This window comes from Aegilops tauschii, chromosome 1, assembly GCF_002575655.3.
Source record: "Aegilops tauschii subsp. strangulata cultivar AL8/78 chromosome 1, Aet v6.0, whole genome shotgun sequence".
Lineage (NCBI taxonomy): Eukaryota > Viridiplantae > Streptophyta > Magnoliopsida > Poales > Poaceae > Aegilops > Aegilops tauschii.
In genome coordinates, this window is record NC_053035.3 from 289,871,796 (window position 1) to 289,943,884 (window position 72,089).

The following is a 72,089-nucleotide window of genomic DNA, read 5'->3' on the forward strand; positions in this document are numbered from 1 at the left end:
TATCTTATCTGGAAGATTAACTCCCACTTGATTCAAGCGATGTAGTACCTAGACATTCTGAGCACATGCTCACTGGCTGAGCCATTCTCCTCCATCTTGTAGGCAAAGTACTTGTCAGAGGTCTCATACCTCTCGACACGGGCATGAGTCTGAAATACCAATTTCAGCTCTTAGAACATCTCATATGCTCCGTGGTGTTCAAAAAATTTTGAAGTCCCGATTCTAAGCCGTAAAGCATGGCACACTAAACTATTAAGTAGTCACCATATCGAGCTTGCCAAACGTTCATAACGTCTGCATCTGCCCCTGCAATAGGTCTGTCACCTAGTGGTGCATCAAGGACATAATTCTTCTGTGCAGCAATGAGGATAACCCTCAGATCACGGACCCAGTCCGCATCATTGCTACTATCATCTTTCAACTTATTTTTCTCTAGGAACATATCAAAAATAAGGGAGCTATATCGCGAGCTCTTGATCAACGACATAGATTGCAAAAACTATCAGGACTAAGTTCATGATAACTTAAGCTCAATTAATCAAATTACTTAAGAACTCCCACTTAAATATACATCCCTCAAGTCATCTAAGTGATACGTGATCCAAATCAACTAACCCATGTCCGATCATCATGTGAGATGGGGTAGTCATCAATGGTGAACATCTCTATGTTTATCATATCTACTATATGATTCACGTTCGACCTTTCGGTCTCCAGTGTTCCGAGGCCATGTCTGTACATGCTAGGCTCGTCAAGTTTAACCCAAGTATTCCACATGTGCAAAACTGTCTTGCACCCGTTGTATGTGAACGTAGAGTCTCTCACACCCGATCATCACGTGGTGTCTCAACACGACGAATTGTCGCGACGGTGCATACTCAGGGAGAACACTTATACCTTGAAATTTAGTGAAGGGATCGTCTTATAATGCTACCGCCGTCCTAAGCAAAATAAGATGCATAAAAGATAAACATCACACGCAATCAAAATATGTGACATGATATGGCCATCATCATCTCGTGCTTTTGATCTCCATCTCCAAAGCATCGTCATGATCTCCATCGTCAGCGGCTCGACACCTTGATCTCCATCGTAGCGTCGTGGTCATCTCGCCAACTATTGCTTCTACAACTATTGCTAACTCATAGCGATAAAGTAAAGAAATACATGGCGTATGCATTTCATACAATAAAGAGACAACCATACGGCTCCTGTTGGTTGCCAGATATCTTACAAAACATGATCATATCATACAATAATGTATATCTCATCATGTCTTGACCATATCACATCACAACATACCCTGCAAAAACAAGTTAGACGTCCTCTACTTTGTTGTTGCAAGTTTTATGTGGCTGCTACGGGCTTCTAGCAAGAACCGTTCTTACCTACGCATAAAACCACAACGGTGTTTTGTCAAGTTTGTTGGTTTTAACCTTCTTCAAGGACCAGCCATAGTCAAATTCGATTCAACTAAAGTAGGAGAAATAGACACCCGCCAGCCACCTTTATGCAAAACTAGTTGCATGTCAGTCGGTGGAACCGGTCTCATGTGCGTGGACATGTAAGGTTGGTCCGAGCCACTTCATCCCACAATACCGCCGAATCAAAATAAGACGTTGGTGGTAAGCAGTATGACTATCACCGCCCACAACTCTTTGTGTTCTACTCGTGCATATCATCTACGCATAGACCTGGCCTATGATGCCACTGTTGGGAATCGTTGCATGGAAAATAAAAAAAATTCTACGCACACGCAATGATCTATTCATGGAGATGCATAGCAACGAGGGGGAGAGTGTGTATACATACCCTCGTAGACCATAAGCGGAAGCGTTTCACAACGCGATTGATGTAGTCAAACTTCTTCGTGCTTCAACCGATCAAGTACCGAACGCACGACACCTCCGCGTCCTAAACACGTTCAGCTCGGTGACGTCCCTCGCCTTCTTGATCCAGCAAGACGTCGAGGTAGTAGATGAGTTCCATCAGCACGACGGTGTGGTGACGGTGACGGTGAAGTGATCTCCGCAGGGCTTCGCCTAAGCACTACGAAAATATGATCGGGGGTGTAAACGATGGAGGGGGGCGCCGCACACGGCTAACAATTGATATGTTGTGTGCTAGGCGCCCCCCCCTCCTCATATATATAGGTGGGAGGGAGGGGGAGAAGCCATAAGATGCTCCCAAGTAGGAGGAATCCTACTTGGAGTCCCTCCCAAGCCGCGCGCCCCCTGCCATATATAACCGCGGGGGGAGGAGAGAGGGGGGGAGGGAAGGAAGTAGGAATCCTGATCCACACTTTCCTTGCCCTCCCCTCTTTCCTTCTCCTCCTCATAGGGCTGGCCTCTATAGGGGCGCACTAGCCCCTTGTGGGCTGGCGTGTTCCCTCACTTGGCCCATAAGGCCATCTTTGCCGGGGGTGCCCAAAACTCCTTTCCAGAGACCCGATAAGTACTTGGTACCCTCCGAAACACTTCCGGTGTCCAAATACCATCGTCCTATATATCAATATTTACCTATCAACCATTTAGAGACACCTCGTCATGTCCATGATCTCATCCGGGACTCCGAACAACATTCGGTCACCAAATCATATAACTCATATAACACTATATCGTCAACGAACGTTAAGCGTGCAGACCCTACGGGTTTGAGAACTATGTAGACATGACCAAGACACCTCTCCGGTCAGTAACCACTAGCGGAACCTGGATGCCCATATTGGCTCCTACATATTCTACGAAGATCTTTATCGGTCGAACCGTTATGACAACATACGTAATTCCCTTTGTCCATCGGTATGTTACTTGCCCGAGATTCGATCGTCGGTATCTCTATACCTAGTTCAATCTCGTTACCGGCAAGTCTCTTTACTCATTCCGTAATACATCACCTCGTGACTAACTCCTTAGTCGTTTGCTTGCAAGCTTATGATGTGTATTGCCGAGAGGGTCCAAAGATACCTCTCCGATACTCGGAGTGACAAATCCTAATCTCGATTTATGCCAACACAACAAACACCTTCGGAGATACCTATAGAGCATCTTTATAATCACCCCGTTATGTTGTGACGTTTGATAGCACACAAGGCATTCCTCCGGTATCCGGGAGTTGCATAATCTCATAGTCGAGGGAATAAGTATTTGACATGAAGAAAGCAATAGCAATAAAACTGAACGATCATTATGCTAAGCTAAAGGATGTGTCTTGTCCATCACATCATTCTCCTAATGATGCGATCCTGTTATCCAATGACAACTCATGTCCATGGTTAGGAAACCTTAACCATCTTTGATCAGCGAGCTAGTCTAGTAGAGGCTCACTAAGGACACGGTGTTTGTTTATGTATTCACACATGTATTTAAGTTTTCGATCAATACAATTCTAGCATGAATAATAAGCCTTTATCATGGATAAGGAAATATAAAATAAAAACTTTATTATTGCCTCTAGGGCATATTTCCTTCAGACTTGTCTTCTTTCGCTACAACTCGGAGTTGGTAATGATATGATCTAAACCGTTATTGTATCTTCATAGTGTTCCGCGTTCATTGTAGGGCAATTTTTTTGTTTTCTACTATGTTCCCCAATATTCTTGGCCTTGACCAGGGTCCCGTATGGGTCCGCGGTCAGTAGGTGATGCACCACATCACTCACAGCCCCACCCCCCCCCCCCCCCCCGCCCCATGCTGAGGGTCGGTGAACTAACCAACTCAGTGAAGGTGCGCCTGTCCAGGAAAATAACACCTCATCTTTGAATTATTTGACCGAGGATGGCAAGATGAAACTTGAGCCAGAAAAGCAAAAGGGACTTACCTCTGGAGCTCGGTGCACCTCACAGTAGCCAACATTGTTGCCTTCAAGCCGGAAGGACTGGCCCTTGGCCTTGAAAAGGAGGGTCTGCATCCCTCTAATGTCCTTTCCTCGGAAGAAACTTCGGATGACCAAGGTCTGGTCACCAGGAGCAAACTTCCATAGAGAAGAAGCTCTGGCTTGGAGTGGTTGAACTTAGCGGTGGAGCATGACGTGTACGACATCAATCAGGTTAACGCCTCCTTGATGTAGAACTCCACCCGAATTTGGAGCATTTTGACCTCTTCTTTGTTCCCTCATTCGAGGTTCTTGGTCGTCCATGAGTGGAGCCAATCCAATGGCACTGCTGAGAAAGCAGGGACTCCTTCCCTGTCCTAGGATGCACGTCGGCCATATAAAACCGTTCCTCATGCCAGTGCTTCACCGTTTCGACGAATTTGCCCTCCGGCCATTTGACGCATGGATCTTGCTGGCCCTGGCACCTCAACACTCCATGCTATGGCCGGCGTTTGTCTGCGGCTTGACACAGAAAAGCTTGAGCCAAAGCCCGAAGTGGGGCTCTATGCAGAGGAAAGCCTGGCAGAAGACGATGTAGGAGGAGATATGGAGGATGGAATTTGGGGCAAGGTGGTGGAATTGCATGCCGTAGAAGTAGAGGAGGCCCTGGAGGAAGGGGTGGATCGGAAACCCGAGACCTTGTACGAGGTGGGCGATGAACACGACGCGCTCACCTTCCCAAGGTTCTAGAACCCTGGTGGCAGAGCAAATGACCTTCCCGACAAGAGGGGAACGACACTTCACCTCACCCCGTGGGGGGAGGTAGCCGAGCGCCTGGAGCTCGGTGATGTCAGCGGCGGCGACAGTCGAGTGGAGCCATATCCCCCTCTTGCTCGCCACCTTTTCCTCCTCCGCCGCCGCCACCCAGGTATGCTTTCCCTTCCCAGTCATCGATGGAGATGAGGAGGGAAGGAAGGGGGGATTGGTAGGCTCTGTTTGAAGTTTTGGTATTTGGGCACCGGAGCTTGGGAATTGCAAGAGCTGGGAGCAAGGACGAAGGTGTGAAAATGGAGTAAATCCGTTGTTTGGATTTTAAAAGCCGGTAAAAATACTCAACGGACGGATTGCGCGGCAATAATCTCGCAAGTTCCCAATGCGACGTGCGTTCGCGTGGATTGAGGCGTTTTACTGATAATGCCATCGAAAATCCAGGGCACTATCTCTTTACTGATGAGACGTGCCAATAGCAACGATCGCCGAGTTACGCCACCCATGACATAATGAATACTAATAAGACCTTTCGGTTCTACAATATATGGTGGTGTTTCGAGTTCGGTCAAAAGTTGTCAGAACCTGACCAAACCAGGCGCACCCACTCTTCCTCGGGAAAGATTTCGTTGTTAAGCTAACTAGTCGGGGTAAGGGTCCTCGGGTACGACAATAAAAATACTCTTCGGGAAGAGCTCGTTTGGGGCTCCTCGGGTGTCCGAGGTATATAATTCCTCATACACAGGCTACGGTTATGTCAAAGGAGGAAGCACAAAGGTAAATGTTGAACCGGTTTGCAAGATCGAAGACTAACATAGAAGAGCAAGTCTTCCAAGGATTATCCTCGGCTTGGAAGACCGGTTCAGGGGCTACTGATGGTGTCCTACATAGGGGGGTGCTAACCACGTCGGACCCCGAGCATGGGTTGGGCCAAGGACCCCCAAACTATCAACCAGTGGGCCGCGCCTGTCAGGCCCTCGGCGTACTCAAGATGAAATCTTTCGAAGACTTGGCACCTGCTCCAAGAAAAAATGCGATCCTCGGCATGTTTATATCCTGATGTAACCGACCTACGTGCAACCCTAGGTACCCCTGGTGTCTATATGAGCCAAGGGGTTTAGGACCGTAGACCCAGATTCATTCACATAAGATCTCGAGGTAGATCAACCTGTACTTTATATCTCATCCACAATTAATACAATACAAACATAATGTGGCTTACTTCTTTGGGAGGGCCCGAACCGTGGTAAATATTGTGTCCCTTTTTCATCCTATTACCATCTAGCCAAGACCACCCCCTTCTCGAGATCTGCCAAATTTAGCTCCATCCCCTGCCTACAGCGTCCTCCTACAGTGTCCGTCCGTCGCCTATAGCAACCATCGTCTACAACATCGACGCCCAACCTTGCAACAATTGGTGGCGGGGATCATTTGGTCGCCATTGCACGACCTCTCAGCAAACGCCAACGTGTCACATCACTTTGTGCGGCCACGCAACAAACGCCCATGCCGCTCCAAATTTGCATCTGTAACATCCCAAATTTTCAATTTGGAATGTTATATGTAGGTCATTCATGCATATCATATTTTATTGCATTTTTTTTTGCGATCCTCGAAATTCTAAGCAACTCAAGGACCCTCGGAGAGAGTTGGTGATTTCACGATTTTTATATTTGAATTTTATCAAATACTGAAACAAGGATCACTTTGGTTTTAATTTATTTTCTCTCTGAAAATATTTCATATTAAAAATATCGGAGAGGAGATAATATGACTTCTCCCAAAATAGATGAATATTGGAGGAAATATATTAAAATCAAATATTTTATTTTATTCGGATTTTATTGCAATTTTATTTGAATTAGGAAAACTGCGCGTTTTTCAAAATTGCATTTTAGGCCCAAATAAATGTTAACCTTGTCCGGCGTAATTTTGGAGGACGGGAAAATTTTATTTCGGGATTTTTGGAGTCCGTTTAGTATTCTTTTTCTTTCTTTTTCTGCGCATCGGAATTATTTAAAAATAATAACCGACCTACGGGCCCTAACCGGCCCGGACTCCCCAGGCCAGGCCACCTTTATAAGCCGCCCGAGCCGCCCCCGCAGCCCACCCCGCCGCCAGCCCGCCCGCGCCTCCCAAACCCTAGCCGCCGCCTCGAGCCGCGCGCCGCAGCCTCCGTTTGTTTTTCGTCGGTTTATTTTGGTAAACCCTAGATCTAGATCCGGTTTTTTAAATTTCCGGTTTATTTCATTAGATCGGTCTTTCTGTCGGTTTATTTATTTTGCGGACGTTCGTCGTTCATTCATTTAAACGAACGCCATTCACCCGTTAGTCACAGACAGCGAACGTTCGTTCGTTAGCCTGTTCGTCAGTTTTCCTTTTTCCAGAGTTTTTCGCGATTATTTCCGATCGCGATTTCTGACTCGATTTTTGTTTTAGTTTATCTTTTCGCTCGTTTATCGGAATCAGGCGATTCAAGCGCCTAGATCTTCGTCTCGAAGCCCTCTTTCTGTTTAACCAACTTGAATAATATTTTGGTATTGTAAAATTTGACTTTAGTCCATATTAGTAATCGGATCTTGTTTCTTTCGCAGTTTCAGTTTCGTTGCTCCGTTTGATTTGATTCTTTTTGCAAACCGGAGTTCTTAAGTTGAACTTTCTGGTTAGATCTTCTTATTTGAGTTTTACCCATGTATCTTTGCTTGATTGCTTATGTGTGTTATTGTTTGTTTGCGATAGAATTCCCGGAGTGCGAAGCGTGCTACTACGAGTCCCTAGGTTTTGCGGATCATCAACAAGGCAAGTAACACATTGATCATACTCTTTTCATACCCGGTTTTTTATGCATTAGTTAAAATCCTCAAACATTGCATGATTAGGATGTGTTAACTTGTGGGTTTGGGAAGTAGTTGATGAGGTAGAACCTATTGCCCTGTTTATTATCAAACCCTGGGAGTTACTTCTACGTTATGCCTATATTGCTATGCTATGCTCGTAGACGTGGATTGGGTTTGAGTGAATTCATGACAGATGTGAGATTGTTAATTAATGGTTCAACTTAAGGTGGCAACTTTAATACACATCTGGGTGGATTGCTTGTTTGGGCACCTGGAGAATCCAGTGTTGCCCTAGGATATCCCGGAGTACCCGTGTGATTATCCTACGGTCCGCCACCCAGGCTCAAAGGGATCATAAGATTATTCATGCTAGAAACTTCCGTGTGCAGCCACAAGCTATTATGGGCTCTAGCATAGTTGAGTATGTTGCATGACCTCTTTCAGTGGTGGGCTAGCAGATGTAGAGGGAAAGTAGGTGTAACTGTCCATCCAGAGTAAAGAGTTAATGTTTCTGAAAGACTGTGTCTCGGTCATCCGTTTCTCAAACACCATCTAGTGCGAGAAATCCAACGGAGGAGATCGAGTCTTGTGGGAAAAAGTGTGCAAACCTCTGCAGAGTGTACAAACTAATCATGGTTAGCCGTGTCCCCGGTTATGGACATCTTGAGTATCTAGTACTTGGATTATCCTATTGTATCTCAACACTCTAATTTAATTTGTTGGGTTGATAATTACCTTTAATTGGGATTGAGTTGGCGGAACCTTCTCAATGATGTTTCAACTACCATGATAGTTAAATAAAATTTATTCCTTTGTTGTAGGGAAAAATTGGCTTTTCGCAAAATCATATAACCATAGAGCCTGCACCAGCCATATATGCATATAGTGATAGTATTTATCCATTCATTGCTCTATTGTGTTATATTGCCAGCATATTCCATGTGCTGACCCGTTTTCGGGCTGCAACGTATTATGTTGCAGACTTTTCAGACGAAGAGTAAGGTTCGCTAGGCCGTTGTCATGCACTCAGCTATGCCGTTGGAGTTGATGGACTCACTTTATCTTCCAAGCCTTCCGCTGTTAACGTGTTAGATGGTCTTAAGCCATATTTATTGTAATAAGTTCTCTTTGGAGACATTCGATGTAATAAGTGTGTGATTTCTACTTTGTTATAAATCCTTCGAGTATTGTGTGTGTCAGCATTACCGATTCAGGGATGACACTGAAGCACAGAGGCTTGACCGTTTGAGGTCGGGTCGCTACAAGATGGTATCAGAGCACATGCTGAATGTAGGACACGACCACTAAGAAAGCCATAGGTCACTCTTCTCTACTCATTTCTGACTCCTCTCCATTTTCTACTCTTTAGGATGGCGGACTCGAGGAACAAGTTTGCACAACCGGAAGAAGATACACCTTTTGGACGACACTTGAAGGAAGTCACTAGATACCTGAACATTGGAATACCAAGCTTCACCGGGACCTACAACGCCACTTTACCAAAAGAGGAGCGCTGGATGATTCGAGTTCAAGTTCCAGGAAGGACATTCACGCCAGTCACGGAGCCCATAGAGTTTTCCTTTGATGCCCCAACCTGGAGTCTGGGAAAGAGCATGGCAGCCCACATCGCCATGGGACGCATTGGCGAAGTTTACCACAAGGATCTCAAGGATACTATCTACCAGATATGCGGACGCTGAGATGAGCAATGGGAGATAGTCAGCACCAGGAAGGACAGGTCCATTGCAGCATTCATCCAGGAGTTAAACCAACACATTCGACGCCAGGAGAACCAGATGTGCGCAAGCATGATAGATTTAAATAAGGCGATGACAAGGATCACCGAGTTAGAAGAGGAACTCAAGTCTACACGTGATGGATATGAGGAGGAAATCGCGACACTATTGGAGAAGAACGACGAACTGATAAAGAAGATCGGAGTATTCATGGGAGACCCCGCGCCAGGAGGAGAAGACGACGATTCCACTTGTCCGGAGAACTACATCATCATCGACGACACCGACTCCGACCCCGATGATAGTGATGATGATTATGAAGACGAAGCTGGAGCGGATATCATGGAGTCTTCCACCGATCAAAATTTCTAGTAGACCACCATATGATCAGTAGTATTTCCCCCATGAAAATAGTATAGTCCGAGCACTGTAACGATAGTTAGATCGATTGTATGCCCTTGCTTGATTGATTGAGTGATATGATTGTGTTTGTCTCATGTGCATATGGGTAGTGTTTTCTCACTAGACCTAATTTCTATTCTACTCTCTTCCCTCTAAACCCATCAGATGCCTCCGCGACGTGACACCGGATTTGTCTTCCCGTCGGAGATCACCGAGTTGATCCAGCAGCAGAATGCCTTGATGCAGATATTAGTCCAGAACCAAGGCAACAACAACAACAACAACAACCCTCCTCCAATTGACAACTTAGCCCGTTTTCTGAGGTTACAGCCGCCGGTGTTTTCCAGTAGCACCGAGCCGATAGTTGCGGATGACTGGCTACGTAGGATTGGAAGGGAGTTGATCACCGCAGGTTGCACAGATGCAGAGAAAGTGCGTTTTGCCGCACACCAATTGGATGGACCAGCAGCGTCATGGTGGGAGAATTACACAGCCACTTTTCCCATAGCCAATGTCACTTGGGATCAGTTTCAGCAAGCATTCCGCACAGCCCATGTCTCAACTAGAGCTATGAGCATGAAGAAGCGTGAGTTTCGCAACTTACGCCAGGGAAATCATACTGTGGCTCAGTACGTATATGAGTTTAGTAAGCTATCTCGTTATGTCCCTGATGATGTGGCCACAGATGTCGCGAAGCAGGAGAAGTTTATGGAAGGGCTAAATGATGAGATGAGCATGCAGTTGATGGTGGCAACATTCAACAACTACCAGGAGTTGGTAGACAAGGCTCTTATGATTGAAGGGAGCTCAGCAGAAGCCTCGTTTCACCCCGAACTCGGGAGGACTTGTCCATAACCATGGAGGCCACACCCACAACGGAGGGAGTTCTCACAACCACAATGGCTCCAAGAATGGAAACGGGAACGGAGCAGGCAGCAATCAGAACCGCTCTAACCCAGCCACACCCGCCAAGAAGGACCTAAGTCACATTACTTGTTTCAAGTGCGGGAAGACTGGACACTATGCCACTGAGTGCCCTGAAGCAAAGAATGGTAATGGCAATGGAAGCGCTGGGAAGAAGCCCAACCCTTTCAATAGGGGAAAAGTGAACCACATGAACGTGGAGGAAGTTGAGGAGCAGCCTGATGCAGTTATCGGTAAGTTTTTGGTTAAGTCTTTCACTGCAATTGTTCTTTTCGATACTGGTGCATCGCATTCATATATATCAAGGGGATTCATGGATAAGTATAGGTTGCCCACTAAGGTACTTAGGACACCTATGTTAGTAAGTTCGCCAGGAGCAGAATATATGGCAAGTCAAGGATGTTTTCAGATGCCATTGACCATTGGAAGCCATGTTTTCCCCTCAGATCTGATAATTTTGGAATCACAAGGTTTGGATGTGATACTAGGAATGGATTGGCTATCGATGTATGGAGAAAACATCGATTGCGCGAGTAAGTCAATTTTACTCACCACCCCGGAGGGAAAAAGGATCAAGTATGTTTCCAGGCATGCGCCAAGGAGGACCCAAGTAAATTCTCTCACGGGAGTTGTTCAGGAGGAAGTGCCGGTAGTGAAGGATTACCCAGATGTATTTCCGGAGGAGTTACCAGGCATGCCACCAGATCGAGATATCGAGTTTTTGATAGAGTTGTTGCCAGGCACCGGGCCCATATCAAAGAGACCATACCGGATGCCCGCAAACGATCTGGAGGAGATTAAGAAGCAGATTAAGGAGTTATTGGAGAAAGGTTACATTCGAAGAAGTTCATCACCATGGGGAGCCCCAGTGCTCTTGGTTGAGAAGAAGGATGGATCGTTAAGGATGGTTGTTGATTATCGTTCGTTGAATGAAGTAACAATCAAGAATAAGTATCCACTACCGATGATCAACGATTTGTTTTACCAGCTGCAAGGAGCAAAGGTGTTTTCGAAGTTTGTTGTGGTTTTCATTGATGATATCTTGGTATACTCGAAGAATGAAGAGGAACACAAGGAGCATTTGTGTTTAGTTCTCGAGAAGCTCAGGGAACATCAGTTATATGCCAAGTTCAGCAAATGTGAGTTTTGGTTGAAGGAAGTTGGATTTCTTGGACATGTTATATCAGGAGAAGGTATAGCAGTGGATCCTACCAAGGTTCAGTCAGTCTCTGAGTGGTTGGCACCCACCTCAGTTGGAGAGATCCGCAGTTTTCTTGGACTCGCTGGATACTATCGGAGATTCATTGAGAATTTTTCTAAGATTGCGAAGCCTATGACGACATTATTGAAGAACACTAAGTTCCATTGGACTGATGAATGTGAAGCAAGTTTCCAGGAGTTGAAGAAGTGTTTGACTACAGCCCCAGTGTTGATTCTGCCAGATATACGCAAGGATTTCCAAGTGTATTGCGACGCCTCTCGCTTAGGACTTGGAGGAGTACTTATGCAAGACGGGAGAGTTGTTTCGTATGCCTCACGACAACTGAAACCGCACGAGTTGAATTATGCCACGCATGATTTGGAGTTAGTCGCTGTGGTGCATGCGCTCAAGACCTGGAGACATTTTCTCATTGGAAACCGTTGCGATGTGTACACGGATCACAAGAGCTTGAAGTATATTTTTACTCAGAAGGAGCTGAACCTCAGGCAGAGGAGATGGTTAGAACTCATAAAGGATTATGACATGAAGCTGCATTATCATCCAGGAAAGGCCAATGTCATAGCAGACGCTTTGAGCCGTAAGAGTTATGTTAACACCCTCGTAAGCGGAGGGATGCCAAAAGAGTTAGCCAAGGATCTCAGGGAGCTACGTTTGGAGATAGTCCCTAGAGGATTTGTTGTAGCAATGGAAGTTCAGTCTACATTGTTGGGAAGGATTCGAGAAGCTCAGATGGATGACAAGGAGATTGCCGAGATAAAGGAGAAGATGAGTGAAGGGAAAGCCAAAGGTTTTCTTGAGGATGAGCACGACACCTTATGGTTTGAGGACCGTATTTATGTGCCCAATAATGCAGAGATCAGGAAGTTGATACTTCAGGAAGCTCATGACTCACCATACTCGATACACCCCGGAAACACCAAGATGTATTTGGATTTGAAGGAGTGTTTCTGGTGGACTGGTATGAAGAAGGATATTGCCGAGTATGTAGCCGTATGTGATGTATGTCAGAGAATGAAGGCAGAACATCAGAAGCCAGCAGGATTACTGCAGCCTATGCCGATACCCGAATGGAAGTGGGATAAGCTTGGCATGGATTTTATCACCGGATTGCCCAGGACCCGATCAGGATATGACTCTATCTGGGTAGTAGTGGATCGCTTGACCAAAGTAGCCCACTTTATCCCCGTGAAAACCACTTCTACAAGTGCGAAGTTGGCCAAGATATACATGACCAGGATCGTATGTCTGCACGGAGTTCCGAGGACCATCGTATCAGATAGAGGAACACAGTTTACTTCAAAGTTTTGGCACCAGCTGCACCAGACTTTGGGGACCAGGCTAGAGTTTAGTACAGCTTTTCACCCGCAGACAGATGGACAGAGTGAGAGAGTCAATCAGATTCTGGAGGACATGTTGAGAGCTTGTGTGCTAGATTACGGATCTAGTTGGGATGACAACTTTCCCTATGCGGAGTTCTCTTACAATAACAGCTACCAGGCCAGTTTGAAGATGGCACCGTTTGAAGCCTTGTATGGAAGAAGATGCCGGACACCGTTGATGTGGGATGAAGTTGGAGACCGCCAGTTGTTTGGACCGGATTTGATTAAGGAATCTGAAGAGAAGGTTAAGCTGATTCGGGATAGACTGAAGGTAGCTCAGTCCCGACAGAAGAGTTATGCGGATTCAAAACGCAAGGAGGTAGTCTATGAAATCGGAGACCGAGCATATCTGCGAGTGTCACCTCTTCGAGGAGTTAAGCGTTTTGGAGTTAAGGGAAAGTTAGCCCCGAGATTTGTAGGACCGTACCGTGTTTTGGAACGTATGGGAGAGGTTGCCTAGAAGTTGGAGTTACCCGAAGGACTGTCAGGAGTACATGATGTGTTTCACGTTTCCCAGTTGAAGAAGTGCCATGCAGAGATGGCCGATATTCCTTTGAGAGATACAGTGCCCCTGAAAGCAATTCAGTTGGACAGTGATTTGACATATGAGGAGAAACCTGTCAAGGTTCTAGAGTTTGCCAGCCAGGTTACTCGCAGCAAGGTTATCAAGTTTTGCAAAGTTCAGTGGATCCACCATACGGAGGACGAAGCCACCTGGGAACGAGAGGATGATCTACGCAAAGACCACCCGCACCTATTTTCTAGCCAACCCGAATCTCGATGACGAGATTCATTTTCAGGGGGGTAGGTTTGTAACATTCCAAATTTTCAATTTGGAATGTTATACATAGGTCATTCATGCATATCATATTTTATTGCATATTTGTTTTGCGATCCTCGAAATTCTAAGCAACTCAAGGACTCTCGGAGAGAGTTGGGGATTTCACGATTTTCATATTTGAATTTTATCAAATATTGAAACAAGGATCACTTTGGTTTTAATTTATTTTCTCTCTGAAAATATTTCATATTAAAAATATCTGAGAGGAGATAATATGACTTCTCCCAAAATAAATGAAATATTGGAGGAAATATATTAAAATCAAATATTTTATTTTATTCGGGTTTTATTTCAATTTTATTTGAAATAGGAAAATACGCGTTTTTCAAAATTGCATTTTAGGCCCAAGTAAATGTTCACCTTGTCCGCCGTATTTTTAGAGGACGGGGAAAATTTATTTCGGGATTTTTGGAGTCCGTTTAGTATTCTTTTTCTTTTTTTTCTGTGCGTCGGAATTATTTAAAAAATAACCGACCTACGGGCCGTAACCGGCCCGGACTCCCCAGGCCAGGCCGCCTTTATAAGCCGCCCGAGCCACCCCCGCCGCCAGCCCGCCCGCGCCTCCCAAACCCTAGCCGCCGCTGCCGCCTTGAGCCGCGCGCCGCGCCGCGCAAGCCGCCGCCGCCGACAACGACTTCGCCGGAGTTAGCCGCCGCCGCCGTTTTTTTCGTCGGTTTATTTCGGTAAACCCTAGATCTAGATCTGGGTTTTTAAATTTTCGGTTTATTTCATTAGATCGGTCTTTCTGTTGGTTTATTTATTTTGCGGACGTTCGTCCGTTCGTTCGTTTAAACGAACGTCGTTCACCCGTTAGTCACAGACATCGAACGTTCATTCGTTAGCCTGTTTGTCAGTTTTCCTTTTTCCAGAGTTTTTCGCGATTATTTCCAATCGCGATTTCTGACTCGATTTTCGTTTTAGTTTATCTTTTCGCTCGTTTATCGATATCAGGCGATTCAAGCGCCTAGATCTTCGTCTCGAAGCCCTCTTTCTGTTTAACCAACTTGAACAACATTTTGGTACTGTAAAATTTGACTTTAGTCCAGATTAGTAATCGGATCTTATTTCTTTCGCAGTTTGAGTTTCGTTGCTCCGTTTGATTTGATTCTTTTTGCAAACCGGAGTTCTTAAGTTGAACTTTCTGGTAGATCTTCTTATTTGAGTTTTACCCATGCATGTTTGCTTGATTGCTTATGTGTGTTATTGTTTGTTTGCGATAGAATTCCCGGAGTGCGAAGCGTGCTACTACGAGTCCCTAGGTTTTGCGGATCGTCAGCAAGGCAAGTAACACATTGATCATACTCTTTTCATACCCAACTTTTTATGCATTAGTTACAATCCTCAAACAATGCGTGATTAGGATGTGTTAACTTCTGGGTTTGGGAAGTAGTTGATGAGGTAGAACCTATTGCCCTGTTTATTATCAAACCCTGGGAGTTACTTCTACGTTATGCCTATATTGCTATGCTATGCTCGTAGACGTGGATTGGGTTTGAGTGAATTCATGACAGATGTGAGATTGTTAATTAATGGTTCAACTTAAGGTGGCAACTTTAATACACATCTGGGTGGATTGCTTGTTTGGGCACCTGGAGAATCCAGTGTTGCCCTAGGATATCCCGGAGTACCAGTGTGATTATCCTACCGTCCGCCACCCAGGCTCAAAGGGATCATAAGATTATTCATGCTAGAAACTTCCGTGTGCAGCCACAAGCTATTATGGGCTCTAGCATAGTTGAGTATGTTGCATGACCTCTTTCAGTGGTGGGCTAGCAGATGTAGAGGAAAAGTAGGTGTAACTGTCCATCCAGAGTAAAGAGTTAATGTTTCTGAAAGACTTTGTCTCGGTCATCCGTTTCTCAAACACCATCTAGTGCGGGAAATCCAACGGAGGAGATCGAGTCTTGTGGGGAAAAGTGCGCAAACCTCTGCAGAGTATACAAACTAATTATGGCTAGCCGTGTCCCGGTTATGGACATCTTGAGTATCTAGTACTTGGATTATCCTATTGTATCTCAACACTCTAATTTAATTTGTTGGGTTGATAATTACCTTTAATTGGGATTGAGTTGGAGGAACCTTCTCAATGATGTTTCAACTACCATAATAGTTAAATAAAATTTATTCATTTGTTGTAGAAATTGGCTTTTCGCAAAATCATATAACCATAGAGCCTCCACCAGCCATATATGCATATAGTGATAGTATTTATCCGTTCATCGCTCTACTGTGTTATATTGCCAGCATATTCCATGTGCTGACCCGTTTTTGGGCTGCAACGTATTATGTTGCAGACTTTTCAGACGAAGGGTAAGGTTCGCTAGGCCGTTGTCATGCACTCAGTTATGCCGTTGGAGTTGATGGACTCACTTTATCTTTCAAGCTTTCTGCTATTATCGTGTTAGATGGTCTTAAGCCATATTTATTGTAATAAGTTCTCTTTGAAGACATTCGATGTAATAAGTGTGTGATTGTTACTCTGTTATAAATCCTTCGAGTATTGTATGTGTCAGCATTACCGATCCAGGGATGACACTGAACCGTTTGAGATCGGATCGCTACACCATCACGCCGATCGCAATAAAGACACGCGTCGCAGCAGTGGACATCCATGCCATCCGGAGGCAAAGCTATGAGGAAGCGACAAAGTGCTTGTGCGCTGCGACGGTGTAGGTGGAGCGGGGGGAGGGGAATGGGGCAAGACACATGAAGAAGAGACGAGGTAGAGAAAGATAGAGAGAGGCGACTCGCACGGGGCCACATAGCCACGCAGCGAGAGAGTGAGGAGGCCGACGAAACAGTCGATCAGTCGGGCGATTGAAAAAACGAAATGAAAGGTAGATCCTTCTATCTTATATATTCAAAACAGGCAAAGACTGAAGACCAGTGGTCAATTACATGAGGCTTGTGATGTGCACCGTGGTGCAAAAGGGCCACAAGAGAAAGAAAGGAAGGCAGGGGCAAGAGGAACAACTTATGCACTAAAACACGTAACGAAACTGCTCCACAGACTGACATCTCCTGGCCGACTTGCGGACGATCAAACAATCCAGCGGCCCTTGCAAAGTCAATCCTGCGCATGTGTGGCTGATTTAACCTGTCGTCTTAGAATCGTCCGGAAAGAATCGTGTGTATAGCAAGACTCAACATGTAAAACAGCGAGCTAATCAACACTCCAACTTATGTGCCCAAGCCAACAGAGTCCCTTATCTTCCACCTTGCGCTATGATCTGTCGCTCCAAAGCCTGAGCATTTCGGGCACATATGTACTGATGTAGGCAGCAGACCAGCGCTTGTTGAAAACTCATTCTGAGCGTGCCAAAGCGTGACAGCGCACGCAGCAACGACAATGTACCATTTGTGTGGAGAGGCTCGGTGGTGCAGCTGTGGGGAGGCTAGGTGGTGAGCCGCACGCCCCATGAAATCCATCTGATCAGTAGATATGCAAGCCACGGATGACAAATTGAGCTTCGCCCAGAGCAAGTGAGCAGGCAAGCATCTGAGAATCAAGTGACAAATAGTTTCGGTGGCTGGGCAAACATCAAAATGTGAGAGGCAAAAGAAATACCATGCAGCTCATTCCTCTTATGTGAAAAGGACAATGTATTGGCATGGCATGAAGCCGAAACGAATCGATGCAATCATTTCCATCCCGGATTTTTTCTATGGACAGGTGAAACTCACAAAAAGGAGTGCTTTTACATGTACAAGAAACGCACACGACACCCGACCTCTGTAACAGAAAAAACTGTACATGCTATGTACTTGCAATCCACCTGCAGTCGCTCTGAAGAGCTAACCAACTCCAAAATGTTCACGCCATCGTCAAGAAGCTGAGATCAGCGTGTTTTTCAACTTGTGCGCTACGAATGCCGCCGCCCGCTGGCAGGATTTACAGGACCAGTCGATGGAGGAGGAGAAGACGATGGTAGACGGACCAGGGCGGGTTGAGACGAGGGCGCCGCCGTGAGGGCATAGGTGAGCCTTGAAGATGAGCTCTCAATAAGCCCTGCAACTCCGGCAGCAGAAGTTTGTGCGTTGGATGGAAGAAACAGGTCATGTTTCTGGTCTTTGTAAGCGCTCCATACCTGCGAAAGACAGAAAAAAGATCTTAATTAACTAACTAGAGTTCTTGTTTACTGCCGAGTGAGTCGCTTCATCAATGATCTACTCCTGCAATTTCATGAGCTAATATGAGCCGTAGAGTTCTATAGACTCACATCAGAAGAATTAAGGATTTCTCGAACTTTAGCACAGTGAGCGCCTTCCGTTGCAAAAGCATGAAGTACCTGTTTAGATAAAACAAAACGAAAAACAAGTACATCAAATATTATCAACAAAACACAAGCCGTAGAGGCTATTCAAGTATGAAGAAATTGAATTTTCAAACGACTCGAACCTAAAATGCATAAATACCACAACGAGGCCTTGACAGGATCCAAGGATTGCACCCTCAATAGTCACGAGACTAATGCTCTAAAGACTTGACGACACGAAATGTAGTTCAGCCAATTCTTTGGGTAAACACTTGATTTATTTTCAGGTCAAATATTTCAGGGCAATCTTAAACTCATACCACCCAGTACCCAAAACAAGCAAAATGGAAGATGCACTTTGGACATCAGCTCCCTAGAGACTGTCTATGATCAAACCAATTCTCTTTTGATTGCATCTAACTGCTCAGTGCAATAGCAAGATTTAGCTAAAATGCTACCCAGAATATGATGCTTACCTCCACTGCTAGTACACGCCCAATTGAAGCCTCTGATTCATTCCACTTCATTTGGTTACAGAGTCCCTGCCTTCCACCAGCTCGCCAGTCAAGAATGCCAAGGAGCACATCAACAAGACCAACCCTATTTTGATTCGTAGTAAATACAGAGCAAAAAATAATTATTATTGAGCTGTTTTCACTGAAAAGCAGTAGCTCTACCACTGCAGTGACTAACAAGATGAAGCAAGTAGACACTGGTAGTGGTAGGTCCTGGTTAGGATTCATTTTCATTCAAAAAAAGTCTCAATATATTGCAAATGATGGTCATTTAGACAAAAGGTGTATTCCAAAGTCTAACCAGAAGAAAAACGATACAAGTTAATATGTTTTAGTTCTGTAAAATGTCAAAAAATAATGGGGTAAAGGCAGATGCTGAGATGCTGCAGAATACCTAGTTTTCCAATCAGAAAAAAATAGCTATATTGAATAAGTTTTGATCAGAAAGGTTTTCAACATAAATGGAACCCACTAAATGCAAATGTTTCATAAATTACCAGGTGCATCCTTTAAAGTTGCATATTCACGCAAGTCTGCCCTCTAACAATATATAGCATCAAAGTATTCAATAGTGATTGTTGAAGGCCACTTCAAATTTGCGAAATTAAATGATACTCCCTCCGTAAAGAAATATAAGAGCGTTTAGATCACTACTTTAGTGATCTAAACGCTCCTCCGTAAAGAAATATAAGAGCGTTTAGATCACTACTCTTACATTTCTTTACGGAGGGAGTATTTGGGAAATGGAATATTCTATTCTATATTTAAAGACCTATAGCTAAACTGGAGCAGCTTACTTTAACCCTTGTGCAACAAGCGCGTCTCTAGCTCGATTACCAGCGCCAACAACACGCTTTAGTGTCTCTAATGCCAGTATACTTCCACCTTGCCATCCAATTGCTTTCATAAGCAGTGCAACAACCTGCAAGGTAGTTCAAGAAATAGATCACGATGGGCCCTTAGATGCCATTTATGAAAAGATGTGCTACGCCAATCATATTGGATTTCCTCTTCTGGCTTCTCCCCCCATAAGTTCTACAGAATATACTTTCAAACTATAAAGGCAAACATCTTGTAAATTTAAGAGATAAATAGTTATTATTGAAGTGACGCCAGAAAAGGAATTTTCAGTCATAATTTCTTTAAACACCAAGGTTCACACTGAACTTAGTATTATCAAGCTTTGTCACCAAACGTTTTCAGATGAAGTCAAATTACATTAGTGGCCATGCCGCTGTATCAGCAAAAAAGATGCTACAAAAAAGTTCAATATGCAATGTTCCCCTCAAGAGTCATAACAAACACAAATAAGTTAATTATAATTTAATACCTGAGGAGTTCCTGCACTTGTTGCCGCCATAGCTTCAGCACAAGTGGTGCTAGACGCCAGCTGATGTAGTACTCGCAAACAACTAAGGCGAACCCTCTCTTGTGGAGTCTGCACAGTGGTCTCAGGGACACCATCAGAGTTATCGTGCTCAATAGGTTCTGCTTGCGCTCTACTTGTGTCCTGTCCAGATGCCATAGTCTCCCTTCTTCCCTCATAAGCCATAGCTGCAACTAGCTTTGGAACATAACCTAGGTAACCAACATGGTCTGCAAGTGCTGGATGAACACGCAACAAAGAAACAAGTGCGGCAGAAAGCAGCAAAGGAAGTTCTGGATCAACTGCATTTGCTTCATAGTGGGTAGCAGCAACTGAAGAAACATACTGATCTAGGAGCCCTTCAAGGAATCTTTTAGGGTTTCTCAGTGGAAACTTGGGATCCTTTAGGAAAAGTCTCACATATATTCCACCAACCTGAAATTTGCACAGCATGATAATACCTAAGCCAATGTTATGAAATGCAGATACCAGAATGATTCTAGAACAAGCACTATACCTGTGGTTCATCCTTCATTACATGTTGGCCAGATGGTTGTTCCGGCACATCCCAATCAACAAGACGTCCTTTCATCTGCTCTTGGTAAAGGTCTGCCGCCATGGTAGACAGCTGCGCAGAAAGAGAAGCTGCCATTGCAGGTGTCCATACAAGTTCAGGAGTTTCTGTTGTCTGTTCAAGAGATGAAACAACAGCTTCACCAGGTCCATCTCTAATTGCAGAAACCAAACCATCGGGCAAGAATCTAGCAAGTGTGATGGCCACCCTGGGACCATGCATCGGCTGCCCAGCGAGTTTGCCCAATAAGGATGCAGCTGCAGCTCTTTGCTGCATAGGGATTTCCTCTACATGATATAAACTAAGTGAGTAATATGTTGTGCATAATTAGATCTCTAAACTAGTGGTAGTTAAACATGAAAAAACCAATGTGAACGGTAATAAGTTAAAAATAGAACAAAGTTTGATAAACACATAGGAAACTTAAAGGTGGTGGATCAGTGCAAGATACTGGTGAGAAGTTCACACTACATTTTAAAAAATCGATTAATTAAACATACTATTGCTCATCAAATAACAGCTGGTGCCAACAAAACAGCAAGAGCATGAAGAATGTGAAACGTGTAAAATACACATTAGTTTCTGAAATAGCAACAACACCATAGCCTCATATAAATATCTAAATGTAGCAAAAAAATGCCAACATAGAGATTGTCACCTTGAAGGGGTAACATAAGTTCGAGAATGTACACTACACCACCATGCTTGGCAGCAGCCCAGGCCAACTCTGGCGTGCTGGCCAAAGAATAGAGGACAGCAAGCGCCCCATCCCTACAAGAAGGATTGCAGTGTAGTATCTGAAATAGCAAAATGAGACTCGTCCTTTCTGCGACCATGGCCTCCAAACAAGGAGCATGCTTTGTCAAGAGAGAAAGAACACTTAAACAAATTTGTGGAATATTGCTTTCAGGAGGAACAGGCAGCGCAAGGCATTCAAATAGAGGTGTCAATCGTTCCTTGGAAGCAAAAACAGCAGCCAAGCCTGGATTACTTGTCAGAAGATTCTGTAGCAAAAAAGAATGAAAAAAAGAGTCAGAAAATGAGCAGCATACACAGAAAACTTGAGAAACCTGTTCTAAAAGAGTACCTGAAGCGATGTTAACCCACTTCTGAGGTTTGTAATAACTTCACAATCTCCGCCAGTTTCATATTTACCGCCTTTTTCAAATGAATTATCCTCTTTTCCTTCATTAGTTGAATCACTGGCTCCACCATTTTCAGTAGATGTATCAATAACCGAATCATGTTCATGCATCATATTTTCCTCCGAATTTATGGAATTCCACTTTTGCACTAGACCTGCTATAAACTTAAGAAGAGCAATGCAAAATCCTTCCTGATCACTTATTTCATAATCTGGTTGATTGTTGTAAACTCTCAAGTAGACATCACCAACATTCAATTCTTTTGACAAAGCTTCATAGTTGAAAGACTGTGATTCTGTCAAATCGTACGAACCATCGGGACCTTGGCTAGTTCGCTGCTGATCTACAAATTTGAGGAGCTCTCCTCTGGTTGAAGAATTCCATATGATCTACAGCAAGAAAAAGTTCTTAAGCTATAAAAATCAAGTCTACACATACAACTAAACAGTAGTAGATTGTCGTATAATAATCTCTGAAACGTGTTCATGAAAAGCAGCTTGCAATTGCTCACTTAAAGCAACAAAATATGTAAATTAGTGAAGCCATCATCAGATATATATATAGAACCAAACTGTAGTAGATTTTTGGAAAGTTACTCCTTCCATTAGTAATTAGATTACCTTTCATAGTCTCCAAGATGCAATTTTGGCCACTACTTTCCATACGAATATTTTAGTACAAACTATCAAATTGTCATATTATGGAAATAATTTTCATGACATTTATAATATTGTTTTTACTTAACCAATCTAAAAAATATTACAAGTTAAATGTAGAGAAGTTTAACAGCATACACTCAAGGAAGTCGTCCATTTGCGAACTGGCGTAGTACATAAGTAGTGAAATACTCCCTCCGTTCACAAATATTAAATATTCTAACTTTTTTTCTGAATTGGATGTATATATACACGTTTTAGTGGGTTTGGTCACTCATTTCAGTCCGTATGTAGTCCATGTTGAAATATCTAAAACATTTTATATTTTTGAACGGAGTTAGTAGTTTATAATTGCTCCCTATGAAGCAATTGCATGGTTGATTAAATAAACAACAGCATCACTACTCAGAGTGTGCTTCTGTTTATACCCGTAGAGAACATCACTTCCATAGCTAATTAATATCAAGTCGGGACTAGAGACTAAGTAAGACTATGAAACTGCTCTTGCTACATCCTTGAAGCTAGATCCACTGTCATGGAATTCACTAAGTCCAGTGAGGTGTATGCACGTGTGCATGGATTATGTGCCAGTAATAATAATAGTAAAGTAGTAAGCTTAGCAAATTGCCTAATATACAATTGAACAGAGAACCTATTACCTCTGGTGACTCCAAGTTTGAATTCAGATTTGATAATAGATCTTTGGGTGGCCGGTTTCTCAGCATGTCAGCAAGCTTGGGAGTAAGAAGTGCTCTTAATGTATTGAAAGCAGGAAGGTTAGATGGGCTTGATATTCCGTCACCACCAAGACCACAAAGCTTTGACAAAGCCTGAGCTGCATGTACTGCATGAAGATTTTTGGCAATCTGCACCCTTGCCCCAACACCATGTGATTCATTTGTCTCATTCTCTTCTGCTGTTGAATCGTATTGAAGCAGTAAGGGCAAGACAAACCTGCAAAAACATTTGAATTGATATGTCACTGCTATGGCTTCACATTACCTACTTTTTTGCTAATGTATATGTCAATTTGATTCAGTCAAGTATAATATGTACAGAATTCGTTCAGTACTAACTCCATGTTACTATAGCTTCTTTTCTTTTAGAGAGAGGAGGGAATCATCATATTATAATAGCAATAGCAAAAAGATGGCAGGGCAGTACCATAAAAAGCCAGCGGCAAGCAGAGCATTTTGCAGTTCAGATGAAACTGAAACATTAGCAGCTGTCTGCAGAGCAGCATCCACAGCCGATGGAACAAATTCAAGTTCTGTACAGTGCACAATGTCCTCAACAAGGCCAGCAAACGTAAGAATCTCAACTCTTCCTGACTCAAACAGGCTGAGCGCTGAAAATGTGTGCATTATATTGGTGACTATTTTAGCCGCTGGTTCATGTGCCGGAGTTGTGGGCTGAACGATGCACATGCAACGTGAAAGCAGTGTTGCCAACAACGGGATACCGCTGTCTCGTATAAGCTCTTCTCCATTTAGTGAAGATGATGAACATCTGGCAGCAGATGAGAAGAACATGAGAGGCAATGAAAATAAACAGTTTCTGGAAAAATATATAAACATAGCTAAACTAAGTTTTTTTTAGCTTACGTCAGCCAAATCAGCTCTGAAGCGGCTATCAAAAGAGGGGCTCTATCAGATGAAAGGAAATTGCTATCATCCTTGTCTACAGTAACTGCATTTAGCAACATAGGATAGCCAGCATATTTGAATGGTTCCAAGACATGTCCATATCTCTTGTACAAGATACACTGTGCCTTAAGTAAGAGTATCAGCCTCCAGAGCTGTGGTCCCTGCAATCCTTGCATACTTGCCTGCATGCATAGATATTACATTCACAGTAAATATCTTTAAAAGGGCTCGATGTCAATAGTCAAACACTGTGGGAATAATCTTAACAGTACTCAATATTTCCTCACATGTTCCCTTTTGCCTTACTCCAATTTGTAGGGCGAATGTTACAAGGTGAAAAATGATTTGTGAAGTGCACAGAAGAAATCTGCTCATACAGTTACCCCAATAAAAGAAAAGGACGGACCAAATAAGAATAAGAAACAAAAAGAGAAGGCAAAACATGGAGAACAGCTTAATCAAATTCAACAAGCAAATGCTTTTCCATACACAATTATAATTTAGATTTAGAGATCTTCCACAGGAGAAAACTTAAAGCTAAGAAAAAAAGAAACACCTACTTCCTAAGAAAGGATAACCTGAGATTTACTACACTCATTTTATGTTGCTAGCAATCCTCCTCGAAAAATTACTCTATACTAAAAATGATCCAGTTATAACTCCATATAACTAACCCGTCTATCATTTTATTTATGGTGCCTCCAATTTAATTAATTAATTTAACTATAAGAAATCAAGCATACCAAAGGTGGCATGGTGTCAACAGTCATAGAAACAATGGAATACCTGCAATCGCTCGTAAGCCTTTTGCACAGCAACAAACTTTTCTCTTCCCTCAGGGTTCTTGTCTGGGTGGTATTTTATTGCCAGCTTCCGGTATTGGCGCTTAAGCTTCTCTTCGTCGATGTTTTCAATATTTTTTGCCAAACTGGCCAGATTTAACTCGGATGACTTTTTGCTACTACCCTTCTCGCCAATTACAAGATCATCGAGAGTAATCTCCAGTATCTTGCAGGCTTCTTCTTCAGACAAATCCATTGGACGGCGAGTTAACTCTTCACGCCACATTGCCAGTAGTGACTGCAAAAACTCTACGTGTTCAACAATGGGCCAGTTAGGAAACCTGATTTCATCACATAGGTTCCGAAGGTAGTAACGATGGCACCACATCTCATCTTTCAGATTCGGGTAGGTCACAGGTGGCATAGGAGCATAATCATACAATGAATGGCAATGTTGAGCCAATTTCTGAGAAAAATCACCGAGATGCTGCAGAACCTAAGAAAACAAGTAGAACGCAAAAAAGTATTTGAAAGTAAGATTAAAATCCAGAAATTTCAAAGCAAATGTCTTAAAAAATAGCAATGAAGGCTACAGGCAAAATACCTGGCGGATAAGATGTTCTGCCCTCATTTTGTGGGTCCATATAATCTCTGGTGTGTCAGAATCAGACACCATTGCGGCAGCAAAAGCAGAAGGACCACTACGTTCTAAGACATACAGCAGTGATTCTGGGAGCAGTCCACCTAGTACACTGCGCTTTGCCAAAGGCAATGATGAAGATACTGCGGCCTCTTCACCGCCATGAAAGGCTTGATGAGTATGCGTGGCCGAAAAAAGTTGTGCGATTGATAGAAGGTTTGAACCAGGGTATGCCAATGCAAAGTAAAAGGCACCAGTACTATATAATCGAATCATAGCTTTGGGGTTTCTTGTGACAATAGCCTTAAGCAAAGAGGCAGATACTTCAACAATGCTTGGTTCCCCAGTAAGCATGGCCTATATATAATTTCAAAATGTTTTGTTTCATCAGTGTTTGATTGATAAAATGATTCCAGAAGTCATGAAAAATAAGTCAACAGAATAACTGAAGAGTTAAATCAATTTATCACAATATAAGCATGAGGTTTACTGGTACGACAACAGCTTATCATAAAAACAAATGCTAGATCAGTAACGGTGATAACCACGCTAACAGGTTAACTGGGGATTTATAGTCTGCTGGCATGTTCTGGGATTGTTACTTCATCTGCACACTTCGCTGTTTAGATTATGTTTATCAAACATGTTCCTATCTGTATCCTAGTTGCGGATTAAGGGGTATGTTAGTATTTTATGGGAATAAATTCCCCATATCATGCACCTGTATGATCAACAGTATAAACAGGATAGCTACAAAGTAGTATCCACTGATTATAGAAAAACAAAGCAAACTTAAGCTAAAAAACACCTGAGCAACATGAGGAAGGCATCTTGGACTTGACAATATACGTTTCACCCTAGGAGTTGGGGTCACTATCTCTCCCGCATCATCAAGATCAGAATGTGCAGATGCCATACTATGCAATATAGACAAGGCAGCATCCGCAATCTGCGTACAGAAATACATTTTCATGAATCAACGACGGTACAGAAAAATTGCATGTGGGCCGCATGAGTGCACATGATCATAAAGCTGCAGACTGAATACCTGACTAGAAGTCAGAACAGGTGTCCTAACAGAAAGTGCCCAACGCAGCTCTCGAATGTCACGTAATCTTTTCCAGTCAGACATACTGGAGGCCCAACATTTTGTTGTCCAATCAATTGACTTCTTTGACCACAGCCTTCTAATAGCATCCTTTTCAAGTGGACCAACTTTTGTACCATCGTTGTCAATATACATCCACTCTTTTGAAGGCTCCATAAATGCGGTTGATGCAATGAGATTAGACTGTAGAGGAATAGCTGTCCGCTCAGATGCTTCATGAGCAACAGTTAACAAATCAACAGCCAAAACACAGCCTCCAACAAGAACACATGCTTCAACATTTGAAAGGTCATTCATGAAGGCCTACAAAAAGAGGGGAAACCAAAGAAGTGAAATTTATCAGCATGGAAAAGACGCACCACATCAGCAAATAACCTATTGATAATTGATCTTGATAAGATTGTATAAAATTATTGCCCACGTTCACTGTTCTACGGGTATCTAAAGGTATTATGGATGATACTGATGTGGCCAGGAAAACTCCATGTGAATAAAGCTCATTGATGTTTTCATATCTAGTGCATCTTATGTAATCTTACCAGATGATAAGATGGGAAAGAAAAAACAAAACTAAAGGGGAGGTCATGGTGTAGCACAACCAACCTTTAACAGAAGTAGCAATCGGTGTCTTAAAGCCCTATCATCTGTTCTGTCTAAGAGAACTGTAATATGTGCTGTGCCATCAAAAGGCCCAATAACTTTGTAATGTTGCTCATAAACTATAGCCATTGCCCTTGAACAAAGCTCTCTTACTGAGGAACCTCCACCCCCACCAAACCCATCCAACCTTCCCATGTCACACCAATCATCAGACGAACCCAGTTCATCAGGAACTGCACCATCCACAGTTAGACCAACATCCGCATCACACAAGAAACGATGGTACAGAGCTCTAAAAAAAGCAACAGGGTCACGTAGTGGAAAATCCTGTGCTCGGTAATTACTTCCACTTTCAAGCAGCAACCGTAAGTAATATTGCCCAACACAGACTTCTTTAGACAAGCTAGGGTAGCTGACAAAAAATTCAGCATAGTTCCATGAAATTCGCGGTAAGGTGTCACTACCACCATCATCCTCACTTACCGAACTTCCAGGGTCAATATCATCGGTTCTTTCTTTCTCAACATCAAGGTTATGAACTTCAGTTTGCAACGCTTCCCTTAATTCTTGCCTTGTGCGTTCGTTCCATATCAAATCTGCTCTATTGTGATCTAGACCAAATGCTCTCCAAAATCCAAACCAATTACATAGTAGCCTGCCAGATCCCACAGGAGTGTTTTCCACCACAATCTGTGCAGGTACTGAGAAATCTGAATGTGAGGACTCAATAAGGTCACCATTAGCAGTGGGGTCCACTGAATAAGTGTGTGAATCCAGCTGTGGTGTTCCAAGTTGATGATTTTCAGAAACAGACTGAGGTACAGCACCATGTGGAACTGCATGAGAAGGGTCAATACTCATAGCAGGAGAAGGGGTGTGGACGGTTGAGTACTGGCCGGCATGCCTCTGATTGACATCTGCTCCTCCATAAGGACCCACACTGGTGTGCCTGAAGAAATCTGCATCATCAACACTATTGGGGGGCATTCCTTGTTCTGGTGTTTCCATGTTCTTACCACCAAGAGCCCTCCTCTGCTGAAGTATCCGCTTCTGCCTTCTGCTTAGCGGTACTTCGTCATACTGGTTCTGAGAATCTTCATCTGACCTCGTATGAAGATAAGCAACAAGTCCAGGAGGAAGTATTCTGGACAGCAAATCCAGCGCAGGTTGATAAGAATCGGCCCACAGAGCAACAAGCTGCCGACTAACATCACGCCGCTCACCGGCAGGGAAGAAGAAAGCATTTAACAAATGCCTCAGAAGCGCACCATCCTTCAAGGCAGCATCACGCATAGACTCTGCTGCTATTGCATCTTCCTCAGCGATTGTACGCATAATAACTGAAATGGTCTCTCTTACACTTTCAGCAGGGTGCGCAAATAAGGCAAACAACCGACGGCGCAAACCAGCAACTTGACGTAGTAACTCAACAAATGTAGCATGTTGGGTTGTTTCACCATGGGGATCACAAAGCATAGCTTCAAGGATTTCCACAACAGACAGAGAAAGTAATGGTGAAACTGATAATGGCTTCAATCTGCTAACAAGGACTGGAACATAGATCGGTTGTGCAAACAGTACAGACTTTGCATGCATGTAGGTAGCATGGGATTCTCCCCTCGTATCCATCAACATCGATGTATCACCAGGACCACCACCAATTAGCATAGCCACAAGCCCAGCAGCCTCAGCTGCCACTCCCTCTGAGCCATTCCTAAGCAAACCCATTATTCTCCCAACAGCAACAGGAAATGCCATCACATGTGATGACACACTTCTTGATGTAAGTAGCCTCCGTAAGCATGCAACGAACCCCATTATTGTTGCTGCTGCTTTTGGTGATGGAGGCGGAAGAGGTGGAGCATCAGCAGGAAGATTTTGCGGGGTGGCTGGAAGAAGACTAATTAAAGCCATTAGGACCACCTCAGGCACTTCAATATTGATGGGCACTCCGGTATATGGTATACATGCATTAAACTCCCTTATTCTACGCCATAATCTGATTTTTGCTCCCGGAACAGTGTCAGATGAAGCTACAGCCTCTTTCGCGACCACAGCTAAATGTTTTACGTACATGTTAGCAGCTTCCATATCAACAGTAGCATTTTGAGGTATCTGAAGATGGGCAACCCCACAAGGTGGATCTATACGATGACCAGGCATAGTCAACCTTGGCAGCACTGGAATTGCACATTGCCTCTGCAAGCAACAAGGAGATTAAAATAAAGAGAATGCTTGGACGCAGAGATCAAGGTGAGCATAGTAGACAAACACATGCAAGACGAACATCAACTGATAAGAAAGGAAGGCTGAATTGTACTATGCATTCTAAGCATGTGGTAGTGATCTATGCTAGAGGAGTATAACTGTAGAAGAAACTCATGTCATGGGCACGAGAAAAAGATAAATCAATTTAGTACAGAACAGAGCTACATGACAGTTGAATTGCTTTAATGTTGACCAAGTAGTTATGCAGTCCTCGGAGTGATTTCTTTCATGTAACACCACCACATTAGGTGATCAGTAACTATACACGACATGTGAACTTACACTGTGTGTGAACTTACACTGTGCTTGTGAGATTAAGTGTATATGTAATGGGGCCAGGTGTGGTACATATCCATGCGTTTTGTTTCACTGCACTTCTAGTGCCTAGAAAGCACTTTGGTGTTTACACTCAGTGATTGCTAAGCTGTATATTGTGAATATGTAACACGTACACACGAAGAAACTGTACTCTTCATACAGCTAATCAGGCACGACTGGAGATAGTGACTTGGAAAAAAAAGGGCAGCCCAGTGCATGTAGCTCCCGCTTGCGCAGGGTCCGGGGAAGGGTCCGACCACTCTGGGTCTTTTGTACACAGCCTTTCCCTGCATTTCTGCAAGAGGCTGTTCCCAGGACTTGAACCCGTGACCACATGGTCACAAGGGAACAGCTTTAGCACTGCGCCAAGGCTCCCCTTCAGATAGTGACTTGGAACCGCAAACTAAATTCTAACCAGGATGTATGTCTCTATTTTCATTGGAAAGTATTGACTTAGATGAGCAAAAAGTACAAGTCACTTCAAGCTTGCTAAGAAGGACCGTAAATCTGAGTATTGGAATATATCAGGGTAGAACTAGTACCATTTTCCACCTCCACAAAACATTATATCAACTCTGTTAACCTCAAGTGGTGCAAAGTCGAGAAAGATCAAAGAAGTGATACCTGGGTTTGTAAAACATCAACAACTGTTGCAATTAAATTATCACGGGACGTACTTGCATATACCTGAGTGAGAAACAGAAGACAATTAGAAGGCGTTCCTGGCATTGGGCTTAGAGGCTATTATATTATATTGCATACTACTTACATGAATCGGGCAACCATCATTGAATTCGAATGCAAACATCTGCGGCTCTTCTGCAAATCGTACAAGGGCACTTACTGCTGATAGAGGCCGGACAATAGTAGCCTGGAAAGATAAGATACAGGGCAACCAAGTAAGAAGCCTACCACACCAAAGTCATAGCAGAAAGAAAGAACAAGCAATCTAATAGAAACATATCCACAATTGATGTAAGTGCCCTTAGACCTTGTACTCAAGACTACCATTTATTGAAAGCTGATTTGCCAATGGCAGCATACTTGCAGCATGTGCATATGCTATCAAAAGTTTCAGTGTGAATGATTTATACAAAAATAAAAAATAAAAAAATGGCTACCTCATAATTCTCAGGGCGCCTTTCCACAAGTGATGTGTTTGTAAGAACGAGCTGCCGAGAAACAGAATCACCCTGTTCTCCAAGTCCTCCCCGTGGTCCAACACCCAAACTCAAGCTCTCAATACAGGCAGTGCCATGTGCAGCAGGACGTAATCTTATTACCGACCATTCTCCATGCCGAGTTTCAGCAGCTCCAACTGCCTCATTAGCTAAAATGAAAATCAAGTGAGATGATAGCCACAGGGAACACAGAGAACATCAGTTCAAGTTTTACTCCTTTGTTGCATGAGGCAGATGTAGATTTGATGACATTGTAGATAAACTTGAAACTAATACATGAGATAGATGTGAATTTTATGTACCAATCTGAAACTTGGTGCTATTTCGCTGAGTCTGTTTGTTTTATATTGATATTGAAGCTGTATACTGAAAAAATGTATTGAAAACTGTATATAAGCATTAATATGTGCAGCCTCATCATCATAAACAATAAAAGGGCAGCCCGGTGCATGTAGCTCCCGCTTGCGCAGGGTCCGGGGAAGGGTCCGACCACTTTGGGTCTATTGTACACAGCCTTTCCCTACATTTTTGTAAGAGGCTGTTTCCAGGACTTGAACCCGTGACCTCATGGTTGTTACAGTATATGTGGATTGCACTAGCCCTTTCCATCAGTTCGGACTTTTGGTTGCGTTGGCTAGTGCATGAAGCTTAACATGGTATCGGAGCTATGGTCTTGAGTTCAAGTCCTGATTTTCGCAATTTATTAAAAAAAATTGCTTATAGCCCCCCTTTGTGTCCACGCAGAGGCCTCTTGAGTCATACGTGAGTTTCGCGTGCCGTCGCTCTCTTTCAGTTGCACGTGTTGACTTGTCTTCCCCGTCACACGTGAGAGGGGGTGTTACAGTATATGTGGATTGCACTAGCCCTTTACATCAGTTCGGACTTTTGGTTGCGTTGGCTAGTGCATGAAGCTTAACAATGGTCACAAGGCAGCAGCTTTACCACTGCGCCAAAGGCTCCCCTTCCCTCATCATCATAAACAATAGTCACCTAAAAATCTACTCAATATCCCCAACAAAACGGCAGCACAAGTAAAATTCATCATCACCAGATATACAATATTCACCTCTCCTTGCTATGAAGTCAGCAGCTGTCATTGACTGTGAATTGTCAATGGAGAGTGATAATCCAATTGCTGACTTGGCAGTTTTTGTCTGAAAGATAACTGGCATTAGAATGCTACATCAACTTGTAACAGGCAATGAAACAACTAACAAAGAAGAATACAAAAAGGCATACCAAAGATGATATAATCAGAGTGTTTGTACTGCCTGATGCAGCCATAAATGCTTTCGACTTCCTTCCATAAAGGGGGCATAGCACAAACCCTCCGCCTTCAGCGCTCCTCCTCCCATAATTATCCCCCAAGAGCAAGATAGCAGGAGAATCCATATCTCTAAAGTCCAAGCACCAGCGTAGATTACCAGAGTGTACTTCAAGGAGCTCAATTCCCAATGAAGTGACCTTAATTTTCTACATAATGTTTTTCAATGCCAGTAACCAAGATATCATCAGATGTTAAACAGCTGATGATTTAAAACAGTAGATTCATCTGAAACAGCATGGTGTAAGTAAATTACAGTAGAGGTACTCTACAATCAGCTGCCCGTCTAACAATTCATCAACTGAGTGCAGTAATGTTCATTTATTATTAACTACTTAAATGCTTGGTATTAGCATTGCGGTCTTGCGGCATAATTTGAAAACTGAGTGATTTAGTTTTCAGCCATTTATTGTAGCACGGTTTGAAAATTGGTGTTCATTTGTTAATTTTGTCCATAAATAGAGAGATAACCAATTGCGTGAAAAAATACTACTACCTCTGTACCAAAATATAAGACATTTTTGTAGGCTAAACTAGCCTACAAAAATGTCTTATATCTTGATACGGAGAGAGAATTATACAAGTATGCTACACTATTTTTAATGCCCCTTCAATTAGTAGCTTTGTAAACTAAGTTCGGCACCAAAAAGATGGAAGTATGGCACGATCCGAAGACCATTTATTTTTTTACATCCCTTCAATTTGTAGCTTTGTAAACTAAGTAAGCCCCATGCCAAAAAAAATGACCACATGACAATCTGAGAATCAGCAAGGATTTTGCCGCCGGGATTAACAACAACTAGCTAACTATTTGACTTCAGTACAGGCATATAAGATAACCCTCTTCTCAATTCCACCTCATTTGGCTAACTGGACAATTCTTTGGCTAGTTAACTGATGCAGCCCTTTAAATATGAAGTTTCAGTAATGCAGTTATCAGTACCATATACCCCAAAACTAAGTTGGATTGGGCATGAAAGCATCGACTGATGACCGTGTAGGTATTATATTCCAACCTAGTATTATTCAGAATAGTAGCACGGCTGGATAGTGCTCGGGAGAGAAGATAAGAAAGGCGCGATTGGGCAAGGGCGGAGAACTTACGAAGGGTGCCCACTCTTGGGTGCGGCGGCGGAGGTGGAGGACGGGGAACTCGACAACCGGGTGCACGGGGCGCAGGCGGTGGAGCTCGGTGAGGATCCCGGCGCGGAGCGGCGAGGAGAAGCGCATGGCCTTGAACTTGCCCTTGCCGTCAGAGCGGACGCTGAGCGAGAATTCGGCGGCGCCGTTGGGGTCGGGCGCCGCGCGGTCGAAGTCTGCGGCGAAGTCGTAGGAGTTGGTGACGGCGAGCGTGGTCGGGTCGAGCGTGACGACGCCCGAGGCGGCGATGCAGAGGATCCGGCGGTACCTCCCCCGCCACGAGTGCTTGACGACGAAGTACCTGGCGAGGTACTCGGGCTCCTCGGTGACGGCGGAGGAGGAGGCGTCGGCCCCGGCGTTGGCCGGCGGGGCCGCGGCGGTGTGGCGGCTGGCGAAGTCCATGTTCTCTAGGAGGCTGCGGCGGCGGGCATTAGGGTTCCGCCAGGGGAGCGGGAGCTGGAAGAAGGGGGAGCGCGGCGCCGCCGGAGAGTGGCGGGAGTGATTCGCCCCCAGCGCGGCCGATCTGGGCGACGAGATCCCCCCACCCGGCGATCCTGTCCAGGGTGGCCCGCGGGTACGCCGATCGCCGGAGACCGGTAGGGTGGTCGGAGATTGAGAATTTCGCTGTCTTCTCGTCGGCGTCCGATTGATTTCGTTGATTTGATTTTGGCTTTTGTGTATTAGTTTTGTGCTTTTGTTGAGAGAAGCTGTACCACCTTCCGATCTCGGTTTTTCCACGGCTGTGGTGAAATCGTCGTGGTATCGTATCGTGGCAGGGAAGTGGAGCTGGCTCGACTCAGCCCCGCGAAGACAGGTTCACTCCATCATCGTCAACTTGTCATAAAATCAAATCAAATTATTTTTCTTCTCTTCTTAGAAACAATCAATTTCTATGAAATCACTCCCGCCCCTAGTAGTAGATAGAGTAGAAAATAAAAGGAATTCATCAGTTGTGAAAGTTCATCATGACATACAAGTTGATGGTTCCAAATGCATGTTATTATAAGTTTTAATGTAGATGAGTCATCAAAGAAAATCCAGTTGTTCTGTAAATATGCCCTGAAGGCAATAATATTTGTATTATTTATTTTTGAGTTTATAATTAAGTGTTTATATTCTATGTTATGACTGTTATGGTTCTTGAATATGTAATACAGAAGAAAATTGATAAGCACGTGCAGAGTCATATGATTTGAATGGAATTAACCCGGACTGACGTTGTTTTCAGCAGAACTACCGTGGTGTTGTTTTTTATACAGAAATAAAAGTTGTTGGAATGGGCTGGAACTTTTTGACGGTTTTTTTGGAACAAAATAGACCCCCGAAGCTTTGTAGGACGACCAGAAGAGCCACAACGGCCCACTCACCACCTGGGCGCACCCGGGGGTGATGGTGCCCGAGTGCCTCGTGGGCCCACTTAGCCCCTCTTCGCGTGATTCCAACTCTGAAAATTCCTATAAATACCAAAACTCTGGAAAGTTAACCTAGAACTTCGACTCCGCCGCCGCAAGCCTCTGTATCAAAGAGATCCCATCTGGAGCCCTACTCCGGCACCATGCCGGAGGGGAAAATCATCATCGGAGGCCATCTTCATCATCCCGACGGTCTCCATGACGAGGAGGGAGTAGTTCACTCTCGGGGCTTAGGGTATGTACCAGTAGCTATGTGTTTGATCTCTCTCTCGTGTTCTTGATTTGGCACGATCTTGATGTATCGCGAGCTTTGTTAATATAGTTGGATCATATGGTGTTTCTCCCTCTCTATCTTGTTGTGATAAATTGAATTTTTAACTTTGAGGTTTCACTATTATCGGACTGAATACTTTTTTTATTTGAGAACACTTGATGTATGTCTTGCATGTGGATACCCGTGGTGACAATGGGATGTTCTATTGATTCACTTGATATATGTTTTGGCAATCAACTTGCAGATTCCCGCGGTGACATTGGGGTAATCTATGCATACTGGTTGGTGCACGTTTTCGTCCTTCTTTCTCCGGTAGAAACCTTGGGGCACTCTTTGAAGTTCTTTGTGTTGGATTGAATATTATGAATCTGAAGTTGTTTGATGCATATCGTATAATCAACTCACGGATACTTGTGGTGACATTGGAGTATCTAGGTGACATTAGAGTTGGTTGATGTGTATCATATGGTGTTATTTTAGTACGGACTCTAGGGTTGTTTGTGACACTTATAGGGATGGCTCAATAGATTGATCGAAAAAGATAACTTTGAGGTGGTTTCGTACCCTACAACAATTTCATCTTATGTTCTCCGCTAGATAAGAACTATGGAGTGATTGTTTGTCGCACGTTGAGGGATTGTTATAGGATTCAATTATATTAGCACTGTTGAGAGATTGCACTAGTGAAAGTATAAACACTAGGCCTTATTTTCAAGCATTGCAATACCGTTTGTGCTTTGTTTTATCACTTGCTACCTTGCTATTTTATATTTTCAGATTACAAAAACCTATATCTACTATCCATACTACACTTGTGTCACCATCTCTTTGAAGGAAATATGCCCTAGAGGCAATAATAAAGTTGTTATTTATATTTCCTTACATCATGATAAATGTTTATTATTCATGCTAGAATTGTATTAACCGGAAACTTAGTACATGTGTGAATACATAGACAAACAGAGTGTCACTAGTATGCATCTACTTTGACTAGCTCGTTGAATCAAAGATGGTTAAGTTTCCTAGCCATAGACATGTGTTGTCATTTGATGAACGGGATCACATCATTAGTGAATGATGTGATTGACTTGACCCATCCGTTAGCTTAGCACTATGATCGTTTAGTTTATTGCTATTGCTTTCTTCATGACTTATACATGTTCCTATGACTATGAGATTATGCAACTCCCGAATACCGGAGGAACACTTAGTGTGCTATCAAACGTCACAACGTAACTGGGTGATTATAAAGATGCTCTACAGGGTGTCTCCGATGGTGTTTGTTGGGTTGGCATAGATCGAGATTAGGATTTGTCACTCTGTGTTATGGAGAGGTATCTCTGGGCCCTCTCGGTAATGCACATCACTATAAGCCTTGCAAGCAATGTGACTAATGAGTTAGTTGCGGGATGATGCATTACGGAACGAGTAAAGAGGTGATATGTCTCCGTCGTATTTACTTTTCCGAACACTTTTGCCCTTGATTTGGACTCTAACTTGCATGATTTGAATGGAACTAACCCGGACTGACGTTGTTTTCAGCAGAATTGCCATGGTGTTATTTATGTGCAGAAACAAAAGTTCTCGGAATGACCTGAAACTCCACGGAACATATTTTTGGAAAATATTAAAAATACTGGAAGAAGAATCCACGTCAGGGGGCCCACACCCTGTCCACAAGGGCGCGCCCCCTGCCTCGTGGCCCCCCTGACGCTCCACCGACCTCAACTCCAACTCCATATATTCGTGTTCGGGGAGAAAAAAATCAGAGAGAAGGATTCATCGCGTTTTACGATACAGAGCCGCCGCCAAGCCCTAAAACCTCTCGGGAGGGCTGATCTGGAGTCCGTTTGGGGCTTCGGAGAGGGGAATCCGTCGCCGTCATCATCATCAACCATCCTCCATCACCAATTTCATGATGCTCACCGCCGTGCGTGAGTAATTCCATCGTAGGCTTGCTGCACGGTGATGGGTTGGATGAGATTTATCATGTAATCGAGTTAGTTTTGTTAGGGTCTGATCCCTAGTATCCACTATGTTCTGAGATTGATGTTGCTATGACTTTGCTATGCTTAATGCTTGTCACTAGGGCCCGAGTGCCATGATTTCAGATCTGAACCTATTATGTTTTCATGAATATATGTGAGTTCTTGATCCTATCTTGCAAGTCTATAGTCACCTACTATGTGTTATGATCCGGCAACCCCGAAGTGACAATAATCGGGACCACTCCCGGTGATGACCGTAGTTTGAGGAGTTCATGTATTCACCATGTGTTAATGCTTTGGTCCGATACTCTATTAAAAGGAGGCCTTAATATCCCTTAGTTTCCATTAGGACCCCGCTGCCACGGGAGGGTAGGACAAAAGATGTCATGCAAGTTCTTTTCCATAAGCACGTATGACTATATTCGGAATACATGCCTACATTACATTGATGAATTGGAGCTAGTTCTGTGTCACCCTATGTTATGACTGTTACATGATGAACCGCATCCGGCATAATTCTCCATCACTGATCCAATGCCTACGAGCTTTTCACATATTGTTCTTCGCTTATTTACTTTTTCCGTTGCTACTGTTACAATCACTACAAAACCCAAAAATATTACTTTTGCTATTGTTACCGTTACTTCCATATTACTTTGCTACTAAATACTTTGCTGCAGATATTAAGTTATCCAGGTGTGGTTGAATTGACAACTCAACTGCTAATACTTGAGAATATTCTTTGGCTCCCCTTGTGTCGAATCAATAAATTTGGGTTGAATACTCTACCCTCGAAAACTGTTGCGATCCCCTATACTTGTGGGTTATCAAGACTATTTTCTGGCGCCGTTGCCGGGGAGCATAGCTCTATTCTTTGAGTCACTTGGGATTTATATCTGCTGGTCACTATGAAGAACTTGAAAGACGCAAAAACAACAATTTATCCCTCAACTACGAGGGGAGGTAAGGAACTGCCATCTAGCTCTGCACTTGATTCACCTTCTGTTTTGAGTAAGCTTGCGACACCTAAACCTGCTTCTGCTATTCATTCTGATATGTCGCATGTTATTGATGATGCCACTTCTGCTATGCATGATACTACTGTGCCGCTTGGTGAATTTCTTGATGAACAACTTGCTAGGTCTAGAGAGAATGAAATTATTGAAACTGATAATATCGATGATAGTGATGATGAAGGCTCTCCTAATAAATATGAATTGCCTATTGTGCTTGAGGGCTATGTTATGGATGAAGAAACTAAAAGAGACTTTCTTTCTTGCAATGATAGAAGTGATCTTAAGAAATTATTAGCTAAGCTTAAACAAAAAACTCTGAATGCTAGAATGAAATATGATCCTGCTTATGCTACTTCACCTATCCGTGTTACTGATAAGGATTATGAATTCTCTGTTGATCCTGATATAATTACTTTGGTTGAATCTGATCCTTTTTATGACTATGAATCTGAAACTGTTGTGGCACATCTCACTAAATTAAATGATATAGCCACCCTGTTCACTAATGATGAGAAATCTCGCTACCTTTATATCCTTAAAATATTTCCGTTCTCATTAAAGGGTGATGCTAAGATATGGTTTAATTCTCTTCATCCTGGTTGTGTGCGTAGTCCCCAGGATATGATTTATTACTTCTCTGCTAAATATTTCCCTGCTCATAAGAAACAAGCCGCCTTAAGGGAAATATATAACTTTGTGCAAACTAAAGAAGAGAGTCTCCCACAAGCTTGGGGGAGGCTTCTCCAATTACTTAATGCTTTGCCTGATCATCCTCTTAAGAAAAATGAAATACTTGATATCTTTTATAATGGACTAACCGATGCTTCCAGAGATTACCTGGATAGTTGTGCTGGTTCTGTTTTCAGGGAAAGAACACCGGATGAATCTGAAATTCTATTGAATAATATGTTGACAAATGAAAATAATTGGACACTTCCTGAGCCAACTCCTAAGCCTATTCCTAAACCAACTCCGAAGAAAAGAGGTGTTCTATTTCTCAGTCCTGAAGATATGCAAGAGGCAAGAAATCTATGAAAGAAAAAGGTATTAAAGCTGAAGATTTTAAGAATTTACCTCCTATTGAAGAAATACATGGTCTAAATTTACCGCCTGTTGAAGAAATATATGATCTTAATCCCTCACCTATTGAAGAAACACATGGTCTTGATAACCCGACACAGGTAGTAAAGGTAAATTATCTCTATAGATATGATAAAGCTGAAATCCCTCCTACTAAGTTTGCTAGCCAATGTTTGGATGAATTTGATAACTTTATGGTTAAGCAAGAAGATTTTAATGCTTATTTTGGTAGACAATTAAAACAAAATGCTTATATGATTGAACACTTGAGTAATTACATGGCTAATGTTAAGGGTGAACTTAAACTCATTAGCAAACATGCTTCTATGGTCACCACTCAAGTATAACAAGTACTTAAAGCTCAAAATGATTTGCTCAATGAATTAAATAGTAAGAATAATGACTATGCTGTTAGAGTGGCTACTAGAACTGGTAAGATGACTCAGGAACCTTTGTATCCTGAAGGACATCCTAAGAGAATTGAACAAGATTCTCCGAGAAATAATATAGATGCACCTAGTCCTTCTAAAAGGAAGAAAAAGAAAAATGATAAGACTTTGCATGCTTCTAGTGAACCTATTGCTGAACCACCTGAGAATCCAAATGATATTTCGATTTCTGATGCTGAAACACAATCTGGTAATGAACATGAGCCTAGTGATAACATTAATGAAGATGTTCATGATGATGCTCAACCTAGTAATGATAATGATGTAGAAATTGAACCTGCTGTTGATCTTGATAACCCACAGTCAAAGAATCAACGTTATGATAAGAGAGACTTTGTTGCTAGGAAACACGGTAAAGAAAGGGAGCCATGGGTTCAGAGACCCATGCCTTTTCCTCCTAAACCATCCAAGAAAAAGGATGATGAGGATTTTGAGCGCTTTGCTGAAATGATTAGACCTATCTTTTTGCATATGCGATTAACTGATATGCTCAAAATGAATCCTTATGCTAAGTATATGAAAGAAATTGTCACTAATAAAAGAAAGATACCGGAAGCTGAAATTTCCACCATGCTTGCTAATTATACTTTTAAGGGTGGAATACCAAAGAAACTTGGAGATCCAGGAGTACCTACTATACCATGCTCCATTAAAAGAAACTATGTTAAAACTGTTTTATGTGATCTTGGAGCCGGTGTTAGTGTTATGCCTCTCTCTTTATATCGTAGACTTGATTTGAATAAGTTGACACCTACTGAAATATCTTTGCAAATGGCTGATAATTCAACTGCTATACCTGTCGGTATTTGTGAGGATGTGCCTGTTGTGGTTGCAAACGTTACTATTTTAACGGACTTTGTTATTCTTGATATTCCCGAGGACGATAGTATGTCTATTATTCTTGGAAGACCTTTTTTGAATATTGCAGGGGCTGTTATTGATTGCAACAAAGGCAATGTCACATTTCATGTTAATGGTAATGAGCATACGGTACACTTTCCGAGGAAACAACCTCAAGTTCACAGTATCAACTCTATTGGAAAAATTCCATCGATTATTTTTGGAGGTTTTGAATTTCCTCTTCCTACTGTCAAGAAGAAATATGATATTCTTATTATTGGGGATGTGCATATTCCCGTTGAGGTAACATAGTGTTATTCGAAATTTCTCCGGTTCCATGTTATTCAGAATGAGTTTGTTAACAAGACTTGATCAACCTTGTTAGTGGATTCCTTTTGATGAGCATGAGATGGATGAAACTAGAAGGCACAACCTTCTGTACCCTCTCTCTACTTTCTGTTATTTAGTTGAAATAAAGTAAAAATAGCATTTTCCTGTCTTTTTTCTGAATTATCCGTGCAATATAAAAATACCCCGAAAATAAAAGTTCTCCAAATGCCCTGAAAATGGAATATGATTTTTCTGGAATATTGGAGAATATCTGGCACTGAGAACACAGCAGGGGGAGCAAGCACCTGGCCACGAGGGTCCAGGGCGCGCCCCCTGCCTCGTGGGCCCACGGTGGCTCCCCTCCACTTATTCCTGCACCCACACACTTCTTCTTCCTCCCAAAAAAATCACCATCCAGCTCAAGCACGAGTTCTAGCTCATTTTGCTGCGATTTTTGATCTCCTTGCTCAAAGCACCTCTCACAAAACTACTTTGGGAGATTGTTCCTTGGTATGTGACTCCTCCATTGGTCCAATTAGTTTTTGTTCTAGTGCTTTATTCATTGCAAATTTGTGCTGCCTAGGTGACCATGTTCTTGAGCTTGCATGTCAAATTTATATGGTTCCAAGTAGTTCTAATGCATGATATAGTCTCTAGGCACTTGTAGGAGTAGTTGCTATCAATTTTGTTGAGCTTGGTTCACTTTTGTTTGAAGTTACTAAAAATTTCAGAAATTTTTCAGAGGAAGAAATATGCTTAGGAAAATGTACCAAGGTGGTTCTTCAAGGAAGCAAGGACCCAGGCTTGCAATGCGTGATGCTGACGATGAGCCACCAAGGGACGCTCCAGTGCGGCCTTGTGAATGGCCTTCAGAAAACTTTATGGATCGAGCGGGAATCAAGGAAGAATTTAACGCATATTTGTGTAACGCTGATCTTGTGAGCTTCGAGGAAGAAAAGTGCTGCCAGTACTACTATCTCACTAGTTCCTTTGTGAGGAGGTTTGAATTTTCATCTTCACGCAATTCTCCAACTGTCCTGTTCGATCTTTATGAAAAATCTTATACGATGGACTTAGAGGATTTTACCGCTGCTTGCAAACTTCCACAATGGGGTAGTGCTAGTGAACCTCGCAAATCTGAATTTAGAAATTTTCTTGCTAGTATAACTGTGGGGGAATCTAGAGATATAGCACAAGCTACCATAGGGAGCATTCATTTTCCTGCTATACATTATTTTGCTCTCTTCATAGGTAGGTGCATAAATGGTAAAGATGAAGCATGTCATATGTGTGTCCCTGGCCTCAGTATTCTTAGGAGTGCTGTGTTAGGAGACAAATCTTATAATTTGGGAGCCATTGTTGCACGTAGGTTGCATCATAATAGATTTAATGGAGATTTCTTCGGTGGAATTTATGCAACCCGCTTAGCTGATTTTCTTGGTGTAACCATACGTAATGATGATATTGAATTGCCTCCTGCTTATTTAGACTTTAATGCTATGGTTCACACCAGTTTGTCGAGAGGAATGAATCACCTCTCCGCTATCGCTTAATCTTTGACAGACATCGTGTTGTTCGTATTACTCTCCCTGCTCTTGCCTTCTTTGATTATCAGGCAAAAGGAAGACATTTCATTACCAGAGAGGAGGCAGATGAGTACGAGAGGAGGGCGGAGGCAGCTCGCCGCCACGCCGCAGCCCAGGAGGCAATAACTGCCGCATCGCAGTACGACCCCAGCTACAACTATGGATATCCGCCAGGCCATCCGTGGCAATAGACCAACTTAGGCCAAAAGCCTAAGCTTGGGGGAGTACGTATTTCCCACCGACATTACATTTATGTTCACACACTCATTGCTAGATGTCGGTGCTCATACTCTTTCATTGTATTATCCATGCAAGTTTATTTTCTTTTTCTTGCTTTCTTCTTGTGTGTTTGATAAACCTTAAGAAAAACAAAAAAAATAGTTGTAGTTTTTAGCTAGTTTACTTTTCTTGCTATAGTAGTAATAATTAAAAAGAAAACCAAAAAAGATTTCCCGTTCTTCTTTTGCTTGTTGGGAGCTTTCCCGTGTAAATAGTTTTATTTCTTTTCTTTTCTTTGGGGGTCGATAGGAGAAGACCATAATGAAATTGTTGAAGTGGCTCTTATATGCATTATTGTTGATTTAACCAAGAGCCCATATTGCCTTGTCTTCTCTTGTTTATTGAATGCTCGCAGATTCCAGCTTAGTCCAATGCACATGCACTCTTATTATTTTCACATCGTTCGGTCGTGCAAGTGAAAGGCAATTATGACGATATATGATGGACTGACTGAGATGAGAGAAGCTGGTATGAACTCGACCTCTCTTGTTTTTTGTAAATATGATTAGTTCATCGTTCCTGATTCAGCCTATTATGAATAAACATGTTTGCAATGAAAATTAGTGATTATAGTTGCTCGTGCCATGCTTGATTATCTATGAGTTATAATGGTTTACCTTGCGTGCCAACATGCTATTAAAATGGTTGTGATGTGGTATAGCGGGGTGGTATCCTCCTTTGAATGATTTAAGTGACTCGACTTGGCACATGTTCACACATGTAGTTGAAAGAAATCAACATAGCCTTCACGATATTTATGTTCATGGTGGATTATATCCTACTCATGCTTGCACTCAATGTTTATTAATTTCAATGCATGTTCATGACTGTTGTCGCTCTCTAGTTGGTCGCTTCCCAGTCTTTTGCTAGCCTTCACTTGTACTAAGTGGGAATACTGCTTGTGCATCCAATCCCTTAAACCCCAAAGTTATTCCATATGAGTCCACCATACCTTCCTATATGCGGTATCTACCTGCCGTTCCAAGTAAATTTGTATGTGCCAAACTCTAAACCTTCAAATGAAATTCCGTTTTGTATGCTCGAATAGCTCATGTATCAACTAGGGTTGTCCATATCTTCCATGCTAGGTGGGTTATTCTCAAGAGGAGTGGACTCCGCTCCTCACTCACGAGAAAATGGCTGGTCACCAGGATGCCCAGTCCCATGCTTTATGCAAACTAAATCAAAATAATTGCAAACAAAACTCCCCCTGGGACTGTTGCTAGTTGGAGGCACTCGTTGTTTCGAGCAAGCCATGGATTGATACTTGTTGGTGGAGGGGGAGTATAAACTTTACCATTCTGTTTGGGAACCGCCTATAATGTGTGTAGCATGGAAGATATCGCCATCTCTTGGTTGTTATGTTGACAATGAAAGTATGCCGCTCAAAATATTATTTATCTCTGCTTTTAAAATCGAGCTCTGGCACCTCTACAAATCCCTGCTTCCCTCTACGAAGGGCCTATCCATTTACTTTCATGTTGAGTCATCACCCTCTTATTAAAAAGCACTAGCTGGAGAGCGCTGCTGTCATTTGCATCCATTACTATTAATTTATATTGGGTATGACTGGATCTCTTTTACCATGAATTACAATGTTTAGTTAGTCCTTGATCTTTAAAGGTGCTCTGCATTTATGTTTGCGGTCTCAGAAAGGGCTAGCGAGATACCATCTTGTTATATCATATCATGACTGTTTTGAGAAAGTGTTGTCATCCGAGATTTATTATTATTTCTCGCTAGTTGATTATGCCATTGACATGAGTAAACATGAGACCTAAATGTTATTGGGAATATGGTTAGTCATAATCTTTGCTGAAAACTTGAATGCTGGCTTTACATATTTACAACAACAAGAGCAAACAGAGTTTGTAAAAGTTTTTCTTTATCACTTTCAGTTTGTCAACTGAATTGCTTGAGGACAAGCAAAGGTTTAAGCTTGGGGGAGTTGATACGTCTCCGTCGTATCTACTTTTCGAAACACTTTTGCCCTTGTTTTGGACTCTAACTTGCATGATTTGAATGGAACTAACCCGGACTGACGCTGTTTTCAGCAGAATTGCCATGGTGTTATTTATGTGCAGAAACAAAAGTTCTCGGAATGACCTGAAACTCCATGGAACATATTTTTGGAAAATATTAAAAATACTGGAAGAAGAATCCATGTCAGGGGGCCCACACCCTGTCCACGAGGGTGGGGGGCGCGCCTGCCCCCCTGGGCGTGCCCCCTGCCTCGTGGCCCCCCTGACGCTCCACCGACCTCAACTCCAACTCCATATATTCGTGTTCGGGGAGAAAAAATCAGAGAGAAGGATTCATCGCGTTTTACGATACGAGCCGCCGCCAAGCCCTAAAACCTCTCGGGAGGGCTGATCTGGAGTCCGTTCGGGGCTCCGGAGAGGGGAATCCGTCGCCGTCATCATCATCAACCATCCTCCATCACCAATTTCATGATGCTCACCGCCGTGCGTGAGTAATTCCATCGTAGGCTTGCTAGACGGTGATGGGTTGGATGAGATTTATCATGTAATCGAGTTAGTTTTGTTAGGGTTTGATCCCTAGTATCCACTATGTTCTGAGATTGATGTTGCTATGGCTTTGCTATGCTTAATGCTTGTCACTAGGGCCCGAGTGCCATGATTTCAGATCTGAACCTATTATGTTCTCATGAATATATGTGAGTTCTTGATCCTATCTTGCAAGTCTATAGTCACCTACTATGTGTTATGATCCGGCAACCCCGAAGTGACAATAATCGGGACCACTCCCGGCGATGACCGTAGTTTGAGGAGTTCATGTATTCACCATGTGTTAATGCTTTGGTGCGGTACTCTATTAAAAGGAGGCCTTAATATCCCTTAGTTTCCATTAGGACCCCGCTGCCATGGGAGGGTAGGACAAAAGATGTCATGCAAGTTCTTTTCCATAAGCACGTATGGCTATATTCGGAATACATGCCTACATTACATTGATGAATTGGAGCTAGTTCTGTGTCACCCTATGTTATGACTGTTACATGATGAACCGCATCCGGCATAATTCTCCATCACTGATCCAATGCCTACGAGCTTTTCACATATTGTTCTTCGCTTATTTACTTTTCCGTTGCGACTGTTACAATCATTACAAAACCCAAAAATATTACTTTTGCTATCGTTACCGTTACTTCCATATTACTTTGCTACTAAATATTTTGCTGCAGATATTAAGTTATCCAGGTGTGGTTGAATTGACAACTCAACTTCTAATACTTGAGAATATTCTTTGGCTCCCCTTGTGTCGAATCAATAAATTTGGGTTGAATGCTCTACCCTCGAAAACTGTTGCGATCCCCTATACTTGTGGGTTATCAAGAGACTTGCCGGTAACGAGATTGAACTAGGTATTGAGATACCGACGATCGAACCTTGGGCAAGTAACATACCGATGACAAAGGGAACAACGTATGTTGTTATGCGGTTTGACCGATAAAGATCTTCATAGAATATGTAGGAACCAATATGAGCATCCAGGTTCCGCTATTGGTTATTGACCGGAAGTGAGTCTCGGTCATGTCTACATAGTTCTCGAACCCGTAGGGTCCGCACGCTTAACGTTTGGTGACGATTGGTATTATGAGTTTATGTGTTTTGATGTACTGAAGGTAGTTCGGAGTCCCGGATGTGATCACGGACATGACGAGGAGTCTCGAAATGGTCGAGACATAAAGATTGATATATTGGAAGGCTATGTTTGGACACCGGAAAGGTTCCGGGTGGTTCGGGCATTTTTCTGGAGTACCGGGAGGTTATCGGAACCCCCCGGGGAGTTAATGGGCCTTAATGGGCCCAGGTAGAAGAGAGGAGGAGGCGGCCAAGGTGGGGGCGCCCCCCCCAAGCCCAATCCGAATTGGGAGGGGGGGCGACCCCCTTTCCTTCTCTCCCTCTCCCTCTTCCTTCTTCTCCTACTCCAACTAGGGAAGGGGGGAAACCTACTCCTATTGGGAGTAGGACTCCCCCCTTGGGAACGCCATGAGAAGGCCGACCCTCCCCTACTCCACTCTTTTATATACGGGGGAGGGGGCACCCCATAGACACACAAGTTGATTGTTTAGCCGTGTGCGGTGCCCCCCTCCACAGATTTCCACCCCAGTCATATCGTTGTAGTGCTTAGGCGAAGCCCTGCATCGGTAACTTCATCATCACCGTCATCACGAAGTCGTGCTGACGAAACTCTCCCTCGACCTCAGCTAGATCTAGAGTTCGTGGGACGTCACCGAGCTGAACGTGTGCAGATCGCGGAGGTGCCGTACCTTCGGTGCTAGGATCGGTTGGATCCTGAAGACGTACGACTACATCAACCGCGTTGTCATAACGCTTCCGCTTTCGGTCTACGAGGGTACGTAGACAACACTCTCCACTCTCGTTGCTATGCATCACCTAGATAGATCTTGCGTGATCGTAGGAATTTTTTTGAAATTACTGCGTTCCCCAACAGTGGCATCCGAGCTAGGTTTATGCGTAGATGTTATATGCACGAGTAGAACACAAAGAGTTGTGGGCGATAATAGTCATACTACTTACCAGCATGTCATACTTCGATTCCGCGGTATTGTTGGATGAAGCGGCCCAGACCAACATTACGCGTACGCTTACGCGAGACTGGTTACCGACGTGCTTCCCACACAGGTGGCTAGTGGGTGTCTGTTTCTCCAACTTTAGTTGAATTGAGTGTGACTACGCCTGTTCCTCGTTGAAGGTTAAAACAACACACTTGACGAAAAATCATTGTGGTTTTTGATGCATAGGTAAGAACAGTTCTTGCTAAGCCCGTAGCAGCCATGTAAAACTTGCAACAACAAAGTAGAGGACGTCTAGCTTGTTTTTGCAGGGCATGTTGTGATGTGATATGGTCAAGACATGATGCTATATTTTATTGTATGAGATGATCATGTTTTGTAACAGAGTTATCGGCAACTGGTAGGAGCCATATGGTTGTCGCTTTATTGTATGCAATGAATCGCCATGTGATTGTTTTTACTTTATCACTAAGCGGTAGCGATAGTCGTAGAAGCAATAGTTGGCGAGACGACAACGATGCTATGATGGAGATCAAGGTGTCGCGTGATACGTCTCCAATGTATTTATAATTTTTGATTGCTCCATGCTATATTATCTTCTGTTTTGGACATTATTGGGCTTTATTATTCACTTTTATATTATTTTTGGGACTAACCTATTAACCGGAGGCCCATCCCAGAATTGTTGTTTTTTGCCTATTTCAGAGTTTCGCAGAAAAAGAATATCAAACGGAGTCCAAACGGAATGAAACCTTCGGGAACGTGATTTTCGGAACGAACATGATCCAGAGGACTTGGACCCTACGTCAAGAAAGCCACCAGGAAGCCACGAGGTAGGGGGCGCGCCTACCCCCCCAGGCGCACCCTCCACCCTCGTGGGACCCACGTTGCTCCACCGACGTACTCCTTCCTCCTATATATACCTACGTACCCCCAAACGATCAGATACGGAGCCAAAAACCTAATTCCACCACCGTAACCTTCTATACCCATGAGATCCCATCTTGGGGCCTGTTCCGGAGCTCCGCCGGAGGGGGCATCAATCACGGAGGGCTTCTACATCAACACCATAGCCTCTCCGATGAAGTGTGAGTAGTTTACCTCAGACCTTCGGGTACATAGTTATTAGCTAGATGGCTTCCTTTCTCTTTTTGGATCTCAATACATTGTTCTCCCCCTCTCTCGTGGAGATCTATTCGATGTAATCTTCTTTTGCGGTGTGTTTGTTGAGACCGATGAATTGTGGGTTTATGATCAAGTTTATCTATGAACAATATTTGGATCTTCTAAATTCTTTTATGTATGATTGGTTATCTTTGCAAGTCTCTTCGAATTATCAGTTTGGTTTGGCCTACTAGATTGATCTTTCTTGCAATGGGAGAAGTGCTTGGCTTTGGGTTCAATCTTGCGGTGTCCTTTCCCAGTGACAGTAGGGGCAGCAAGGCACGTATTGTATTGTTGCCGTCGAGGATAACAAGATGGAGTTTTTATCATATTGCATGAATTTATCCCTCTACATCATGTCATCTTGCTTAAAGTGTTACTCTGTTCTTATGAACTTAATACTCTAGATGCATGCTGGATAGCGGTCGATGTGTGGAGTAATAGTAGTAGATGCAGGCAGGAGTCGGTCTACTTGTCTCGGACGTGATGCCTATATACATGATCATACCTAGATATTCTCATAACTATGCTCAATTCTGTCAATTGCTCAACAGTAATTTGTTCACCCACCGTAAAATACTTATGCTCTTGAGAGAAGCCACTAGTGAAACCTATGGCCCCCGGGTCTATTTTCCATCATATTAATCTTTCAACACTTAGTTATTTCTGTTGCTTTTACTTTACTTTGCATCTTTATCATAAAAATACCAAAAATATTATCCTATCATATCTATCAGATCTCACTCTCGTAAGTGACCATGTAGGGATTGACAACCCCTTATCGCGTTAGTTGCGAGGATTTATTTGTTTGTGTAGGTGTGAGGGACACGCGCGTAGCCTCCTACTGGATTGATACCTTGGTTCTCAAAAACTGAGGGAAATACTTATGCTACTTTGCTGCATCACTCTTTCCTCTTCAAGGGAAAACCAACGCAGTGCTCAAGAGGTAGCATCGCGCCGGTGACGATGGTGATCATGACGGTGCTTTGGAGATGGAGATGAAAGGCACAAGATGATGATGGCCATATCATATCACTTATATTGATTGCATGTGATGTTTATCCTTTATGCATCTTATTTTGCTTAGTTCGGCGGTAGCATTATAAGATGATCTCTCACTAAATTTCAAGGTATAAGTGTTCTCCCTGAGTATGCACCGTTGCGACAGTTCGTCGTGCCGAGACACCACGTGATGATCGGGTGTGATAAGCTCTACGTTCACATACAACGGGTGCAAGCCAGTTTTGCACACGCAGAATACTCGGGTTAAACTTGACGAGCCTAGCATATGCAGATATGGCCTCGGAACACTGAGACCGAAAGGTCGAGCGTGACTCATATAGTAGATATGATCAACATAGTGATGTTCACCTTGAAAAATACTCCATCTCACGTGATGATTGGACATGGTTTAGTTGATATGGATCACGTGATCACTTAGCTGATTAGAGGGATGTCTATCTAAGTGGGAGTTCCTAAGTAATATGATTAATTGAACTTTAATTTATCATGAACTTAGTACCTGATAGTATTTTGCATGTCATGGCCCGTGCTAATGTTCCATTGAATTTTAATGCGTTCCTAGAGAAAGCTAAGTTGAAAGATGATGGTAGCAACTACACGGACTGGGTCCGTAACTTGAGGATTATCCTCATTGCTGTGCAGAAGAATTATGTCCTGGAAGCACCGCTGGGTGCCAGGCCTGCTACAGATGCTACTGATGACGTTAAGAACGTCTGGCAGAGCAAAGCTGATGACTACTCGATAGTTCAGTATGCCATGCTTTACGGCTTAGAACCGGGACTTCAACGATGTTTTGAACGTCATGGAGCATATGAGATGTTCCAGGAGTTGAAGTTAATATTTCAAGCAAATGCCTGGATTGAGAGATATGAAGTCTCCAATAAGTTCTATAGCTGCAAGATGGAGGAGAATAGTTCTGCCAGTGAACATATAATCAGAATGTCTGGGTACCACAACCACTTGACTCCACTGGGAGTTAACCTTCCTGATGATAGTGTCATTGACAGAGTTCTTCAATCACTGCCACCAAGCTACAAAAGCTTCATGATGAACTATAATATGCAAGGGATGGATAAGACAATTCCCGAGCTCTTCGTGATGCTAAAAGCTGCGGATGTAGAAATCAAGAAGGAGCATCAAGTGTTGATGGTCAACAAGACCACCAGTTTCAAGAAGAAGGGCAAAGGGAAGAAGGGGAACTTCAAGAAGAACGGCAAGCAAGTTGTTGCTCAAGTGAAGAAGCCCAAGTCTGGACCTAAGCCTGAGACTGAGTGCTTCTACTGCAAAGTGTTGGGGAACGTAGTAATTTCAAAAAATATCCTACGCACACGCAAGATAATGGTGATGCATAGCAACGAGAGGGGAGAGTGTTGTCTACGTACCCTCGTAGACCGTAAGCGGAAGCGTTATGACAACACGGTTGATGTAGTCGTACGTCTTCACGATTGACCGATCCTAGTATCGAAAGTACGGCACCTCCGCGATCTGCACACGTTTGGCTCGGTGTCGTCCCACGAACTCACGATCCAGCAGAGTGTCGAGGGAGAGCTTCGTCAACACGACAGCGTGATGACGGTGATGATGAAGGTACCGGCGTAGGGCTTCGCCTAAGCACTGCAACGATATGACCGAGGTGGATTATGGTGGAGGGGGCACCGCACACGACTAATAGATCAATGATCAACTTGTGTGTCTATGGGGTGCCCCCTCCTCCGTATATAAAGGAGTGGAGGAGGGGGAGGGCCGACCCTCCTATGGCACACCCCAAGGGAGTCCTACTCCCATCGGGAGTAGGATTCCCCCCTTCCCTAGTTGGATTAGGAGAGGAAGGAAGGGGGAGAGAGGGGGAAGGAAAGGGGGGGGGCCCTCCACCCAGTTCGGATTGGGCTTGGGGGGGGGGGTGGCGCGCCCCCTCCTAGTCTTCCCTCTTCTCTCTCCCACTATGGCCCAATAAGGCCCATATACTTCCCGGGGGGTCCGGTAACCTCCTGGTACTCCGGTATATGCTCGAACTCACCCGGAACCATTCCGACGTCCAAACATAGTCATCCAATATATCGACCTTTATGTCTCGACCATTTCGAGACTCCTCATCATGTCCGTGATCATATACAGGACTCTGAGCAACCTTCCGTACATAAAAACACATAAACTCATAATACCGATCGTCACCGAACGTTAAGCGTGCGGACCCTACGGGTTCGAGAACTCTGTAGACATGAACGAGACACGTCTCTGGTCAATAACCAATAGCGGAACCTGGATGCTCATATTGGCTCCTACATATTCTGCGAAGATCTTTATCGGTCAAACCGCATAACAACATACGTTGTTCCCTTTGTCATCGGTATGTTACTTGCCCGAGATTCGATCGTCGGTATCTCAATACCTAGTTCAATCTCATTACCGGCAAGTCTCTTTACTCGTTCCGTAATGCATCATCCCGCAACTAACTCATTAGTCACATTGCTTGCAAGGCTTATAGTAATGTGCATTACCAAGAGGGCCCGGAGATACCTCTCCGACAATCGGAGTGACAAATCCTAATCTTGATCTATGCCAACTCAACAAGTACCATCAGAGAGACCTGTAGAGCACCTTTATAATCACCTAGTTACGTTGTGACATTTGCTAGCACACAAAGTGTTCCTCCGGTATTCGGGAGTTGCATAATATCATAGTCATAGGAACATGTATAAGTCATGAAGAAAGCAATAGCAACATACTAAACGATCAAGTGCTAAGCTAACAGAATGGGTCAAGTCAATCACATCATTCTCTAATGATGTGATCCCGTTAATCAAATGACAACTCATGTCTATGGCTAGGAAACTTAACCATCTTTGATTCAACGAGCTAGTCAAGTAGAGGCATACTAGTGACAGTCTGTTTGTCTATGTATTCACACATGTACTAAGTTTCCGGTTAATACAATTCTAGCATGAATAATAAACATTTATCATGATATAAGGAAATATAAATAACAACTTTATTATTGCCTCTAGGGCATATTTCCTTCAGTCTCCCACTTGCACTAGAGTCAATAATCTAGATTACATAGTAATGATTCTAACACCCATGGAGTCTTGGTGCTGATCATGTTTTGCTCGTGAGAGAGGCTTAGTCAACAGGTCTGCAACATTCAGATCCGTATGTATCTTGCAAATCTCTATGTCTCCCTCCTTGACTTGATCGCGGATGGAATTGAAGCATCTCTTGATGTGCTTGGTTCTCTTGTGAAATCTGGATTCCTTTGCCAAGGCAATTGCACCAGTATTGTCACAAAAGATTTTCATTGGACCCGATGCACTAGGTATAACACCTAGATCGGATATGAACTCCTTCATCCAGACTCCTTCATTTGCTGCTTCCGAAGCAGCTATGTACTCCGTTTCACACGTAGATCCCGCCACGACGCTTTGTTTAGAACTGCACCAACTGGCAGCTCCATTGTTCAATATAAATACGTATCCGGTTTGTGACTTAGAGTCATCCGGATTAGTGTCAAAGCTTGCATCGATGTAACCATTTACGACGAGTTCTTTGTCACCTCCATAAACGAGAAACATATCCTTAGTCCTTTTCAGGTATTTCAGGATGTTCTTGACCGCTGTCCAGTGATCCACTCCTGGATTACTTTGGTACCTCCCTGCTAAACTGATAGCAAGGCACACATCAGGTCTGGTACACAACATTGCATACATGATAGAGCCTATGGCTGAAGCATAGGGAACAACTTTCATTTTCTCTCTATCTTCTGCAGTGGTCGGGCATTGAGTCTGACTCCACTTCACACCTTGTAACATAGGCAAGAACCCTTTCTTTGCTTGATCCATTTTGAACTTCTTCAAAACTTTATCAAGGTATGTGTTTTGTGAAAGTCTAATTAAGCGTCTTGATAGATCTTGATGCCTAATATATCAGCAGCTTCACCGAGGTCTTTCATTGAAAAACTCTTGTTCAAGTTCCTTTTATGCTATCCAGAAATTCTATATCATTTCCAATCAACAATATGTCATCCACATATAATATTAGAAATGCTATAGAGCTCCCACTCACTTTCTTGTAAATACAGGCTTCTCAAAAAGTCTGTATAAAACCATATGCTTTGATCACACTATGAAAGCGTTTATTCCAACTCCGAGATGCTTGCACCGGTCCATAATTGGGTCGCTGGAGCTTGCACACTTTGTTAGCATCCTTTGGATCGATAAAACCTTCAGGTTGCATCATATACAACTCTTTTTTCAGAAATCCATTCAGGAACGCAATCTTTACATCCATTTGCCAAATTTCATAATCATAAAATGCAGCAATTGCTAACATGATTCGGACGGACTTAAGCATCGCTACGGGTGAGAAGGTCTCATCGTAGCCAACTCCTTGAACTTGTCGAAAACCTTTCGCAACAAGTCGAGCTTTGTAGACAGTAACATTACCGTCAGTGTCAGTCTTCTTCTTGAAGATTCATTTATTCTCAATGGTTTGCCGATCATTGGGCAACTCAACCAAAGTCCTCACTTTGTTCTCATACATGGATCCCATCTCAGATTTCATGGCCTCAAGCCATTTCACTGAATCTGGGCTCATCATCGCTTCCTCATAGTTTGTAGGTTCGTCAAGGTCAAGTAACATGACCTCCAGAACAGGGTTACCATACCACTCTGGTGCGGATCTTACTCTGGTTGACCTACGAGGTTCAGTAGTAACTTGATCAGAAGTTACCTGATCATCATCATTAGCTTCCTCACTAATTGGTGTAGGAGTCATAGGAACAGATTTCTATGATGAACTACTTTACAATAAGGGAGTAGGTACAGTTACCTCATCAAGTTCTACTTTCCTCCCACTCACTTCTTTCGAGAGAAACTCCTTCTCTAGAAAGGATCCATTCTTAGCAACAAATGTCTTGCCTTCGGATCTGTGTTAGAAGGTGTACCCAACAGTCTCCTTTGGGTATCCTACGAAGATACATTTCTCCGATTTGGGTTCGAGCTTATCAGGTTGAAGCTTTTTCACATAAGCATCGCAGCCCCAAACTTTAAGAAACGACAACTTGGGTTTCTTGCCAAACCACAGTTCATAAGGTCTCATCTCAACGGATTTAGATGGTGTCCTATTTAACGTGAATGCAGCCGTCTCTAAAGCATAACCTATAACGCCCACGATGCGGCTATATCTCCCACGTGTCGAGGCATGACTTAGAGGCATAACCGCATAGTGGTTTTGTCGCAAGAAGGGTCATCTTCACACAATCCCATGTAATGAACAAGAATGGGATAAAGAGTTGGCTTACAATCGCCACTTCACACAATACATAAATATCATTCATACATCATCCAAAATACAATCATATAGACCGACTACGGTCAAAATCCAGATGAAAATAAGACAACCCCAAATGCTAGATCCCCGATCGTCCCAACTGGGCTCCACTACTGATCATCAGGAAAAGACACATAGTAACGACCACGTTCCTCGTCGAACTCCCACTTGAGATCGACGCCATCATCTGCACTGGCATCTTCGGCACCTGCAACAGTTTTGGAAGTATCTGTGAGTCACGGGGACTCAGCAATCTCACACCCGCGAGATCAAGACTATTTAAGCTTGTAGGAAAGGATGGTGCAAAGAGGTGGAGCTGCAGCGGCAAAAGCATATATGGTGGCTAACTTGCGCAAATGAGAGCGAGAAGAGAAGCAAAGGAACGGACGTCATCTAGCAATGACCAAGAAGAGGTCCTGAACACCTACTTACGTCATACATAACACAGACCGTGTTCACTTCCCGGACTCCGCCGAAAAGAGACCATCACGGCTACACACGCACTTGGTGTATTTTAATTGGGTCAAGGTACAAGTTATCTACAACCGGACATTAAAAAATTCCCATCTGCCTCATAACCGCGGGCACGGCTTTCGAAAGATAATACCCTGCAGGGGTGTCCCAACTTAGCCCATCATAAGCTCTCACGGTCAACGAAGGATAAACCTTCTCCCAGAAAGACCCGATCAGTCTCGGAATCCCGGTTTACAAGACATCTCGACAATGGTAAAACAAGACCAGCAAAGCCGCCCGAATGTGCCGACAAATCCCGATAGGAGCTGCACATATCTCGTTCTCAGGGCACACCGGATGAACACTACGTACAGCTAAAACCAATCCTCGAGTTTACCCAAGGTGGCGCTGCAAGTGGCTCTAGTTTGGACCAGCACTCAGAGGAACACTGGCCCGGGGGTTTAAAATAAAGATGACCCTCGAGCTCTAGAAAACCCGGGGGAAAAAGGTATAGGTCGCAAATGGTAAAACCAAGGTTGGGCCTTGCTGGAGGAGTTTTATTCGAGGCGAACTGTCAAGGGGGTCCCATAAATCACCCGACCGCGTAAGGAACGCAAACTCAAGGAACATAATCCCGGTATAACAGTAACTAGGGCGGCAAGAGTGGAACAAAACATCAGGCATAAGGCCGGGCCTTCCACCCTTTACCAAAATATATAGATGCATTAATTAAATAAGAGATATTGTGATATCCCAACATATCCATGTTCCGATATGGAACAAACTTCAACTTCACCTGCAACTAGCAACGCTATAAGAGGGGCTGAGCAAAAGCGGTAACATAGCCAAACAACGGTTTGCTAGGAAAGGATGGTTAGGGGATAACATGGCTGAAATAGGAGACATGATATAGCAAGTGATAGGTAGCGGAGCATGGCAATAGAGCGAACATCTAGCATAGCAAAGATAGAAGTGATTTCGAGGGGTGGTCATCTTGCCTGCAAGGTTCTCAGAGTTGTCGAAAGCTTGATCCTCGTAAGCGTACTCGACAGGTTCCTCGTTCACGAACTCGTCTCCCGGCTCTACCCAAGACAAGAACACAAACAAACGGAACCACAATCAACAACGAGAAATGCGCAAACACCATGAATGCAAAACATGTATGATATGCAAGATATGATATGCGATGCATATGCGTGCTCCGGAAGGAAAATGATGCACATGGCAGTAACTTGGCAAACCAAGCATGCCACTGGAAAGATGAGATGATTTCGGTCGAAATCTATATAAAGATCACCGGAATCGGATGCACGGTTTGCAAATGGCAAGCAAAACAAGAATGACACTAAGCTGCGATATACAGCAAGATAGCACTTAAAATGCAACAAAAAACAATGCTACAGCACCCCAACATAGCAACAAAGCACATGGAAGTAATCTACAGGAGATGCTTGAAAAAAGATGAACACTGAGCTACGGCTAGTTCACAACATATCAAGCTCAAACAAGCATGGCAAAAGTGCAAAAGATTACAGGTTCACAGACTCGGTGAAAAACTGGACATGACAGAAATCAGCATCAGGTAGCAATGTTCAGAGAACGAAATCAACATGCTACAGGGACTTAACATAGCAAAACAAGACATGGTAGTGTTCTACTAAATGCACATTACAAAAGTCCCTTACTGACCATAAGCCAAAAAGGACCAGAAGATATGATGGCAAGCATGTAAACATAGCAAGTTTCGTTATCAGGTTTCAGACTTGGCAGAAAACAGAGCATGGTAGAAATATTAATATGTAGGCCTCTTTGTGAGATTGATGCACTCACTACAGAGCAATGAATGACAAACCAAGCATACCTACAGAAATATGACATGTTTATGAAGCTATCCATGGCAAGAACAATTTCATAGCATGTATGGATCAACTACAATAAGCTTGGCAAAAATGCATATCATGTTAAGAATCTGCCAGAAATATTTTATAGCAAAAGTAGAGCAAGATTGAGTCATTCTATGGCACTCTAAAATTGCAACCAATTGCAGGAATGGATCAAATACAACTATATCTACAAAACATCCTTACAAAACATCTCCAAAATATGCATGGATCTCTCGGTAACATCAATTTTACATGGCAACAAAATTACAGCAGACAAAGACTTAGAGAAAACACTAAGTCCCTGAAAACAGAAATATTACGGGACCTACTTTGCATGCTTGTGCTAGTCACCACAAAGATCACAAAAATACATGGGCTATACCACTAGAAAGATGGCATGGCATACTTCAAAACACATGTAGAGCTCATGCTCAAAAGATGCACAGAATAAATAATACAAAAATGACAAATCTCCAAGTTCTGATAAGAACCAGAGATTAACAGCAACTAGCCCTCTTCCAACGAAGATTTGGGCATCAAGATGACCTCTTATGAACATGGTGCAATTGAACAAAATGAACAAAATCACGAGATGAACAATTTGACATATTACACGCGTGAATCAGAGCTACATGCAAGAAGTTACGGCATCGGGAACATAGGCACATGCTGATGAATTCTGGGACTTAGAAAAAAAAGAGAGGCGAGGAGAAAAGTCAACGCACGTTCCAGATCGAGATCTCGCTCGAGCTCGGGCTGCTCGCCGTCGGCGGTAGGAAGAGGAGCGACGGGGAGGTGCGGCGGCGGCCGGAGGGAGGAGGAGATGAGGCGGCGGCGCCGGAGGAGGGGGCCGCCGGCGGGGGCGGCGAGCGCCGGCGGTGATGGCGCGGCGGCGGGGGCCGGGATCCGGCGGGCGGCGCGGGACCGGCGTCGGCGGCGGCGGCCGGCAGTGATGGCGGCGGCGGCGGGCCGGCCGGCGACGGGAGAGGCGGCGGAGGCGGGGTGCGGGCGCTGGCTCGGGCGGCGGCGCAGCTCGGGCCGCGGGGGCCGGGAACGGGCCTGCGGGCCGGCGGCGGCGGCGGTTGGACGTTGTCCAGCGCGGACGGACGCGTCCGGCGGCGCGGTGGGAAACTCTCTAGGGTTTGTCTGCGAATCCGTTTTTCGGGATGCCCACATATAAATAGGTAGAGGGAGCTAGGAAGCTTCAAATGAGGTGCGGTTTTCGCCCACACGATCATGATCGAACGACCTAGAGCATGGAAGAGAGTTTGGTGGGTTTTGGGCTGGTTTTGGAGGGGTTTTTTGCTGGATTCTCAAATGGACTTTGCGGAGGCCCGGTTAACCGTTGGAGTACCAAACGACCTCCGAATTGAACGAAACTTGACCGGTAGTCTCCGGGTGGTATATTAAGACCACTTGACAAGCCTCGGTCCATTCCGAGAAAGTTTGACACACGCACACGAAAGAAAACTAGAGGGGTGCACCGGGGGAGATAGGAGCGCCGGATTGGAAAACGGACAACGGGGAAAATGCTCGGATGCATGAGACGAACACGTATGCAAATAAAATGCGCATGATATGAAAATGCATGACATGACAAAATACAAAATGAAAGACAAAACCCGACAACGGAGGGAAAAACATATCACATAGCCGGAAATGGCAAGAGTCGGAGTTACAAATATGGCAAGTTACATGCGGGGTGTTACATAACCCCAAAATGATAGCGGTAAATCAGTAAGAGACATCATAGATCGCACCATATCTAATAAAGTGCGGTTACGACGTTCGGACACACCATTACGCTGTGGTGTTCCGGGTGGCATGAGTTGCGAAACTATTCCGCATTGTTTCAAATGAAGACCAAACTCGTAACTCAAATATTCTCCTCCACGATCAGATCGTAGAAACTTTATTTTCTTGTTACGATGATTTTCCACTTCACTCTGAAATTCTTTGAACTTTTCAAATGTTTCAGACTTATGCTTCATCAAGTAGATATACCCATATCTGCTCAAATGATCTGTGAAGGTAAGAAAATAATGGTACCCGCCGCGAGCCTCAATATTCATCGGACCACATACATCAGTATGTATGATTTCCAGCAAATCTGTCGCTCGCTCCATTGTTCCGGAGAACGGAGTTTTAGTCATCTTGCCCATGAGGCATGGTTCGCAAGTACCAAGTGATTCATAATCAAGTGATTCCAAAAGTCCATCAGAATGGAGTTTCTTCATGCGCTTTACACCAATATGACCCAAACGGCAGTGCCTGTAACACCCCGCATGTAACTTGCCATATTTGTAACTCCGACTCTTGCCATTTCCGGCTATGTGATATGTTTTTCCCTCCGTTGTCGGGTTTTGTTTTTCGTTTTGTATTTTGTCATGTCATGCATTTTCATATCATGTCATCATGTGCATTGCATTTGCATACGTGTTCGTCTCATGCATCCGAGCATTTTCCCCGTTGTCCGTTTTCCAATCCGGCGCTCCTATCTCCTCCGGTGCACCCCTCTAGTTTTCTTTCGTGTGCGTGTGTCAAACTTTCTCGGAATGGACCCAGGCTTGTCAAGTAGCCTTAATATACCACCCGGAGACTACCGGTCAAGTTTCGTTCCATTCGAAGGTCGTTTGGTACTCCAACGGTTAACCGGGCATCCGCAAAGTCCATTTGAGTGTCCAGCAAAAACCCTCTCCAAAACCAGCCCAAAGCCCACCAAACTCTCTTCCATGCTCTAGGTCGTTCGATCACGATCGTGTGGGCGAAAACCGCACCTCATTTGGAGTCTCCTAGCTCCCTCTACCTATTTATAAGTGGGCATCCCGAAAAACGGATTCGCAGACGAACCCTAGCGTTTTTCCCACCGCGCCGCCGGACGCGTCCGTCCGCGCCGGACAACGTCCAACCGCCGCCGCCGCCGGCCCGCCGGCCCGTTCCCGGCCCCCGCGGCCCGAGCTGCGCCGCCGCCCGAGCCCGCGGCCGCACCGCGCCTCCGCCGCCTCTCCCGCCGCCGGCCGGCCCGCCGCCGCCGCGGCGCCCGTCCCCGCCGCCGCGCGCCCGTCGCCTGACCTGCCGCCGGCCGCCGCCTCCGCCGCGCGCCTGCCCCGCCGCCGGCCCCCGCCTCCGGCCCGTCCCCGCCGCCGGCGACCGCCTCCGGCCCCCTCGCCCCTCGCCTCGCCGGCCCCTGCCTCGCCTCCGATCGAGCCCGAGCGACGAACCTCGATCCGATCTGGTACTCCAGCCCGTTGACTTCTCGCTCCGTTTTTTTTTCGAAGTCTGAAAATTCCATCAGCAAGTGCCTATGTTTGAGATGCGATAACTTTGTGCATGTTGCTCCGATTCGCGCGTATAATATGTCAAATTGTTCGCCTCGTGATGCTGTTCATTTTGTTCAATTGCACTATTTTCATTAGAGGTAATCTTGATGCCCAAATCTTCGTTGGAAGAGGGCTAGTTGCTGTTAATCTCTAGTTCTTATCAGAACTTGGAGAGTTGTCATTTTTGTATTATTTATTCTGTACATCTTTTGAGCATGAGCTCTACATGTGTTTTGAAATATGCCATGCCATCTTTCCAGTGGTGTAGTCCATGTATTTTTGTGATCTTTGTGGTGACTAGCACAAGCATGCAAAGTAGGCCCCGTAATAATTCTGATTTCAGGGACTTAGTGTTTTCTCCAAGTCCTAGTCTGCTGTAATTTTGTTGCCATGTAAACTTGATGTTACAGAGAGATCCATGCATATTTTGAAGATGTTCTCTAAGGATGTTTTGTAGCTATAGTTGTAATTGATCCATTCCTTCAATTGTTTGCAATTTTAGAGTGCCATAGCATGACTCAATCTTGCTCTACTTTTGCTATAAAATATTTCTGGCAGATTCTTAACATGATATGCATTTTTGCCAAGCTTATTGTAGTTGATCCATACATGCTATGCAATTGTTCTTGCTATGGATAGCTTCATAAACATGCCATCTTGCTGTAGGTATGCTTGGTTTGTCATGCATTGCTCTGTAGGGAGTGCATCAAGCTCAGAAAGAGGCCTACATATTAATATTTCTGCCATGCTCTGTTTTCTGCTAAGTCTGAAACCTGATAACGAAAATTGCTATGTTTACATGCTTGCCATCTTTTCTTCTGGTCCTTTTTAGCTTATGGTCAGTAAGGGACTTTTGTCATGTGCCTTTAGTAGTACACTACCATGCCTTGTTTTGCTATGTTAAGTTCCTGTAGCATGTTGAGTTCGTGCTCCGAACATTGCTACCTGATGCCGATTTCTGCCATGTCCAGTTTTTCACCAAGTCTGTGAACCTGTAATCTTTTGCACTTTTGCCATGCTTGTTTGAGCTTGATATGTTGTGAACTAGCAGTAGCTCAATGTTCATCTTTTGTCAAGCATCTCCTGTAGATTATTGCCATGGGCTTTGTTGCTATGTTGGGGTGCTGTAGCTTTGCTACTTGTTGTATTTTAAGTGCTATCTTGCTGTTTATCGCAGTTTAGTGTCATTCTTATTTTGCTTGCCATTTGCAAACCGTGCATCCGATTCCGGTGATCTTTATATCGATTTCGACCGAAATCATCTCATCTTTCCAGTGGCATGCTTGGTTTGCCAAGTTACTACCATGTTCATCATTTTCCTTCCGGAGCACGCATATGCATCGCATATCATATCTTGCATATCATACATGTTTTGCATCATGTTGCTTGTGCATTTCTCGTCGTTGATTGTGGTTCCGTTTATTTGTGTTCTTGTCTTGGGTAGAGCCGGGAGACGAGTTCGTGAACGAGGAACCTGTCGAGTACGCTTGCGAGGCTCAAGCTTTCGACAACTCTGAGAATCTTGCAGGCAAGATGACCACCCCTCGAAATCACTTCTATCTTTGCTATGCTAGTTGTTCGCTCTATTGCCATGCTCGCTACCTATCACTTGCTATATCATGTCTCCTATTTTAGCCATGTTAGCCTCTAACCATCCTCTCCTAGCAAACCGTTGTTTGGCTATGTTACCGCTTTTGCTCAGCCCCTCTTATAGCGTTGCTAGTTGCAGGTGAAGTTGAAGTTTGTTCCATGTCGGAACATGGATATGTTGGGATATCACAATATCTCTTATTTAATTAATGCACCTATATATTTTGGTAAAGGGTGGAAGGTTCGGCCTTATGCCTGGTGTTTTGTTCCACTCTTGCCGCCCTAGTTACTGTTATACCGGGATTATGTTCCTTGAGTTTGCGTTCCTTACGCGGTCGGGTGATTTATGGGACCCCCTTGACAGTTCGCCTTGAATAAAACTCCTCCAGCAAGGCCCAACTTTGGTTTTACTATTTGCCGCCTAAGCCTTTTCCCCCGGGTTTTCGCGAGCCCGAGGGTCATCTTATTTTAACCCCCCCGGGCCAGTGCTTCTTCGAGTGTTGGTCCGAACCGAGCAGCCTGCGGGGCCACCTCGGGGAAACTCGAGGTCTGGTTTTACTCGTAGCTTGACTTATCCGGTGTGCCCTGAGAACGAGATATGTGCAGCTCCTATCGGGATTTGTCGGCACATTCGGGCGGCTTTGCTGGTCTTGTTTTACCATTGTCGAGATGTCTTGTAAACCGGGATTCCGAGACTGATCGGGTCTTTCCGGGAGAAGGTTTATCCTTCGTTGACCGTGAGAGCTTATGATGGGCTAAGTTGGAACACCCCTGCAGGGTATTATCTTTCAAAAGCCGTGCCCGCGGTTATGAGGCAGATGGGAATTTGTTAATATCCGGTTGTAGATAACTTGTCACTTGACCCAATTAAAATACACCAAGTGCGTGTGTAGCCGTGATGGTCTCTTCTCGGCGGAGTCCGGGAAGTGAACACGGTCTGTGTTATGTTTGACGTAAGTAGGTGTTCAGGACCTCTTCTTGGTCATTGCTAGATGACGTCCGCTCCTTTGCTTCTCTTCTCGCTCTCATTTGCGCAAGTTAGCCACCATATATGCTTTTGCCGCTGCAGCTCCACCTCTTTGCACCTCTTCGTCCTATAAGCTTAAATAGTCTTGATCTCGCGGGTGTGAGATTGCTGAGTCCCCGTGACTCACAGATACTTCCAAAACAGTTGCAGGTGCCGACGATGCCAGTGCAGACGATGGCGTCGATCTCAAGTGGGAGTTCGACGAGGAACGTGGTCGTTACTATGTGTCTTTTCCTGATGATCAGTAGTGGAGCCCAGTTGGGACGATCGGGGATCTAGCATTTGGGGTTGTCTTATTTTCATCTGGTTTTTGACCGTAGTCGGTCTATATGATTGTACTTTGGATGATGTATGAATGATATTTATGTATTGTGTGAAGTGGCGATTGTAAGCCAACTCTTTATCCCATTCTTGTTCATTACATGGGATTGTGTGAAGATGACCCTTCTTGCGACAAAACCACTATGCGGTTATGCCTCTAAGTCGTGCCTCGACACGTGGGAGATATAGCCGCATCGTGGGCGTTACAAGTTGGTAATCAGAGCCATCCCCGACTTAGGAGCCCCCTGCTTGATCGAATCGCTGGCGTTGTTGAGTCTAGAACTAAAATGTTTTGAGTCTTAGGATTATATATATCGGAGAGTAGGATTCTTTTTACTCCTCAGTCCCTTCGTCGCTCTGGTGAGGTCTCCTGACGTAGAAGTTTTGACTATTCTCTCCTCAAATTTCACTAAATTTTTTTTTTAGGATCACGCGGGTATCTTGGAATCGTTCCGATCGATTTGTGACGAGAACATTGTTCTTGGTGCCTCCTGTCATTTAGGGGTTGTGGCAGTGTCCCGGGGAGTTGAGCTCCGAGGTGTTGTCGTCACAATTTTATCGTTGCAGTTCTGGAATACCTGAGTTTCGCCGACATCGAAATCTCTTTTATGCAGTTGTTGGTGAGATCACCTCGACGCCACCCAGTACTGGGGCGGGAGTTCGGGAGTATTGCCATAACTTGTATAACGGATGTTTTTCGAAGGTTGAGGTAAACGATTTCCGAAGGTTTCTTGGTTATGTGTTGACGGATGGATACAGCTGGATCTAGGGATTGTTAGTTTGGGTGATATATATTTGTGTCCCCTGTATCCCCTACACCAGATTGCATAACCAGAAAGTTTCGGGAGTTTATAAGTGGGAATTCAAGTAGCCTTAGGATTTCTTTCCGACAGACGCATGATATGAGATTGGGGTTCGACGTCTAGTGGTCCGCCTGTATACGGTTGATTTTACAGTGGTCTCGTTGTGTCTTAAAGAGTCCATGGCTTTGCCGACTCGGGGACGCTTCGTATGTCATGTGCACAGCCTTGTACATGATGGTGCTGTACGATTGAGCCCGTGTGGGCCCCACCACGAAAACTTCGGATGAAATATCTATCATATGTTTGTTCCGGCTTATTCTGCAAGCCAATACTTTGTTTTATTTTGTTCATTCCATATCTTTTGCAAGTGGCTTCTCAACTTATGGAAGTGTGATGATTTACTACGGAATTCATTCGTTCATCTTCGTTCGAATGTTTATTGTGAAGACTATATGTTGCAATTTCTATCCGTTGATTCTACTTATCTTTTTTCTATCGAGATGCTAACGGATGTCACCCTCTTCAGGATGGCTCCGCCAACGCGTCAGAATCCGGATCGCAATGAAGGGAGTCAAGCGAACCCTCCGCCACCTCCTCCACCTTCGGAGGCATGGCAAGCAATCATGGCAGCCACCAACGCCAATGCTCAAATGATTCTGCAACTCTTGCAAGAACGTACTCAAGGGCAAGGCAATCAAGGTCAAGGCAACAATCAGTTTCACTTTGCCACTCTCAACCAGTTTCTCGCAAATCAGCGTAAGTCTTTCAGCTACTGTGCCGAGGCCACGGATGCCGATGATTGGCTCGTGGACATCAACAAGCATTTTGAATGTAGCAATGTCAGGCCTGAGGACTTTGTCAAGTTCGCTTCTTTCTAGCTCAAGGACCAAGCTGCTGATTGGTTTCAGCAATACAAAGATTCCAGAGGAGGTCGTGTGATTACTTGGACTGACTTCTGTCGGGACTTCAAAGCGCACCACATTCCACAAAGTGTTGTTGAGAGCAAGCGTGAGGAGTTCCGCAATCTCAAGCAAGGAAACATGTCTGTGTATCAATACAACATTCAGTTTCAGAAACTTGCTCACTTCGCTAAACAAGACGTTCCTGATGAGAAGAGCATGATCTATCACTTCAGAGGTGGCCTTAAAGAGGATCTGCAGTTAGCTCTCGTTCTTGTTGAGCCTACTCAGTTTGATCAATTCTACAATATGGCACTGAAGCAAGAGGCTGCTCAGCTCAAGTGTGAGGCTTCTAAGAAGAGAGTCAGAGACGCAGTTCAGTCTTCTTCTTCCTCACTTGTGTCAGCTAAGCAACAGAAGTTCTGGTTGCCTCCTCCTCCTCCTCCGTTTCGTCAGCCGTACCAGCAGAAGAACAAAGGTGGCCATGGTTCTTCAAACTCTTCCAACTCTGGCTATCAGAACAAGTCTCAGAATCAAGCTCCCAAGTCCAATGCTCCTTATCACCGTCCACTCTCAGAGGTGACTTGCAACAAATGTCAGCAGAAAGGTCACTATGCTAACAAGTGCTTCAACCAGAGGCGTCTTCCTCCTCCTCCTCCTCCTGTCAGATCTTCTAGCAATGCAGTGGTCAAGCATAATCCAAAGTCTGCCAAGGTGAACATGATGAATGCAGCTCAAGCGGAGGAATCTACTGACGTGATTATGGGTAATCTCTCAGTTAATGATATTCCTGCAAAAGTTCTTTTTGATACTGGTGCATCGCTTTGTTTCATGTCAAGACCGTTTTTTGCCAAGCATGAATTCACTTGTTCTCATCTGAGTAAACCCATGGATGTCGTTTCCCCGGGTAAACGTTTGAGTTCTAGTATGATGGTTCCGGATGTCTCCATCAAGATGGGCGACTATAGATTCCAGTCTTCTCCAATTGTTCTTGGTGACTCGGATATTGATCTTATTCTCGGGATGGACTGGCTTTCTAAGCACAAGGCTCAACTTGATTGTGCTGCCAGAGAAATTCAATTGACACACTCGTCTGAGGATGTGATTATTTTTGCCGCTCGTGACGAAACCATTCGGTTTTTTCTCTCTCAATGAGAAGGGCGAATTGGATGCCATCTCTCAAATTCCAGTCGTTTGCGAGTATCAAGATGTCTTTCCAGAAGAGCTTCCGGGTATGCCTCCGCACCGGCCAGTTGAGTTCGTTATCGAACTCAAGCCTGGTACTGTACCCGTTTGCAAGCATCCATACAAGCTTGGACCAAATGAGCTGAAGGAATTGAAGAAGCAGCTCGATGAACAAGAACGTCTGGGTTTGATCAGACCGAGTTCTTCTCCATGGGGTTGTGGTGTTCTTTTTGTCAAGAAGAAGGATGGCACGGACCGACTTTGTGTCGACTACCGTCCATTGAACAAGAAGACAATCAAGAACAAGTATCCACTTCCCAACATCAATGAGCTATTTGAGCAACTCAAAGGTGCTAAAGTTTTCTCGAAGCTTGACCTTCGTATGGGTTATCATCAGATTCGCATTCGTGAAGAAGATATTCCCAAGACAGCATTCAGAACAAGCTTTGGTTCTTATGAATATACTGTCGTGTCTTTCGGCCTTGTCAATGCTCCTCCGGTGTTCTCTCGGATGATGAATTTCATCTTCAACCCCTATACCAATGAATTTGTTCTAGTGTATCTCGATGATATCTTGGTCTTCTCCAAGAACAAGCAGGATCATGCCAAACATTTGCGATTGGTGCTCGACAAGCTCAGAGAGTATCAATTCTATGCGAAGTTCTCCAAATGTGAGTTTTGGCTTGATGAAGTTCTTTTCCTTGGTCACATCATCTCCGCCAAAGGCATCGCTGTTAACCCCGAGAAGGTGTCCGCAGTTCTGGATTGGGAACCTCCTAAAAATGTCAAGCAGCTCCGCAGTTTTCTGGGTCTTGCAAGCTATTGCCGAAGATTCGTTGAGAATTTTTCCAAGATTGCAAAGCCTCTTTCCAACCTCCTGCAGAAGCATGTGAAGTATGTCTGGTCTCCTGAGTGTGACGTTGCTTTCAACACTCTCAAACAGAAACTAGTCACAGCTCCTGTCTTGACTCCTCCTGATGAATCCAAGCCGTATGAAGTTTTCTGTGATGCTTCTCTCCAAGGTCTCGGTGCTGTGTTAATGCAAGAGAAGAAAGTTGTGGCCTATACCTCTCGGTAGTTGAAGCCCAACGAGAAGAACTACCCCACTCACGATCTTGAGTTGGCGGCAGTTGTCCATGCTTTGGTTACGTGGAGACATCTCTTGTTGGGAAGACAAGTGGACATTTTCACTGATCACAAGAGTCTCAAGTATATCTTCACTCAGCCCAAGCTCAACCTCAGGCAGACTCGATGGGTCGAAATGATTCAAGAATACAATCCGAGTATCGAATATACTCCAGGCAAAGCAAATGTCATTGCAGATGCTTTAAGCAGGAAAGCTTATTGCAACAGCTTAATCCTCAAGCCTTTCCAACCGGTTCTTTGTGAAGCTTTCTGCAAGCTGAATCTCCAAGTTGTTCCTCAAGGCTTTCTTGCCAACCTCATAGTATCTCCTACTTTGGAAGATCAAATTCGTGAGGCACAACTCCTTGATGCCATGGTGAAGAAGGTGAAACGTGGTATCGACAAGGGTCTTTCCAAATACAAGTGCTATCGCATTGATGACAGAGACACTTTGTTCTTCGAGGACCGGATTGTGGTTCCTAAAGGTGATCTACGGGAAGTCATTATGAATGAGGCGCACAATTCTCTCCTTTCCATTCATCCTGGAAGTACGAAGATGTATCATGACCTCAAGCAGTCGTATTGGTGGACTCGAATGAAGCGAGAAATTGCTCAATTCGTGAATGAATGTGATGTCTGCCGAAGAGTGAAAGCAGAACACCAACGACCAGCTGGTCTCCTCCAACCTCTCGCTATCCCAGAATGGAAGTTTGATCATATCGAAATGGACTTCGTGACTGGATTTCCCAAATCCAAGCACGGAAATGATGCTATCTTTGTTGTCATCGACAAGCTCTCTAAAGTGGCTCATTTCCTTCCAATCAAAGAATCCATCACAGCAGCTCAGCTGGCAGAGCTCTACACCTCCAGAATTGTCTCCTTGCACGGCATTCCACAATTGATTTCTTCTGATCGTGGAAGCATCTTCACCTCTAAGTTCTGGGACTCCTTCCAGAAGGCCATGGGCACTAACATTCGCTTCAGCACAGCTTTTCACCCTCAAACTAGTGGCCAAGTCGAGCGAGTCAATCAAATTCTTGAAGATATGCTTAGGGCTTGTGTCATTTCCTTTGGCATGAAATGGGAAGATTGTCTTCCATATGCTGAATTCTCCTACAACAACAGCTTCCAAGCGAGTTCGGGCAAGGCCCCATTCGAGATTCTCTATGGCAGAAAGTGCCGTACTCCTCTCAATTGGTCAGAGACTGGTGAATGCCAACTTCTTGGCAATGACTTAATCACTGAAGCTGAAGAAATGTGTAAAGTCATCCGTGATAATCTCAAAGCCGCGCAATCGCGCCAGAAGAGTTACTATGACAGTAAGCATCGTGATTTGGCTTTCGAGATCGGAGACCATGTCTACCTCCGCGTCTCTCCAATGAAAGGTACTCGTCGCTTCGGTATCAAAGGGAAGCTTGCCCCTAGATACGTGGGTCCTTTCAAGATCATTGGCAAAAGAGGCGACCTCGCCTATCAACTTGAGCTTCCTTCCAACTTCGCAAACGTGCACGATGTGTTCCACGTGTCACAGCTCCGCAAGTGCTTCAAGACGCCTGAGCGCACTATCAACTTCGAAGAGATTGACCTTCAAGAAGATTTGTCTTATCATGAGCACCCAGTTGCTATTCTTGAAGAAACGGAGCGCAAGACTCGCAACAAGTCTATCAAATTCCTGAAAGTGAAGTGGTCGCACCATTCCGACCGGGAAGCCACCTGGGAACGCGAGCACCATCTCCGTTCCGAATATCCGGAGTTCTTTCGGTCCTAGATCTCGGGACGAGATCCTCTCGTAGTGGTGGAGTGTTGTAACACCCCGCATGTTACTTGCCATATTTGTAACTCCGACTCTTGCCATTTCCGGCTATGTGATATGTTTTTCCCTCCGTTGTCGGGTTTTGTTTTTCGTTTTGTATTTTGTCATGTCATGCATTTTCATATCATGTCATCATGTGCATTGCATTTGCATACGTGTTCGTCTCATGCATCCGAGCATTTTCCCCGTTGTCCATTTTCCAATCCGGCGCTCCTATCTCCTCCGGTGCACCCCTCTAGTTTTCTTTCGTGTGCGTGTGTCAAACTTTCTCGGAATGGACCCAGGCTTGTCAAGTGGCCTTAATATACCACCCGGAGACTACCGGTCAAGTTTCGTTCCATTCGGAGGTCGTTTGGTACTCCAACGGTTAACGAGGCATCCGCAAAGTCCTTTTGAGTGTCCAGCAAAAACCCCCTCCAAAACCAGCCCAAAGCCCACCAAACTCTCTTCCATGCTCTAGGTCGTTCGATCACGATCGTGTGGGCGAAAACCGCACCTCATTTGGAGTCTCCTAGCTCCCTCTACCTATTTATAAGTGGGCATCCCGAAAAACGGATTCGCAGACGAACCCTAGCGTTTTTCCCACCGCGCCGCCGGACGCGTCCGTCCGCGCCGGACAACGTCCAACCGCCGCCGCCGCCGGCCCGCGGGCCCGTTCCCGGCCCCCGCGGCCCGAGCTGCGCCGCCGCCCGAGCCCGCGGCCGCACCGCGCCTCCGCCGCCTCTCCCGCCGCCGGCCGGCCCGCCGCCGCCGCGGCGCCCGTCCCCGCCGCCGCGCGCGCGTCGCCTGCCCCGCCGCCGGCCGCCGCCTCCGCCGCGCGCCTGCCCCGCCGCCGGCCGCCGCCTCCGGCCCGTCCCCGCCGCCGGCGACCGCCTCCGGCCCCCTCGCCCCTCGCCTCACCGGCCCCTGCCTCGCCTCCGGTCGAGCCCGAGCGACGAACCTCGATCCGATCTGGTACTCCAGCCCGTTGACTTCTCGCTCCGTTTTTTTTTCGAAGTCTGAAAATTCCATCAGCAAGTGTCTATGTTTGAGATGCGATAACTTTGTGCATGTAGCTCCGATTCGCGCGTATAATATGTCAAATTGTTCGCCTCGTGATGCTCTTCATTTTGTTCAATTGCACCATTTCTATTAGAGGTCATCTTGATGCCTAAAGCTTCGTTGGAAGAGGGGTAGTTGCTGTTAATCTCTGGTTCTTATCAGAACTTGGAGATTTGTCATTTTTGTATCATTTATTCTGTGCATCTTTTGAGCATGAGCCATACATGTGTTTTCAAGTATGCCATGCCATCTTTCCAGTGGTGTAGTCCATGTATTTTTTTTATCTTTGTGGTGACTAGCACAAGCATGCAAAGTAGGCCCCGTAATAATTCTGATTTCAGGGACTTAGTGTTTTCTCTAAGTCCTAGTCTGCTGTAATTTTGTTGCCATGTAAACTTGATGCTACAGAGAGATCCATGCATATTTTGGAGATGTTCTCTAAGGATGTTTTGTAGCTATAGTTGTAATTGATCCATTCCTTCAATTGTTTGCAATTTTAGAGTGCCATAGCATGACTAAATCTTGCTCTAATTTTGCTATAAAATATTTCTGGCAGATTCTTAACATGATATGCATTTTTGCCAAGCTTATTGTAGTTGATCCATACATGCTATGCAATTGTTCTTGCTATGGATAGCTTCATAAACATGCCATCTTGCTTTAGGTATGCTTGGTTTGTCATGCATTGCTCTGTAGGGAGTGCATCAAGCTCACAAAGAGGCCTACATATTAATATTTCTGCCATGCTCTGTTTTCTGCTAAGTCTGAAACCTGATAACGAAACTTGCTATGTTTACATGCTTGCCATCTTTTCTTCTGGTCCTTTTTAGCTTATGGTCAGTAAGGGACTTTTGTCATGTGCCTTTAGTAGTACACTACCATGCCTTGTTTTGCTATGTTAAGTTCCTGTAGCATGTTGAGTTCGTGCTCCGAACATTGCTACCTGATGCCGATTTCTGCCATGTCCAGTTTTTCACCAAGTCTGTGAACCTGTAATCTTTTGCACTTTTGCCATGCTTGTTTGAGCTTGATATGTTGTGAACTAGCAGTAGCTCAATGTTCATCTTTTGTCAAGCATCTCCTGTAGATTATTGCCATGTGCTTTGTTGCTATGTTGGGGTGCTGTAGCTTTGCTACTTGTTGTATTTTAAGTGCTATCTTGCTGTTTATCGCAGTTTAGTGTCATTCTTATTTTGCTTGCCATTTGCAAACCGTGCATCCGATTCCGGTGATCTTTATATCGATTTCGACCGAAATCATCTCATCTTTCCAGTGGCATGCTTGGTTTTCCAAGTTACTGCCATGTTCATCATTTTCCTTCCGGAGCACGCATATGCATCGCATATCATATCTTGCATATCATACATGTTTTGCATCATGTTGCTTGTGCATTTCTCGTCGTTGATTGTGGTTCCGTTTATTTGTGTTCTTGTCTTGGGTAGAGCCGGGAGACGAGTTCGTGAACGAGGAACCTGTCGAGTACGCTTGCGAGGATCAAGCTTTCGACAACTCTGAGAATCTTGCAGGCAAGATGACCACCCCTCGAAATCACTTCTATCTTTGCTATGCTAGTTGTTCGCTCTATTGCCATGCTCGCTACCTATCACTTGCTATATCATGTCTCCTATTTTAGCCATGTTAGCCTCTAACCATCCTCTCCTAGCAAACCGTTGTTTGGCTATGTTACCGCTTTTGCTCAGCCCCTCTTATAGCGTTGCTAGTTGCAGGTGAAGTTGAAGTTTGTTCCATGTCGGAACATGGATATGTTGGGATATCACAATATCTCTTATTTAATTAATGCACCTATATATTTTGGTAAAGGGTGGAAGGCTCGGCCTTATGCCTGGTGTTTTGTTCCACTCTT

At 44.2% G+C, this 72,089-nt stretch overlaps 1 protein-coding gene across 1 annotated transcript; it reads right to left on the bottom strand.

The window, feature by feature from the left end:
• Positions 1-17,471: 17,471 nt before the first annotated feature.
• On the bottom strand, positions 17,472-34,241 carry LOC109750804 (dnaJ homolog subfamily C GRV2). Its single transcript, XM_020309752.4, has 22 exons — positions 33,406-34,241; positions 32,217-32,450; positions 32,044-32,131; positions 30,918-31,126; positions 30,566-30,667; positions 30,421-30,483; positions 27,214-29,409; positions 26,551-26,913; positions 26,311-26,451; positions 25,467-25,859; positions 24,867-25,358; positions 24,039-24,262; positions 23,599-23,943; positions 23,094-23,388; positions 21,721-22,167; positions 21,292-21,637; positions 20,577-20,920; positions 20,024-20,494; positions 19,491-19,615; positions 18,655-18,778; positions 18,143-18,211; positions 17,472-18,010 (listed from the first exon to the last, which is right to left on the bottom strand). The coding sequence occupies exons 1-22, from the start codon at positions 33,841-33,843 to the stop codon at positions 17,786-17,788; spliced, it is 7,734 nt and encodes a 2,577-aa protein (XP_020165341.1). The 5' UTR covers positions 33,844-34,241; the 3' UTR covers positions 17,472-17,785.
• Between the last annotated feature and the right edge of the window lie 37,848 nt (positions 34,242-72,089).

Bases quoted from the DNA above. Each gene is read 5' to 3' on its own strand.
- LOC109750804 (XM_020309752.4), bottom strand. From the start codon at position 33,843: ATGGACTTCGCCAGCCGCCACACCGCCGCGGCCCCGCCGGCCAACGCC. The intron at 30,668-30,917 runs GTAGCCATTTTT...TTATCTTTCCAG, and splicing joins GGCGCCCTGAGAATTATGAG to GCTACTATTGTCCGGCCTCT. The intron at 30,484-30,565 runs GTAAGTAGTATG...TTTCTCACTCAG, and splicing joins ATGATGGTTGCCCGATTCAT to GTATATGCAAGTACGTCCCG.